Source organism: Triticum urartu, chromosome 3A (assembly GCF_056163025.1).
Source record: "Triticum urartu cultivar PI428250 chromosome 3A, HENAU_Tu73, whole genome shotgun sequence".
Lineage (NCBI taxonomy): Eukaryota > Viridiplantae > Streptophyta > Magnoliopsida > Poales > Poaceae > Triticum > Triticum urartu.
This window is the reverse complement of record NC_141875.1, coordinates 641,355,534-641,427,129: the sequence shown is the minus strand read 5'-3', so window position 1 is coordinate 641,427,129 and position 71,596 is coordinate 641,355,534. Positions and strand designations below refer to the sequence as shown.

The 71,596-nt window shown below is 50.1% G+C and overlaps 3 protein-coding genes and 1 long non-coding RNA gene across 4 annotated transcripts; 1 reads left to right on the top strand and 3 right to left on the bottom strand.

The window, feature by feature from the left end:
* Positions 1–27,984: 27,984 nt before the first annotated feature.
* Positions 27,985–30,195, bottom strand: LOC147981031 (uncharacterized). Its single transcript, XR_015598803.1, has 2 exons — positions 28,514–30,195; positions 27,985–28,262 (listed from the first exon to the last, which is right to left on the bottom strand). It is a non-coding gene; the product is annotated as an uncharacterized LOC147981031 (long non-coding RNA).
* Positions 30,196–56,985: 26,790 nt separating this feature from the next.
* Positions 56,986–59,783, top strand: LOC125545707 (Subtilase family protein). The gene has a single exon (XM_048709738.2). It carries the CDS (start codon positions 57,033–57,035, stop codon positions 59,586–59,588), a length of 2,556 nt encoding a protein of 851 aa, XP_048565695.2. The 5' UTR covers positions 56,986–57,032; the 3' UTR covers positions 59,589–59,783.
* LOC125545708 (signal peptide peptidase-like 3) lies at positions 59,746–63,988 on the bottom strand. Its single transcript, XM_087513766.1, has 14 exons — positions 62,669–63,988; positions 62,441–62,596; positions 62,242–62,353; positions 62,034–62,153; positions 61,794–61,918; positions 61,482–61,682; positions 61,371–61,405; positions 61,110–61,266; positions 60,962–61,015; positions 60,784–60,876; positions 60,524–60,663; positions 60,361–60,431; positions 60,181–60,261; positions 59,746–60,084 (listed from the first exon to the last, which is right to left on the bottom strand). Exons 1-14 carry the CDS (start codon positions 62,966–62,968, stop codon positions 60,020–60,022), a joined length of 1,710 nt encoding a protein of 569 aa, XP_087369892.1. The 5' UTR covers positions 62,969–63,988; the 3' UTR covers positions 59,746–60,019.
* A 137-nt stretch (positions 63,989–64,125) lies between these two features.
* On the bottom strand, positions 64,126–70,845 carry LOC125545704 (uncharacterized). The gene is given in 13 exon segments (XM_087513765.1): positions 64,126–65,138; positions 65,141–65,312; positions 65,820–65,901; positions 65,988–66,037; positions 66,139–66,207; positions 66,268–66,366; positions 66,838–66,916; positions 67,248–67,348; positions 67,722–67,790; positions 67,880–67,920; positions 68,431–69,064; positions 69,192–69,621; positions 70,122–70,845. Coding segments are annotated over 13 exon segments (2,220 nt in total). The 5' UTR covers positions 70,394–70,845; the 3' UTR covers positions 64,126–65,016.
* Positions 70,846–71,596: the final 751 nt, after the last annotated feature.

Sequence of the window (71,596 nt, the reverse complement as noted above, 5' to 3'; positions counted from 1 at the left end):
GTGGTCCTAGCGGAAACTAAGGGATATTAAGGCCTCCTTTTAATAGAGTACCAGAACAAAGCATTAACACATAGTGAATACATGAACTCCTCAAACTACGGTCATCACCGGGAGTGGTCTTGATTATTGCCACTTTGGGGTTGCCGGATCATAACACATAGTAGGTGACTATAGACTTGCAAGATAGGATCAACACTCACATATATTCATGAAAACATAATAGGTTCAGATCTGAAATCATGGCACTCGGGCCCTAGTGACAAGCATTAAGCATAGCAAAGTCATAGCAACATCAATCTCAGAACATAATGGATACTAGGGATCAAACCCTAACAAAACTAACTCGATTACATGATAAATCTCATCCAACCCATCACCGTCCAGCAAGCCTACGATGGAATTACTCACGCACGATGGTGAGCATCATGAAATTGGTGATGGAGGATGGTTGATGATGACAACGGCGACGGATTCCCCTCTCGGAAGCCCTGAACGGACTCCAGACCAGCCCTCCCGAGAGAGTTTAGGGCTTGGCGGCGGCTCCGTATCGTAAAACGCGATGAATCCTTCTCTCTGATTTTTTTCTCACCGAACATGAATATATGGAGTTGGAGTTGAGGTCGGTGGAGCACCAGGGGGCCCATGAGGCAGGGGGCGCGCCCAGGGTGGGCAGGCGCGCCCCCACCCTCGTGGAAAGGGTGTGGCCCCCTGGCCTTAATTCCTTCGCCAGTATTTTTCATTATTTCCAAAAATAACCTCCGTGGAGTTTCAGGTCATTCCGAGAACTTTTGTTTCTGCACAAAAATAGCACCATGGCAATTCTGGTGAAAACAACGTCAGTCCAGGTTAGTTCCATTCAAATCATGCAAGTTAGAGTCCAAAACAAGGGCAAAAGTGTTTGGAAAAGTAGATACGACGGAGACGTATCAGTCACACCGGGGGCCACGCGCCTTGGCGCCAGAGCGCCGTCTTGGTGTAGAGGTGGTTGAGGTGCTCCATGAGCTACGTCGCCCGCAGCTGGTGGAGGGCGAGGCAGCGAGAGGGACGGTGCAGGAGAGCCCCCTGCAGCACTGACAAGCTCGGCGATGCGGTCCAACCATTCCTCATAGAGGTCGTCGACCGGGCGGTTGCGCAGGAGCTCGCGTGCCATGAGCAGCCCGGCCTGCGTGTCCGCAGGAGCGCGACGAGCGTGAGACGATGAGTCGGCTGGGGTCAGCGACGGAGTGGCAGTGCAGCCATCCCGCCGCACAGAGGGGTGCAGCGAGGACGCTTGCTGCTCGTTTCCCACCGGACCGGTGTCGGCGTTGGCGGCGGGTGACGGAGAACGACGGGGAGGCCCGCCGACAGGGGCTGTCTGAGTGACACGAGCGGCGAGGGCGAGCGTCGACCATGAACTTGGTGGAGTGGCGAAGCGCAGATCGACAAGAGGAAAGCTTCAGCGCACCCCTACCTGGCGTGCCAAATGTCAGATTGCGGGTTCCGGCAAAACCCTTAAGGTTCGAACACTGGGGTGCGCACGAAGATCTCTCCTCCCTCTAGCTCGCTCGCACCAGATCTCACGGCCTAGCTCGACGAACCCAAAGAACAAAGGGACACAAGATTTATACTAGTTCGGGCCACCGTTGTGGTGTAATACCCTACTCCAGTGTGGTGTGGTGGATTGCCTCTTGGGCTGAGGATGAATAGTTACAAGGGAAGTACAGCCTCCTAAGGAGAGGTGTTCTTGTGCTTGGTGAGCTGGTGGTCAAGGGTGATCTGAATGATCCGTGTCGTGCCAGGGCGGTGGCTAGTCCTATTTATAGAGGCCCTGGTCCTCTTCCCAAATATTGAGCGGGAAGGGATCCCACAACGGCCAAGTTTGAAGGGGGACAGCTAGTACAAGCTATCATGACAAAAGTAGTCTTCGCCTGCCAAAGGCTCTGGTGGTGACGCCGTCTTGGGCTCCACGGTGACCTCCGTCCTGCTGTCCTGCTGGTCTTGGTCTCATTGCACCAATATGGAAACCTTTGCCTGATGCCTCGGGACTCCTCGCCTGTGCTTTCCTCTTTAGCACCAAAGAGGAAACAAGGACACTATGCGCGCTGGCTCCCGCCTGGCCTTGGTCGTTACGGCTTACGTCACAGGAACCTCGTGAGGTGCCCCTTGCCTTGATCTCTCCGCCCCTTGCGAGCCAGCCTGGTGAGGTCCCCCTTGAGGAGGTCTTGCATCGTTCGCCTCGCGAGACTTGGCCCCTCGCGAGGGTCTTAAGTGTTTGCTGGTGAAGATGGGTCGTACGGGACCGTTGGTGGAGACACACCGTGGGCCGCAGACAGGCAAGTCTGGGGACCCCCGTTCCCAGAACACCGACAACCGTGAAGGTGTTCAACATAACTATGTGTCGCATGCACTACCAGGACAACGATGATGCCAGTACGTTCTGCCTCATCTTCCTCTACATTTGGCTTTGTCTCACATTGATTGTTAACGTCATTGTTGCATTTGGTTAGGCAATGGGAGCAGCAGCAGCGACTCTGGCTGCAGCAAAAGCAACAGTGAGGATGATCCAGAATGAGCGGGGAAGAAGAGGAGTAGAGTGGGGATGAGGAGGTGCAGGCTGACGATGGGCAACAGATGGTGGTGGCTGAGGATGACCTAGCGATGGTGGTGGCTGACGATGGGCAAGAGATGGTGGTGGCTGAGGATGACCTAGCGATGGTGCTACCTGAAGATGGCCTCACGATGGTGGTGGTGCGTGACAATGACCTCACGATGGTGGTGGCGCCGGCGATCCCACAGCCGGGCGACATGACCATGCCAATTGTGGTAGAAGACTACATCCCACTGCCTCCACTGCCTCGCCGCTCTTGATGCATCAGGATGAGGAAGGAGAAGGAGAAGAAGGAGGAGTGAACTATGTCAGGTATGTCAGATCTCCAAAATGAACTATATATACTTAGCTTTGTTTCCTCCGAAATGACATAAGTTAGCTCTAATATGCTAAGTTATCTCTAATATGCTTAGTTTCCTAGGTTTTCTCAATAAAGACATACACTTGGCTTACTTGTGTAAAAAATGGCATAATTATGCTTAGTTAACTCAAAAATGGCATAATTAGTTAAGTTAGCTCCAAAATGACCCATTTAACCTACGTTAGCTCCAATATGATCCATTTTACCAAGGTTAGCTCCAAAATGACCAAGTTTACCTAGGTTAGGTCCAATATGATCCATTTTAGCTAGGTTAGCTCCAAAATGACCAAGTTTACCTAGGTTAGCTCCAAAATGACCATGTTTACCTAGGTTAGCTCCACTATGATCCATTTTAGATAGGTTAGCTCCAAAATTACTTATGTTAGCACAAAAATGACCTATACTTACCTTATTTTCCTCCAAAATGACATAATAAGCTTGGTTAGCTAAAAATTGGTATAATTACCTATGTAAGCTCTAAAATGACCCAAATAAGGAATAAGAAGAAGAAAAATAAGGAGATGAGAAAAAGAAAGAATAGAAGAAGAAAGAGAAAAAAAAGAATGAGAATGAAAAGGGTAAAAACCTTCTTCTTCTTCTTATTTTATTCTAACTGGCATAATGAGAATGAGAATGAAAAGAGTAAAAACCTTCTTCTTCTTCTTCTTTTAGTCTAAAATGTAGTACTTAGCTGCTTTATATCAAAAATGGCATAATATGCTTAGTTCACTCAAAGATGGCATAATTAGCTAGGTTAGCTCCATTTTACCGAAGTATGCTTACTTCTTCTTCTATTCTTCTTCTTCTTCATTTTCTTCTTATTCTAACTTTCTTATTTTCCATTTTGTAGATTTCATTTAATTCACGGAAGCTTGCTTGGATGGAGTGCTTCTTTTCCCTTTCTGCTTTTATTTTGTATCGATGAACTTGCATGGATGGAACTTGCTATATGGATGGATGGATAACGGTGTTGGATGGATGGAACTTTTGTAATATGTGTGGATGGATGGAACTTTTGTAATATGTATGGATGGAACTATGTGTTGGTTATGTATGTATATATGATGAAACTTGTGTGTTGGATATGTCTTTTGTGAATTTTTTGTGTTCAAATTTGTGTGTTGAAACTTGTGTGTTCAAATTGAATGAATTTAAGAAAAACAGAAAAAATAGGGGCTATACAGGATCTTTGTCGTCCGCTGGCAGAAGTCAAAGAGATTTGTCATAAGCCAGCAGACGGCAAATATGCCACGTGGCAGCTACCTATACAACCTGGGGGCTGCCTATTTGGTTACTTTGCCGTCCGCTGGCTGACGGCAAAGGTGCAATGGTCTTTGTCGTATGCCAGCGGACAGCAAAGCGCACCGTTAGCCCCCTAACAGCCATAAGCTGCCACGTGTACCGTCTAAGACCTTTGTCGTCAGTCGGCTGACGACAAAGACCATTTCATCTTTGCTGTCAGCCAGCTGATGATAAAGAAGCCTTTACCGTAGCCTATAAAGTGCCTGATTCCTTTAGTGTTACAATAGGTTATTTACAATGCTATTAGGAAGGAAGGTAGATAGGCAGAGATACATCTTGTGTTCTTGTGTTCACTGATTTAGTCTCGGAGTAAAGTAAATGAATGTATGTTCATAGCGAAGGTGCTGAAAGGAAGAGCCACAATGGGCAAAAGCAAAGATGCAACATAGATAAATAACATTGTCTGAACACATCAAGATGGATTTCATACTTAAAAATGACATAATGCAGTTCAAAAAGGAAAAAGATTCCCAAGGCGAAGCTATAAACAGAGAGCTTCTCATCTTATTCAGCCAACATAGGACACAACAACCACAGAACCAAGTTGTAATGGTGAAGCTATACATATACAACTTCACATGGCAATGAGACATCTCAGCAGGCTGAATATGATGCTCATGGGGACCGGACATACTGACCGTAGTCGTCGTCCATGTCTTGATGATAATCCTCAGTTGAATCTTTATCAGAATGCCTACTATAAACTGGATCAGGCACTTCATGATCTGAGTACATGGGTATACACCATAAGAGACACAGGGAAACCCCATATTTCATTAAGCGATACTTTTTGTGATATTATTGGAGAACCAAACTTAATAAAGGCAATTAGTAGAAAGCATTACAAAACAACAGAGTAAGAAGCTAACTAATTTAATTGCACAGACGCCAAGAGCCACGAGTATAGAGGCTAAATTGTAGACGCCATCGAATTTCTATAGGCAAGCATGCATTTGGAATTATAGTCTTCGACGACAAACCCATACATCCCTTGTAAGAACCTTATGGCTTCTAAAGCAGCATGCTCATATGCAGTGAGGGCCCCTTGGCAACCAACATCCCAAAAGAACCTCCTATCTTGCAGTAAGGACACACCATCCCTAGGTAGTTCTAACTCCATCCCAGCAAGCACAACCCCATCGTCAGTGATCTCGCACAGGTACAAAAGAGCTGGTAAACCAAGCTGTGATGCCACAACCTCCACAATAGGTATCACGAATGACATAGTAGAACACATCATATGGAGATAAAAGGCAATGAAAATACAATACCAATCATAAAAAACTAGAACACACAAATAGAACGCAGACAATACCAGGTCAGCAAACAACAAGAAGTAAATAATGTAGACAAACACAAGGAAGTAAACTCAGGAATGCAGCATGGACCTTGATAAAACAACAAGGAAACCACGAGCCAGCAGAGTAGCAGACAAAGATTAAAACATACGATGAGAGTACATAAGCAACCTACGGCTGACAGATCAAATGCCTTAGAAGAAGGCAATACATATGAAAAGAGAGTGTATAATAAGCAAATACAAAGATGACAGGTTAACCATACTTGCAACCAGTATAAATATAGTTAGCAACTACTAACTATCCATCACCTGAATGGGACCATAAGCCACTTTCATTTATCGTAAATACGACGGCTGCCCCTCTCTACCGTTCCCTGCCTCATCTCATGACTAATTCTACTAATCAGTGACCGGGCTCAATTGTTGTCTAAACCAAGACTATTGCATCGAAGGACAAGACAACACATGCTAATGTAAGATTTTACATTAACAGAAGCAAGCACCTGTCAATTAATTATCTAAAAAAATTGAAAAGCCTGCAGTGTATGACACAACTATAATAAAGACTCTGTTTTGACCTAAAACTATCACAAAAGAGACAAACATAAACACAGTTCCTCATAGAAATGCAGGTCAAGGCTATCGGCGTTCTGGGATCGAGGGTCCCCAGACTTGTATGCCTGCGGCCCACGGCATGGCTAAGCAAGCAGGCTATACGGCCCGTCTTCATCAACAAGGCATCCAAGACCCTCGCGAGGGTCCAAGCCTCGCGAGGCGGATGACGCAAGACCTCCTCTGGAGTAGCCTAGCCAGGCAAGCTCACGAGGAGCGTAGATATCAAGGCGGAGCCAACCTCACGGGGCTCTCGTGACGTGAGCCATGACGCACAACACCAGGCGGGCGCCAGGCGGGCGGCAGCGCGCGCAGCATCCTTATTTCCTCTTTGTGCTAAGGAGGCCAGCGCAGGCGAAGAGTACCAAGGCATCAGGCAAAGGTTTCTATATTGGTGCAACGAGACCAAGACCAGGAGGACGGCGAGACGGAGGTCATCGTGGAGCCCAAGACGGCGTCACCACCAGAGCTTTGCGCAGGCGAAGACCACTTTTGTCAGGATAGCTTGGACTAGCTGCCCCCCTTCAAATTTCCCGCCGTTGTTGGCTCCCTTCCCGCTCAATATTTAGGAAGAGGACCAGGGCCTCTATAAATAGGACTAGCCACCACAGTAGGAGGCATCGGATCCAGGGAGACACACAAGTACACAAGCACAAGAACACCTCAACCTCAGGAGGATGTTCTTTCCCTGTAACAGTTCATCATCGGCCCTAGAGGCAATCCGCCACCACCACACTGGAGTAGGGTATTACACCACAATGGTGGCCCGAACCAGTATAAATCTTGTGTCCTTATGTGTTGCGAATTCGTTGAGTTCGTCCGCGAGATCTTAGCGAGCTAGGGCGTAGATCGATAGGAGGGAAAGACTTCGCGCGCACCCCAGAGTTGGAACCTTAAGGGTTTGCTGGAACCCCACATCCGACATTTGGCACGCCAGGTAGGGGTGCGCCGTAGCTTCCCTTCCATCAGTTCGTCGCTCCGTCGTCTCCATGGCGGACGCTCGCCATGCTCGAGCTGAGCATCGGGCTGCCCTCGCCGCCCGCGTCGCTCAGACGGCTCCCATCGGCGGGCCACCTCGTCGTTCTCCGTCTCCCGCCACCAACGCCGCCACCGGCCCGACGGGGAACAAGCAGCAGGCGTCCTCGCTGCATCCTTCGGTGCGGCAGGACGGCCGCACCGCTACTCCATCACTAACCCCTACCGGTTCTTCGTCTCACGCGTGCCGCGCTCCCATGGAGGCACGGGCCGTGCTCCTCGCGGCGAACGAACTCCTACGCTACCGCCCCGTCGACGACCTCTATGAGGAGTGGCTCGACCATGTCGCCGAGCTCGTCCGCGCCGCAGGGGGCTCTCCGGCGCCGTCCCTCTCTCTGCCGCCCCCCTCAACCAGCTATGGGCGACGAGGCTCATGGGGTGCCTGCACCACCTCTGCCCCAAGATGGCGCCTTGGCACCAAGGCGCGCAGCTCGGCGGCGTGATCCGCCGCGCCCGGCGCCCGTGCGCGAAGAGAGAAGCTGCCAAGAAATCCCGCGGCCGCGAGAAGCTGCACCTGCACTCCCCGGGACACCTCGTCAAGACCATGTACCGCCTGCAGCGGTGCAGCGCGGACCTCGTCAAGACCAAGCTCCACCTCCAAAGCGGGCCCCGGCAACCCCAGCCGGCTGCCGCACCTTCACCCCCGAGCTGCGTAGCGTCGCCTGGCCAGGCAAGTTCAAGCCGGATCTGCCTCCTCGCTACGACGGCACCGCCGACCCCGCGGAGTTCCTGCAACTCTATGAGCTGAGCATCGAAGCGGCCAACGGCGATGAAAAAGTCATGGCGAACTGGTTTCCCATGGCTCTCAAGGATGGAGCTCGCTCCTGGCTCCTGAACCTGCAGCCCGACTCAATCTCCTCCTGGGACGAGATGCGCGACCGATTCGTCGCCAACTTCCAGGGCACTCGCGACCGCCCACCGGCCGCGAGTGATCTACGCCGCATCAAGCAGCAACCAGGAGAGACCCTCCAGAAGTACATCCAACGCTTCAACAACACCCGCCTCATGATCCCCAAGGTCACGGACGAGGCCATCATCTCCGCATTTTCCGACAGCGTCCGCGACGTCAAGATGAAGGAAGAGCTCGCTATCCACGAGGAGCTCTGCACATCTCAGGAGCTGTTCAACATGGCGACCAAGTGTGCAAGAGCTGAGGAGGGGCGCATTTCTCTCCTCGAGCTGCTAGCTGCAGGAGCGGAGGAGAAGAAGGCCAAGGCCAAGGACGTGAAGCGCAAGGAGGCGGTGGTGCTCGCAGCGGAGCCCGACACCAAGTGGGGCAGAGATCACCCCGAGTCATCCAAGAATGACCGTCGGTTCTGTGCCTTCCACAACCTGAACACCCACAACACCAGCGACTGTCAAGAGCTCAGAGCCATACAGGAAGGACGCTTCGGTCGACGCCCCGAGCGCAACGACCGGGGCTACGGCCGTGGAGGAGGACGAGGAGGCGAACGCTGGGACGACCGTCCCCCGCGCCAGGAGTGGCGCGACCGGCCTCGTGAGGACCGCTGGTAGGACCAACCTCGCGAGGGTGCTTGGAGGGACCCGCCTCGTGAGGGTCGCCCCCAGGGCAACACCGGTCTTCCCCCGCTGCCGCCACCAAGAAGGAACGACGACCACCACCAGGACGAGGGGGCTGGAAGCTTCCAGGACCCGCGTGCAATTGCTTGCATCTTGGGCGGCGCCCAGGCCCCAGCCTCTCAGCGCATCTTCAAACAGTTCGCTCGCGACGTGAGCATGGTGCTCCCCAAGCTCGAGGCCACGCGCCCGCTCAAGTGGTCCAAATGTGCCATCACTTTCAACTCGGCGGATCAACTCAAGTGCGCAGCCACCGCTGGCACCCTCCCTATGTTGTGTTCCACAGTCATCAGCAATGTGCAGGTCACCAAGACCCTCATCGACGGTGGCGCAGGGCTCAACGTCCTGTCCGTCGACACGTTCGACAACCTCCATCCATATGAACAGCTCCAGCCCACCAAGCCTTTCTCAGGAGTGACCGACGGTTCCACCACACCGATAGGGCAGGTCCGCCTGCCTATCACCTTCGGGGAGCACAAGAATTACCGCACCGAGCTCATCGACTTCGACGTCGCGCACATCTGCCTGCCGTACAATGCCATCCTCGGGTATCCAGCCCTGGCCAAGTTCATGGCAGTCACTCATCACGGCTACAACGTTCTCAAGATGCCAGGAAGCGGAGGAATCATCACAGTCCCGTGTGAGGAGAGGGATGCAGTGTGCTCCCTCGAGCGCGCCTTTCAAGCCGCAGCAGTCGACGACCCCGACAACAGAAGTGAAGGCCCTCCGGAGGCCATCCCCAAGAAGAAGCAGTCGCGTCGCGCAGGACCTCAAGAGGATGGCGTCGCGGCAGGGGCCTCATCAGGATCGGCGCCCGTCCCAGGGGCACCTCCTTCCGTCGCATAGGAAGGCGCGTCCAGCGCCCTCCTCGGGCAGGGCTCGGGGGATCTCTTCTGGAGGGCCTCAGACCTTGTCAACCTCACGAGGGAGGCGCTTGGGCACCACTTGGTGGCGTGCTTCGCGGCGTGCGACCCTCAGGAGAGCACAGGGCAAGGAGTGCCCACTGCTCAGGAGTTCATCACCAGGACCACTCAGGAACTGCAAGAAGCAAGATCCATGCGCGGCGACAGCCGCTCACGAGGCGCAGCTCCACATCCTGGCGAGGATGCTGGGCCGTGTGTCTGCATCGACGTCCCTGGGCTCAACAGGGCCGCATCTCAGGAGCGCTTCTGGCCATCGCGTGTGGGCCGCTGCGAGGGCCCACCACACAGCTACGTTCGCTTGCCCTTCGTTTTGCCGAGCGTGGCGTCAGCTTATCAACGCGACCTGCGGCACGTCCTGGCGGCTCAGGAGGCCAGGTACCACGCCGTCCTGGAAGAGATGAAGACGGTCTTCGGGAAACCTCCCGAGCCCCCAGAGCCTCCCGAGGCTCAGGGTCCCAGTGGCTCATGAGGAGTCATTTCTTCGACGCACGCCTTCCGCTGCATCAACTCTACTTCGTCTACAGAACCAGGTGACATCTTCCAAGCTCGCTTAGCTGGGAGCGCCCCTCGGGCAGCATTATTCCCAGGCCACATGGGTCCGTCCCTGTGGCATGTATACCTTTTGCTTATGTCTTTAGCTTACCTTGTTGGGGGCGCCCCTCGGGCTACATCATCCCCAAGCCGCTCGGGCTGGACTCGGTGGCATGTATCTTCCTGCATTTACCTAAGCTGATCTGCTCTCCATGCTGAACCTGCCAACTACTACCACCTACCCGATCATTGCCTCCCTTGGGGCCACCACACAGGCACGGCGCTGGTGCATGGGTCCGTCCCTGTCACGTCGACAAACCTGAGCGGTCGAGCTCTGGCTCGCGGCACGCCACGCGCACGTCACCTCACCAGGCTCTCAGTGCCTTCATCTCATCCAGGGCAATCAGCAGCAGGCTGACAGCTGTAACGGCAAACCGAGTTTTTCTTGTGCCGGTTCACAGGGATCCCGTGGGAAGGATAGCAGGCGGCACCGCGAGTCTCCTTTCTCTCGTGCAATTCACTTGCGCATTAAAAGGGGGGCTCCTGAGCATCGCGACTCAGGAGCTCTTACTGGCTCTCCAAGCCTCAGCCCCTGGCCCTGACCACGGCTGAGGGAGTCCTGGATTAGGGGGTGTTCGGATAGCCGGACTCCTGGACTATGAAGATACAAGATCGAAGACTCCGTCCCGCGTCCGGAAGGGACTTTCCTTGGCATGGAAGGCAAGCTTGGCGATACGGATATGAAGATCTCCTACCATTGTAACCGACTCTATGTAACCCTAACCCTATCTGGTGTCTATATAAACCGGAGGGTTTTAGTCCGTAGGACAACATACACATCAACAATCATACCATAGGCTAGCTTCTAGGGTTTAGCCTCCTCGATCTCGTGGTAGATCTACTCTTGTACTACCCATATCATCAATATTAATCAAGCAGGATGTAGGGTTTTACCTCCATCGAGAGGGCCCGAACCTGGGTAAAACTTCGTGTCCCTTGTCTCCTGTTACCATCCGGCCTAGACGCACAGTTCGGGACCCCCAACCCGAGATCCGCCGGTTTTGACACCGACATTGGTGCTTTCATTGAGAGTTCCTCTGTGTCGTCGCCATCAGGCAGGATGCCTCGCCCCATCTTTAAAGACGGCATCATTGCTAAGGGAGCTTTGGCTGTCGGCCAAACCCTCCGGTTAGGTGGCTTTCTTATGATCGCCTGTTCGGCTTCTGCGCCGACGATGACCTCTCGAGCCATCGAAAACAATCTTCATGTCAACTCGGAACTCGCCGAGCAGTTAGATCCAATAGAGCTTTCCTCCATAAACGAGCTCTTGGATCGCTTCGCCGCCCTGGGAGTCGCTACGGATTATGACCAGATTGGGCCTAAAACCGATCTGAGAGAGATTAACTCTCCCCAAGTCACCCATCACGTTGCCATGGTAGAGGGACAGTGCAGCGACCCTTCATCTATCTTAAGGACTCGCTACGTCCGGATTCCCGATCCCTCCAAGCCGGATACCCGTGGAGGGGAGGATATCACTCAAGACCTGAACTTAGAGTCAGGCGACGGGCTGGATTCATTAGACAACATCCAGGAATCCAAATTGTCGAGTTCAGGAATTCCTCGGCCTGTGAGCCTTAGATGGGGTGAGGCTTCGGATTTAATTCCACCTATCCACCCCAACATAAGCGATCTATCCAAAATCAGGCAAGAACCCGATGAAACAGTACATCATTACTGGGCCAGATTCCTCCTGGTTAAGAACATGCTAAGGGACTGCCGCGAGGAAGACGCAATCTCAATCTTCTGCAATAATTGCACGGACAAGGGAATACTCAACGCCATAAGTCACCGTGATATTACACGCTTCGCTGACTTGGCGTCCATTGTACGAAAATACTGTGCGATGGAAAGCGCCTGGAAAACCGAAATAAAATTTTGGGACAATCCGGCCCTGAATACAAACCCAATCCGAAATAAAAGGGTGCATCATCACCAGTCACCCGGGTCAAGCACTAAAAAGCAAAAACCCTCTACAGGGCATGGAACCGTACTAGAAGGGTGGCTTAATGGACCCTGTAAAATTCACAGTACAGAGGACGCCACACCAACTCACAGCCTCAGAGCATGTTGGATACTCCGGCATGTGGCCAAAATTGGCAAAAATCTCCTAATTCCGGAGGCCACAGAAAGCCACCCCAGAGACACCAATACGGTATTAACAGTCTTCGAGACTTTCGCATCAAATAATATGCGAAAAAGGACACTCCGCAGCCTTGCCGAAGTCTACCAAGTAGCAACAATAAACCCATGGAGTGACACGGCTATTACCTTTAACGCCAGTGATGAACCTAAATTCCGAACAGCCCGAGCACTAGCCGCATTGGTCCCCGGTCCAATAGTGGACGGCTTTCGTCTTACCAAGGTACTCATGGACGGCGACAGCGGATTGAACCTCATTTACGAGGAGACTCTTCAAAAAATGGAAATAGACTGGAACCGCATTGAGCGAAGCATCACAACCTTTAGAGGAATAATCCCAAGTCGGGAAGCGCGCTGTACAGGAAAAATCACACTAGATGTGGTGTTCGGCATGCCGGATAATTACAGGTCCGAAGAGGTCACGTTCCAGGTGGCTCCGTTCAGCAGCGGTTATCACGCTCTGCTAGGGCGGGAAGCGTTTACAATCTTCCAAGCAATACCCCATTACGGGTACATGAAGCTCAAGATGCCCGGGCCTAACGGGATCATCACTCTCGCTAGTGATCTGGACATAGCACTCCGCGCCGAAAACAAGACAGCCGCACTGGCCCTCGAGGCACTATCCGAAGCCCTAGCGGCTGAGGAGCTGACTGCGCTGTGCTCTACGATGAATAGGGTCGATGTGGTACCCGACAAAAGATCCAAGTCCACCTCCTTTAAACCGGCGGACGAAATAGTCAAATTCCAAGTCCATCCAACGGACCCCAATAAGACAGCTTCCATCGGGGCACAGTTAAACCCTGATGTCGACGCCGCATTGCGAGAGTTCCTACGAGAGAACTGGGACATTTTCACCTGGCACCCTTCAGACATGCCAGGAATCCCACGCAGGCTGGCCGAGCATAGCTTAAATATCCAAACAGGATTCAAACCTGTCAAACAGGCTCTTCGGCGTTTTTCTGAACCTAAGAGACAAGCCATGGGAGAGGAGCTAGCAAAGCTATTGGAGGCTGGATTCATCAGAGATATAAAACATCCGGACTGGATAGCAAACCTGGTGATGGTACCAAAGAAGGACAAATCCTGGCACCTGTGTGTTGATTTAAAAGACCTTAACAAGGCTTGCCCAAAGGATCCCTTCCCCCTCCCCCGCATCGACCAAATTATCGACGCTACCGCAGGACACGATTCGTTGTGTTTCCTCGACGCATATTCTGGCTACCATCAAATCAAGATGGCAGAACCAGACCAAGCCGCAACGGCATTTATCACACCATACGGACCATTCTGCTTCAACACGATGCCCTTCGGGCTCAAAAACGCCGGCGCAACATATCAGCGCATGATTCGGACATGTCTGGCAAGCCAGATCGGCAAAACAGTGGAGGCATATGTAGATGATGTGGTCGTCAAAACAAGACATGTTGAATCTCTAGTAGACGACTTGAGGCTCACATTTGATAACCTCTGAACATACGACATCAAGCTCAACCCGAAAAAATGCGTTTTCGGCGTTCCAACCGAAAAGCTCTTGGGCTTCATTGTATCCGGTAGAGGAATTGAAGCAAATCCAGCCAAGATCCGAGCTCTGTCGCAATTGGATATCCCAAAGGACCTCAAACAAATACAAAAGTTAACCGGATGCGTGGCGGCTCTAAGTCGCTTTATCTCCCGCTTGGGAGAAAAGGCCCTACCCCTTTACCGCCTCCTTCGGCGCACCGAACACTTCAAATGGACGGACGCAGCCACGGCCGGACTCGACGAAATAAAAGCCATACTGGCAACAAACCTAGCTTGGCCGCGCCAAACATTGGCGAACCAATGCTATTTTACATTGCAGCAACACATCAGGTTGTAAGCGCAGTGCTCATCGTCGAACGAGAAGCGGACGGACACAAATTCCCCCTTCAAAAGCCGGTCTATTATGTGTCCACTGTCCTCACTCCCTGCAAATCACGGTACCCGCATTATCAAAAGATTGCGTATGCGGTATTCATGGCATCCCGGAAGCTACGACACTACTTTCAAGAGTGTTCAATAACAGTAGCCTCGGAAGTACCACTTAACGATATTATAAACAACCGTGACACAACGGGCCGGATTGCGAAATGGGCCACCGAGCTCCTCCTATTCGACATAACTTATAAGCCACGACGAGCCATCAAGTCACAAGTCTTGGCCGACTTCGTCGCGGAATGGACGGAGGCCGAACTCCCTAAAGAGTATGGCACATATTCAAATTAGATCATGCATTTCGACGGCTCCAAGATGTTGGCCGGACTGGGGGCTGGCATCGTTTTGACGTCCCCCACAGGAGACACAGTTCAATACGTACTACAGATTATGTACACGGACTCCAACAATGCAGCCGAATATGAGGCCCTTTTACATGGTCTCCGGATGGCAGTATCCATGGGCATCCAACGCCTAGAGGTGCGCGGGGACTCGAACCTCGCAATATCCCAAATAAATGGAGACTTTGATGCCAAGGATCCAAAAATGGCAGCTTACCGCAACGCCGTCCAATGGAGACTTCGAGGGGCTTAAATTTCACCATATAGCCCGGGAAAATAATCAGGCGGCAGATGTCCTGGCACGCATCGGCGCAAAACGCGATGTAGTCCCCCCCCCCCCAACATCTTCTTGGAAAGGCTGTTCAAGCCATCCGTAGCATGGGAAGGGGAGCCGAACAATAACAGCCCGGACCCAACCGCACTGCCCGACACCGACCATTCTGACACAATCGGAGGCTCTGCCAATGAAATAACACCTTCAGCCCACGTAATAATGGCCGTCATCGCCCCGTGGACAGAACCATTCCTCGCCTACCTTACTAGGCAGGAACTCCCCAAGGACCAAAATGAGGCACGCTGCATAGTGCGGCGATCCAAAGCCTACAGAGTCCACGAGGGAGAGCTTTATAAGAAAAGCACTACCGGAGTCCTTCAAAGGTGCATCTCCGAAGAGGAGGGGCGGAATCTCCTAGCTGAAATTCATGCCAGACTAGGCGGTCATCACGCTGCAGCCCTGTCCCTCATAAGCAAGGCCTTCCGTACAGGCTTTTATTGGCCGACGGCCCGGGCAGACGCTCAGGACTTAGTCCAACGATGCACCGGTTGCCATCTCTTCACAAACCAAAGCCATATGCCACCCACCGCCCTCCAAACCATCCCCATTACTTGGCCCTTCGTGGTCTGGGGGCTTGACATGGTTGGACCCCTTAAAGGCGGAACCCACAAGCAAAAATACTTACTAGTCATGGTGGATAAGTTCACAAAATGGATAGAAGCCAAGCCTGTTAAGACGGCCGAATCCGGACCGGTGATAGACTTTATATCCGAGGTTGTACACTGTTACGGCGTCCCCCACAGCATCATCACTGATAATGGCACGAACTTCACAGCCGACGAGGTAAAACTCTGGTGCAAAAACATGGGCATCAAGCTCGATTATGCTTCCGTCTATCACCCACAAACTAACGGCCAGGTCGAACATGCAAATGGTCTTATCATGAGCGGCATCAAACCCAGATTAGTGCGGTCCCTCGGGGAATCTAACACGCACTGGGTAGAGGAGCTCGACTCCGTACTCTGGGGGCTGCGGACCATGCCGAATAGCACCACCGGATACACACCATTCTTTATGGTGTACGGCGCAGAGGCAGTTTTGCCTTGCGACATAATTCATGACTCACCTCGAGTGCGCATGTACGAAGAAAGAGAAGCCGAGCTCGATCGGCAGGACAGCTTGGACGCATTGGAGGAGGAGCGTGACGTGGCAAAAGCCCGTTTCGCATTTTATCAACAGCAGGCTCGAAGATACCAAAGCAAAGAAGTACGGGCCAAAAATTACAACGTTGGCGAATTAGTTCTACGACTACCGGACAAGAAAAAGGACAAACTCAAGCCCAAGTGGGAAGGTCCCTTCATAATTGACCAAGTCCTGACTGGTGGAGTGTACCGCCTGTGGGATGCATCGGATAACCGACTCAAGCCAAACCCATGGAACGCAGCCCGTCTCCGAAGATTCTATGCCTAGCGCCGGACTCTGTGTTCGTCTCCTTCCTCTGTCCATTTTTTATATTTTCTGTCTTACATTTCTCTTCTCTCTCTCTCTCTCTCTCTCTCTCTTATAGCCTCTAAAGGCTCATAAAGTGACGCGCTATCCGCGCTCATTAAACCTGGGGGCTTCTTTAAACAGAAGCTTATTCAACGGGCTTCATGCCCAACACATGTGTCACACTTCCGCATGTACCTTTTATTCACCATTATATGCATCGATATGACTTATGTTTTGGCCAAGCTGGGTTGCCTGGCTCCTGTGCTTACCCCTACGTTCCCGATTGTTCGGCTAGGTGGTAAAGGGAGCACCTCTGCGATTGTTACTGCCGGGTCAGCCGGACGTGTACCTCAGACTGGGTGAAGCCGAAAGCTAGCGTTCTTAAGGGAATATTCGGTCGGTGAACTAAAGATGATCTTCTTTTATTTTTATCTATACGCCCCCAGATGTTTTTCCTGCGTTTCTTTTCGCAGCATGGACATGCACCTTAGGGCATGCCTCCCAGAGAAAGGAACCCCTAACGGAACTATTCTCCCTGGAAGATGTTTCTTACTAACCATGTAATATAACATACCTAGTCGGGCACTTGTCTGTTCACGCCCTAATGACCCCTACGCCTGGTCTCCATGCATTCCCCGGTTCCTATATAACCGCATGGGAATTCGGACACACTCCGGACCGTCAGGTCCCAAGGCTGAATGTAACGCCCTCGATGCGGCTATATCTCCCACGTGTCGAAGCACGACTTAGAGGCATAACCGCATTGAAAGAAATGTCGCAAGTGAGGTAATCTTCAAACAACCCATGTAATACATAAGGGAAAGAGATACATAGTTGGCTTACAATTGCCACTTCACATTATTACATGAATAAAGCATTACATCAACCGGATACAATCAAGGTCAGACTACGGAACCAAAATAAAAGAAGACTACCCCAAATGCTACACAGATCCCAGATCGTCCCGACTGGGCTCCACTACTGAACAACTGGAAAACGGAACAACATAAAGAACAAGATCTTCAACGAGCTCCTCCTGAGCTTGATTGCGTCATCTGCACGGTTCAACGGCACCTGCAAGCTGGTTTTGGAAGTATCTGTGAGTCACGGGGACTCAGCAATCTCGCACCCTCGCGATCAAGACTATTTAAGCTTATGGGAAATGTAGAAGTATGAGGTGGAGCTGCAGCAAGCGACTAGCATATATGGTGGCTAACATACGCAAATGAGAGCGAGAAGAGAAGGCAAAGCACGGTCGAAAATCTATGATCAAGAAGTGATCCTAGAGCAACCTACGTCAAACATAACTCCAACACCGTGTTCACTTCCCGGACTCCGCCGGAAAGAGACCATCACGGTAACACACGCGGTTGATGCATTTTAATTAAGGTCAACTTCAGGTTTTCTACAACCGGACGTTAACAAATTCCCATCTGCCTATAACCGCGGGCACGGCTTTCAAAAGTTCAAATCCCTGTAGGGGTGTCCCAACTTAGCCCATGACAAGCTCTCATGGTCAACGAAGGAATAGACCTCCTCCCGAGACATTCCGATCAGACTCGGTATCCCGGTTCTACAAGACATCCTCGACAATGGTAAAACAAGTCCAGCAAAGCCGCCCAATGCGCCGACATCCTGATGGGAGCTGCACATATCTCGTTCTCAGGGCAACACCGGATGAGACATCCTACGAGTAAAACTAGCCCTCAAGTTTCCCCGAGGTGGCCCCGCAGTCTACTCAGTTCGGACCAACACTTAGACAAGCACTGGCCCGGGGGGGTTAAAATAAGATGACCCTCGGGATGCGCGACTCCCAAGGGAAAAAGGCTAGGTGGCGAATGATAAACAAGGTTGGGCCTTGCTAGAGGAGTTTTATTCAAAGCGAATTGTCAAGGGGTTCCCATTATAACGCAACCGCGTGAGGAACGCAAAATCCGGGAACATAACACCGATATGACGGAAACTAGGGCGGCAAGAGTGGAACAAAACACCAGGCATAAGGTCGAGCCTTCCACCCTTAACCAAGTATATAGATGCATTAATTAGATAAGATATATTGTGATATCCCAACAAGTAAACATGTTCCAACAAGGAACAACATCTCCATGTTCCAACGAGGAACAAACTTCAATCTTCACCTGCAACTAACAACGCTATAAGAGGGGCTGAGCAAAGCGGTAACATAGCCAATCAACGGTTTGCTAGGACAAGGTGGGTTAGAGGCTTGGTTTAACAATATGGGAGGCATGATAAGCAAGTGGTAGGTATCGCAGCATAGGCATAGCAAAAGAGCGAGCAACTAAGCAAGCAAAGATAGTAGTGATTTCGAGGGTATGATCATCTTGCCTGAGATCCCGCAAGGAAGAAGAACGAGTCCATGAAGAAGACAAACGGACGTAGACGAACGGGTCCTCAAAAAACAATGTTACCGGAATCAACCCGAAGAAGCAACACCGGAAATAAGCACACAACATAGTGAACAACCAACACATGAACATGGTATGATATGCGGGATGCGGTATGCGATGCTTATGCATGATTTGCAAGGGAATGAAAGAACCTGGCCTCAACTTGGAAATCCAAGTGTGCCACTGGAAAGATGAGATGAAATCGCTTGAAAACGATATAAAGAACACCGGAATCGGAGTTACGGTTTGGAAATGGCAAGCGATTCAAATATGGCACCGGTCTGCGATTTATAGCAAGTAGCCATCTAAATGCAACAAGATGAACATGCTATAGCACCCAAACATGACAATAGAATACATTGCAGGGATCCATTCATGATGCTTAACAAAATACTAGCACTGATCTACGGCCAATTCATCAATTAACAGGTTCAAACAAGCATGGCAAAAATGCATATGGTAAACAGATTTCAGACTTAGTGAAATTAACACTTGTCTGGAATTTCAGATCAGATAGCACTCTTCGGAGCCACAAAACTATATGCTACAGGACCTGAACATGGCAAAGTAAAACATGGCATGGAGCTACTCAAAAAGCTTAACAAAAGTCCCTTAGTGACCTTGAGCCAAAAGGGATCAGAAAACACATTTGCAAGCATGTGAACATGGCAAAAAGTAATTAGTTTCCAGACTTAGTGAAAACTGGAGCATGCTGAAAACAGATATCAAGTAGGCATGTTTACGAGCTCGATGCACTCACTACGGAGCAAGTCATGATAATCTAAGCATACACCCATCAAGAATACACAAAATGCAAGCTAGACATGGCAAGAACAATAACATAGCATGCACGGATCAACTACAACATCCTCGGCAAAATCGCTAACAAGTAGACAATCTGCCCAGATTCACGAAATGACAAAAGTACAGCTCGATTGACTCAAGCTAGGGTGCTCCATAATTGCAAACAAAGACATGGATGGATAGAGCACTACAAGATTAACAAAACATACTTACTGATCATCCTCAAAAGAGGCACGGATCACTAGGAAACAACATGAACATATGACCATATGAGATAAACAGGTCAAAGACTTAGTGGAATTGCTAAGTCCCTGAAATCAGCATTACCAAGTGCCTCACTTTGCAAGCTTGTGCTAGTCACCACACACATCACAAAAATACAGGGGTTTCACCTCCGGATAGATGGCAAAACATATAACAAAACACATGTAGAACTCATGGGCATATCATGCACACAATAATCATGGCAAAAATGACAAATATCTAAATGGAGCAGCAGATCTGATAATTATCTCAAGTAGCACTCTTCTAACAGCATTTCGGGCATCAAGATGAGCTCAAATGAAAATGATGCAATGGAATGGAATGATGTGCTCTCTGAGACGAACATTTTGATATGCTATATGCTCAAATCGGAGTTACAATGCGGAGTTACGACATGATGAATATGGGCATATGAAACGTGGGAAACTCGGAGACTTGATGAAATTATACCTCCGCGAAAAGTCAACGCGGGATGAGGAGAGGCGGGACGGCATGGTGCGGGATGGATCCGGCCGTTTGATTGGGAGGATGGGTGGATCTCGTCCATCCTGACGAGATCTCGCCGGAGTTCGCCGGAGAAGACGGCGGAGAGGTGGCCGGTGACGAAGAAGGAGACGCGGGCTCGCCGGAGGACGACGCCGGCGAGGCAGCGGCAGAGGACGCCAGCGAACGAGGTGGCGGTGCACGTTGAACGAGGCGGCCGGTGGCAAGGAGTCGTGGCGGCGCATGGCGGCGGCGTTGGCCGGAACGGCGCGGGCGGGGCGCGGCCGGCGATGAGAAGACGGGGAGGCGCGCCGGCGCGGCGGTCGGCGGTGGCAGGGTGCCACGGCGGGCGGCGCGGAGCCAGCGGAGGCTGATGGCGCGGGGCTCGGGCGCTCGGGCCCGGTCGGCGCGGAGGAGGGCCAGGCGCGGGCCGCGGCAGGCCTCGGCGGCGCGCGCGAGAGGAGAGAGAGGCGGCGCCACATGGCGCGCCATGAGTGGATGCGGGCGGAGCAGCGGCTGAGTGGCGGCTCGTGATAGGTCCGGGTGAGGTGGCGGCGGCGGCGGACATTGTCCGGCCAGCTGATTTTTGTCCGGCGGCGCAGAGAGGAGAGATCTAGGGTTCATCCGTGAATTTCGGGAGGGGAGCACATATTTATAGGTAGAGGGAGCTAGGAGAGTCCAAATGAGGTGCGGTTTTAGGCCACGCGATCGTGATCGAACGACCAAGATGATGGAGGAGGTTTAGGTGGATTTTGGGCCAAATTGGAAGGGTGTTGGGCTGCAACACACACGAGGCCTTTTCGGTCCCTCGGTTAACCGTTGGAGTGTCAAACGAAGTCCAAATGGTACAAAACTTGACAGGCGGTCTACCGGTAGTAAACCAAGGCCGCTTGGCAAGTCTCGGTCCAATCCGAAAATGTTTAATCCACACACACGAAAGAAAGGTAGAAATGACCACCGGAGGAGAACGGGGCGCCGGAATGCAAAAGGACAATGGGGAAAATGCTCGGATGCATGAGACGAACATGTATGCAAATGAAATGCACATGATGACATGATATGCAATGCATGACACACAAGAAATGAGAAGGCAACAACAGCGAATCACCGGACGACACCTGGCACATCGGTCTCGGGGCGTTACACTGAAGCGAAAAGGTCGGCCATGACAAATGATCTACAATCCGGCTAGAAGGCATTATAAATGTCAATTAAATTACATAGTCATTTTGACTGGTTGTATTCCTCTTCAATACCATCTAACATGCTGTCTAATTTACAGTCCTGCTGGGAATACTTTGCGGCCAACTCTACTTGGCCGTATACTAAGCTTACAGGGATCTCCTTCCCATCGGGCCCTACAGGACCGACCTCGGCCATGTGGTTGGGGTCAGCCTTTGCGTACCGCATCTTCACCATGGCCCAGGCCTCCCTAGCGCCTTGACGGCAGGCTGATATCTTCCACAATCGGAAGCGCCGCCGTGCTCCCTTTAGCTTCTCCGCAAGCTCTCCAAAACCTTCGGGCATGGAGACGGATGGCCACAGGGTCTGGGCGACGCCTCGCATCGCCTGCCGAACTCGATCGAGCAGTTGCGAGAGCTCAGGAAGAAGGTCACCCGTAGAACCGGGCATCTCCTCTGCAGGACGACCTGTTAGCACACCTACAGACATTGCTCTATTAGTCGACTTCCCCGTCGAACTTTCTTTCAAAAGGTTCGTTCAAGCACTTACTAAATATGCCGCGCCGAAGCCGCTGATTCTCCTTCACGGAGTCTGACAGCTAGGCACGAACGTCTTTCAGCTTGACTCCCAGCTTGGTGTTGGCATCTTGGAGATTGTTCTTCTCCCCCATCACCTTTAGCAGCACCCTCTCACCAGCCTTTAGCTGGCGTAGGAGGTGTTGCCTTTCCGGATTCAATCCGCGCCATCTGCAATTTCATTTGTCAGATTCGCATCAAAGCCGTGCTTCACAAAATACTTATCTTTCAAAGTGTATATTACCAGAGGGGGTCTCCTTAGGCTCCCCTGCCGCGGCTAGTGCGGCCTCCAGTTGGGCTTTGCACTCTTCCAGCTCCTTGGACAGTAGGGAATTCTTTTCTGTAAGAACCTGCATATCAAATGATCCTTAAATCAGTTATTCTAACTGTTTCAAGTCTCGGGGGCTACTGCTATATATATAATTACCAAAAATTTCTTACCCGTATGTCTTTCACATATTGCTCCGTGGCTCTGGCTAGACCATTTTGCGCGGCACGGAGGTGCGCATCTCCCGAGTTGAAGGCATCTAATGCCCCTTGGGAGAAACAAGCGTCGCGAAGAATTGTCCAGCGACGCCTGTGGTTCATGGCACTCTCCACCTCAGAGTTGGTGGCAGACAACCCGTCCACATCCTCCGTCGGAGGAGCGTCTGGCGCGCGCCTCACGTTCGCCTCCGCCTCCGGACCAGGCTTTGGAGCCTGGCTGGTGGAGGCGCGATTGGCAGCCTCTCCGGGTATAGTCCGGCGAGGTCTCTTTGTCTTGAAGAGAGCACGAGTGCCAATGTGCCTCGAAGGTATAACACCTGGGATAAGGGGGCGCGCCATACCTTTGCGCTGACGCCTCGGTCCGGACTGCACTTCTTTTCGGCCCACGGGGCCCTACGGCCCCTCGTTGGCTTGTCGCCGCAGGTTCGGCCTTCCGCCTTAAAAACCTCCCCTGCAAAGTTCGGTTGCAATCAGGAAACTAAACAGGAGTGGGAGGACACCTATTCAGGGTACTGGGACTTCGATCTCAGGTACCTGGGGCGTCAGGATTAGCCATGGGTAATCGGCCGTAATGGCCACCAAGGCATTGTCCTCGCTCAATTGATGGAACACTCCATCAATCAGCTCCACAGATATGTCCGGATCCTCTTGAGAGGCCGGGTCGAGGGACCGTCCTGGGTCCTCGGGTTGTGGAGGAGGGCTGCTTATTTTCTTAATAGCCCGGCACAGTTCCTGCATTAAAGTCGTCAGACTGAATATTTAACAATGGGAATACAAAATGGATGGACAAGTAAATAAGGCCGCTTACCCAGCTCGGGGGATTGTGCATGGAGAATCCACCCTGAGGGTTGATGCGGAGAAATTCCTCCTCTTCTCCCTTATACAAAGTGGACAAGATCTTTAGTAGAGCGGCAGCTGAGTCCGGCCCCTTACGACCGTAGCGGGTGGCGTCGTCCTCCCCGTTGAAGTCCCACATGGGGTGGCTTCTATACTGAAGCGGCTGAACCCCCCGCATAATGCATTCGGCCATAACCCCGATCATGGTTAGTCCGGAATGGGCTAACAATCTTATTCGGCCCATCAGGTAAATGATGTCCCTGTCACTTTCCCTATGAGGGCTCCATGGGCACCAGCTTAGGTGCTTCTTTAAGGGAGCACTGTTGAATTCAGGGAGGCCGATCCGGACAGGATCCGGCAGCGGGACGTCTTCTATATAGAACCATTCCGAGGGCCAGTCTTCGGATGCCTTCTTTGGGGTTCCGGATAGATATCCGGTCCCGGCGATGCGCCACACTTCGGCTCCGCCCACTTGATACATTGACCCCTTCATGGAACGGGGCACGAGGCAAAATAGCTCCTTCCACAGTCTGAAATGAGCTTCAACACCCAAGAACAGCTCGCAGAGGGCCACAAAACCCGCGATATGCAATATTGAGGCAGGCGTGAGATGATGTAGCTGGAGGCCGTAGAACTCTAGCAGCCCCCGGAGAAATGGGTGGATTGGAAATCCGAGACCCCTTATTAAGTAAGGGACAAGGCACACCCGCTCTCCTTTGGAGGGATTAGGGGCATTCTCTGCTTGCTCTCCGCCGTTGTAGACGGCAAGACCGGCTCGAACCGGGACCATATAGGTCGGGGGGAGAAATCCCTTGGTCTGGAGCGTCACTAGCTTGCTATGCGGGGTGGAACATCTCTCCCAATATCCAGGCTTAGGGCTGGAAGGGAGAGGGGAGGAGTTGCGACAGCTGGCCATGGTGGAATGGACCTTTGTCGGATGCGCTCTGATGAACACTCGCGGAGGGGAGAAGGTGTGGATTGGATCTAAATCCTCGTCCCCTTAAATAGGGCAGCTCATTTACGCGGCTAGGGGTGTGAATGTAAAAACACTCAGACTTTTCATATCCGTTTGACACGTGGGAAGCGGCCATTATTGGGCGTAGAAGCCAAGGAGCGCAACATCTACAAGAAACCAGACTTTATTCAAACAGGTACACGGAATTTGGAGGAGAACCCGCCTTGCAATGCCGAAGACAATCTGCGCGCCGGACTCATCGTCATTGAAGCCTGGTTCGGGGGCTACTGAGGGAGTCCTGGATTAGGGGGTGTTCGGATAGCCGGACTATACCTTCAGCCGGACTCCTGTACTATGAAGATACAAGATCAAAGACTCTGTCCCGCGTCCAGAAGGGACTTTCCTTGGCGTGGAAGGCAAGCTTGGCGATACGGATATGAAGATCTCCTACCATTGCAACCGACTCTATGTAACCCTAACCCTATCCGGTGTCTATATAAACCGGAGGGTTTTAGTCCGTAGGACAACATACACATCAACAATCATACCATAGGCTAGCTTCTAGGGTTTAGCCTCCTCGATCTCGTGGTAGATCTACTCTTGTACTACCCATATCATCAATATTAATCAAGCAGGACATAGGTTTTACCTCCATCGAGAGGGCCCAAACCTGGGTAAAACTTCGTGTCCCTTGTCTCCTGTTACCATCCGGCCTAGACACACAGTTCGGGACCCCCTATCCGAGATCCGCCGGTTTTGACACCGACAACGGCATCGCGACCTGGCATACCAGCGGCGGCTGAGCTCGCTCGAGGGCCGGGACCTGAGGACGTAGAGCACTAAGGAGAGCTCGGGAGAAGGGAAACTCGTACGGACCGGCCTGGCTATGTCGCACAAGTTGGCGCGCAGCCCTAGCGCAACATCAGGAATCGCCGCGAAGTCAGCAAGATAAGTATCGCCCTCGAATCGGCTAAATATTTGGGCCTAATGGTCACTCACACCATGCCGCAACCCCGTTGCGGCCAAGTCATCTTCCTTTCTTTCCTTACCATGGCCGCTTGGGCGCTAAGGGGGACCTCCTGAGCATTGCGCCTCAGGGGCTCTTACTAGACCTCGGGCCGCGCACCTCCTGGCCTTGACCCTGGCATCGCGACCTGGCATACTAGTGACGGCTGTAGCCGCCTTGGGACCGGGACCCGTCAGCGTAGAACAACAAGCCATCGTGAGGAAAGAAAGGGGGGACCGAGCCTTAACGGGACACGCATTCGCTAGGTTTTCATAACAAGGAAGATAAGTACAAAAGGCATTGCAGATCCTTACATACCCCCACAGGGTGATTCTTGATTCTTCGCAGGAAACAAAAGCTGATACTAAGGGGAATCCTATCTACATCCTTCTATGGCGGACGTCATCATCAACAGTGGGCCACGGGGAGCCGGCGCCAACCCCATCCAGATCAGCGGCGGCGACGGCCGGGCGCCGCAGCTCTGCTCCTTGCGCAGCGAGAGCTCGGGGGCACGTAGCTGTCATCGCTCGTCTCTGGAGTCTCGTAAGGCTCAGGGGAGCTGCTGGACACCCAAGGGCTGCTGCCGCTGGAGTAGCCGCGAGCGGAGCGCGCGTCAGTTTGGCGCTCCTCTCCGGAGCAGCACTCCAGGCGGCGGCCCTCGGTGTCGAAGTCCTTGAAGAAGAGCGTGGAAGCGCCGTCATACTCGAAGTGGATCGCGAGGGCGCCCCTCGCACGGCAGACCCGTGCGATCTCCCCCCAGCCGCGGGTCATGAAGATCTTGCCGGTGGGAACCGCTTCGATCTCCGCTCCGGTCGCCGGAGCGCTGCAGTCGGCGTGCTGCAAACAGAGCTCGAGAGGCCCCCTCGGTGGCATCACGTCGGAGAAGAACCGCGGGAAGCGGACCCAGGAGTTTGGAGGCATCGGCGCCCACAGCACCAACTCGCGCGAGGAGTCCGCGGCGTGGATCCCGGGGGCAACAGCACACGTCGCCGTAGAGCGGCGACCCCGGACACGGCGTGGGCGGCGCTGCTCATCGCTCCCACCCCCCGAGCCCTCGGCTCGGGCGTACAAGGCTAACGGGTACCCCGGAGGAGGCCGCTCGCACCAAGTCCTCGACACCACTTGCATCGCCGCTTCATCACGGCGATGGATCGACCTCTTCTTCGGCGGAAGTGGCCCCGGATCATCACGGGGAGCCTTTCCTTTCTCTTTGGTAGAAAACCTTATGATGGGCGCCATTGTTGTCAGCAGTGGAGCAAGGAAGAAGAAGCAAGCAAGCGGGGAAGAGATGGCCGACGGGGGCTCCGCCCCCCTCCCCATTTATAGCAAGAGATGGCCAACCGACGTCTCCCATGATCGCAGGTAATGATGGTTTTCCTTGCATGCCGTAGGGACTTTTCAAGTCATGCAGTTGCCGAGGCAATGTGGGGAAGCGGAGACGCCCATGTCGGATCAACCGCCACGCATCAACCGTGGCCGCGGGCTTTTGAGGCCCGCTGTGCTCCGCACTTGACCCTTGGCTTCGCCGCGAAGCCAAGCGCACCTTGGGCCCGAGGGCTACTGTCGGCGTTCTAGGAACGGGGGTCCCCAGACTTGCCTGCCTGCGGCCCACGGCGTGGCTAAGCAAGCAGGCCGTACGACCCGTCTTCATCAACAAGGCATCCAAGACCATCGCGAGGGTCCAAGCCTCGCGAGGCGGACGACGCAAGACCTCCTCTGGAGTAGCCTAGCCAGACAAGCTCACGAGGAGCGGAGATATCAAGGCGGGGCGAACCTCACGATGCTCTCGTGACGTGAGCCATGACATACAACACCAGGCGGGCGCCAGCGCGCGCAGCGTCCTTATTTCCTCTTTGATGCTAAGGAGGCCAGCGCAGGCGAAAAGTACCAAGGCATCAGGCAAAGGTTGCTATATTGGTGCAACGAGACCAAGACCAGGAGGACGGCAAGACGGAGGTCATCGTGGAGCCCAAGACGGCGTCACTACCAGAGCTTTGCGCAGGCGAAGACCACTTTTGTCAGGATAGCTTGGACTAGCTGCCCCCCTTCAAATTGCCCGCCGTTGTTGGCTCCCTTCCTGCTCAATATTTGGGAAGAGGATCAGGACCTCTATAAATAGGACTAGCCACCACAATAGGAGGCATCGGATCCAGGGAGACACACAAGTCCACAAGCACAAGAACACCTCAACCTCAGGAGGCTGTTCTTCCCCTGTAACTGTTCATCATCAGCCCTAGAGGTAATCCACCACCACCACACTAGAGTAGGATATTACACCACAACGGTGGCCCAAACCAGTATAAATCTTGTGTCTTTCTGTGTTGCGAGTTCGTCGAGTTCGTCCGCGAGATCTTAGCGAGCTAGGGCGTAGATCGGTAGAAAGGAAAGACTTCACGCGCACCCCAGAGTTCGAACCTTGAGGGTTTGCCGGAACCCCACATCCGACAAAGGCACAACACAGTAGGTGAATATTTCCAATGACAAGCAAACAAATTAGTTAGCCGTACACATCATATTCAGCATGTTTATACAACAACTTCCACAAACAGTTACATCAGGCTTTCATAAAGTGCATTGGAAATCAGGTAAACAAACATGGAATATTTCTCTATAGCCACACTGATTTGAAATCTTTTTCTTCTTGAAGCTAACCAAGCCTGCTGTCTTTTTTTGGTTGAAGCTAGATCCTTGAATTTGCAGAGTAGAAAAGCAATGGCTCAACCTAAAGATCCAAGCAATGGGTCGTCAACTTTTTGCAGTAAATTACTCTCCTATCTGCGTTAATGAAACACGACTCAACCTAAAGATCCAAGCAAAGGACCATCAACCTTTTATAACCAATAAATTCACCCAAACTAAGTTACTCTCTTATCTGCCTTAATGAAACATAGTTAACATTTGCCATTGCTCTTTATATGCTAGAAATAGGCTCTGTACGTGTGCACGTTTTACACAGTAGTCTTCTCACAACTTGATGGAGTATGCATCAAGAAGGAACTAAATACAACAATCATAACATGTCTTACCTTGCCAGAGAACAATAGGGAAGTGAGGAAACCTGGACAGAAAGGGAAAGAAGCAACAAAGAACGTTTCAGCTCACAGACATTTTGTCAAACAGAAGACGGGCAAGAAAACCTTACCTACATAAGGTAGAAGTAGAATAGAACATGAGCAAGAAATCATAATTTGTAGCAAAAGCATTGAAGGGAGAAACAAAGAACTGCAAAGCATGCAAGCATCAGGGAGAAGGAACACAAAGGAAAAAAGAATCCATCAGGGCAAGAATTAGCAAGAAGCTAAGAAAACTGGGCACACCCTAGAGACAGACCAATATGCATATATCTGTCCCAAAGTAGTAGGCAGGAAGCAAACCACGAGGACAAGCATAAGGGAACCAGGACATTCTTCATTAGGAAGCGACAAGTGGGTAGTTGCTCCTTCTTTTGCTTGGGAGCTCTTAGAGTGTTAAATTAGAGGCACTGGCACAGAAACAAGAACATCCCCAAACATAAATAATAGGACAGGAGATCAAACTACAAAATGAATCTCTAGCTATTACAACTCTTATATTTCTTTACGGAGTAATAGAATAGCCAAAAAAATTGAGAACTCTGCTAGAAACATGATTTATTAATACAATGCAAAGAATATCAAAGAGAACAACTTGGCTGGTTATATCACAAAACCAACTGATTATCTTAGTTTGCTAGAATAATTTTGTATGACAGCAGAATTTCCTGCTTAAACAGTAATGAGAGTGAGTCTAGTCTAGCCAAAAAAGCAAAATTACCGGCAAGTTGCCCCGGCATCTCTAAGTTGCGAGTTGCTGGTGAAGCTGAAGATGTGCAGCCAAATGAACCAGGTAAATCAAGGGGCAAAAAAATAGAGGAGAAAGATGGTGAAGCTGAAGATGTGCAGCCAAGATTGGGGATGGGGCACGACGACTGGAAAGCAGCGGTAGGCAGTGATGGCCGCCTCCATTCCAGCATCACCCGAGCCCTCCTTCCTCGCATCTGTCCTCCCCACCCTCGCCCTGTTCCTCCACACCCACCATGAATCCTGCGCCAGATTTGGCAGCAAAAGGTAAGAGGCACGAGTAAGAAAGAAAGAGGAAGAAAGACAGTTCCTTCTTGCTACTGTCCAGGGCTGCCACACGAGCCGGTGGTGAGGCAATGGACGGCCGGCGTCACCTCTCCCGCTCTGCCTAAGACCCGCATCGAACTCCGCCCCACCCTCGTCTCCCCTCTCCCGTGCAATTGTCGCTCCCTCCTCGATCTCTCACCCTAGCCGTCGTCGATCCGCTACTCCCCTACCGCTGAACTCTGGCGCGGGGCAGGGATGGGGAGTCCTCAAGGGGACGGGAAGGGCACCAGGCGGAGCGTCTCTGGCGCGATGGAGAGAGGAGAGGGGGAGGCGGCGGCTCTGTGGGGAAGCATGGGGAGCAGGGAAGGAAGAACACGGGGCTCCAGGAGAGTGGAGTGGTCGACAGGATTCACCAGGCTCGACCCACCCCACGTCGCCCACTACCACCGCGGTCAAACCTTTTTTCACCGAAGATAGATGCCACACACATACGAGACGCACATTGCAAGCTGGGTCTGCGGGCAAAGCAGCCCCACCTCTCGTCGACTAGAGCTTGAGATCATAACGCCGAGAGAAATGAATGGCTGGATGTTTGACAACACCATAAAAAAGTGCCAGCGAGCTAAATCGCTCGATCCAGAACGAGCACGCGAAGGAGTTGCTCTAGAATGGCGGGTAGGGTAGGAAGGTTTATATGTTCAATCTGGAAGATCACCTATTGGTCATTTGGTCAAATAAATCTAAAATTGCATCAAGCAACATTTTTTTAGCTCTCATAGTTTGGGTTATTGCAGTTATGATTCGGATGATATTCTAAAGAACATAACTATAAGAATATATACAGAAAATACTAACAGATAACGCTAAGAACACATAGCATCCCCTCGTAAACACTGCGCTGGACCATTGTTCCAACATAAAGGAAACAATACTCAATGAACCCTATGAAAAATCAGAATCAGAGATGAAAAGAATATAAATGTAAGAACAGAGATCCAAAAAAAGGTACATGACCACTGGAAACAAAACTATGAAAGGTACAATGCAACAAATAAAGAATGAAATTTACCAAAGAAATACATGCCTGGTAGTAATGGAATGTTTGTATTGCCTGGCTACAAACAATGAGATCTTTCAGGTGGCACCCGTCCAGCCGACACCATATAGACCAATAGTAGTAATTATATAAGCAACAAACTTTACAATAAATCTTGAGAATGTTGTAGCAACGGAAGCAGCTAGAATATGGATCAGAGAATGTCGGGTACCTGTAGAAAATAATACATGAGTGGTACATAATCTCTTGTAATGAACCAGCATGAGCTTCACATCACACCCTATAACATAAACTGACCATATCACCTAACCACCTAAAAAGGATGACATCTCTTACAATGGCAGCAACTGTGCAGTAATACAGTTTCTCTAGAAGCACTAAAAAATTGACAAAAAAGAAAAACAGATAATAGCAACTCAACAATCATGTAGTACCAGAATGCATCCAAAAAAGAAGCCAATCTCATCTATAAAACAAAAAAGGGAAACCAAGCTGGCATCTGGACATCCTAAATAGTAAACGTCGCTAATACTTCATGATGACCCACAAGTATAAGGGATCTATCGTAGTCTTTTCGATAAGTAAGAGTGTCGAACCCAATGAAGAGCAGAAAGAAATGACAAGCGGTTTTCAGCAAGGTATTTTCTGCAAGCACTATAATTATCAGTAACAGATAGTTTTGTGATAAGATAATTCATAACATGTAACAAGTGACAAAAGTAAACAAGGTGCAGCAAGGTGGCCCAATCCTTTTTGTAGCAAAGAACAAGCTTGGACAAACTCTTATATAAAGCAAAGCGCTCCCGAGGACACATGGGAATTGTTGTCAAGTTAGTTTCATCATGCTCATATGATCCACGTTCGTTACTTTGATAATTTGATATGTGGGTGGAGCGGTGCTTGGGTTCTTCCCTTCCTTGGACAAACCTCCCACTTATGATTAACCCCTCTCGCAAGCATCTGCATCTACAAAAGAAGAATTAAGGTAAACCTGACCATAGCATGAAACACATGGATCCAAATCAGCCCCTTACGAAGCAACGCATAAACTAAGGTTTAAGCTTCTATCACTCTAGCAACCCATCATCTACTTATTACTTCCCATCCCTAGGCCCAAATCATGGTGAAGGGTCATGTAGTCGACGTTCACATAACATCACTAGAGGAGAGACAACATACATCTCATCAAAATATCAAACGAATACCAAATTCATATGATTACTTATAACAAGACTTCTCCCATGTCCTCAGGAACAAACATAACTACTCACAAAGCATATTCATGTTCATAATCAAAGGAGTATTAATTATCATTAAGGATCTAAACATATGATCTTCCACCGAATAAACCAACTAGCATCAACTACAAGAAGTAATCAACACTACTAGAAACCCATAGGTACCAATCTGAGGTTTTGAGACAAAGATCAGATACAAGAGATGAACTAGGGTTTGAGAGGAGATGGTGCTGGTGAAGATGTTGATCGAGATCGACCCCCTTCTCGATGAGAGGATCGGTGGTGATGACGATGGCAATGATTCCCCCCTCCCGGATGGATGTTTCCCGGCAGAACAGCTCCGCCGGAGCCCTAGATTGGTTCTGCCAGGTTCCGCCAAGAGACGGCGGCGCTTCGTCCCGAAAGCTTCCTTCTGATTTTTTCCATGTCAAAACACACCATATAGCAGAAGATGGGCATAGGGGGCCTGCTAGGGGGGCAACAAGGACGGAGGGCGCGCCCTCCACCCTTTTGGATGGCAGGTGGCCCCCCTCTGGTGCTTTCTTTGCCCAATAGTTTTTATATATTTCAAAAATATTTTCCGTGAAGTTTCAAGACTTTTGGAGTTGTGCAGAATAGGTCTCTAATATTTGCTCCTTTCCCACTCCAGAATTCCAGCTACAGCCATTCTCCCTCTTCATGTAAACCTTATAAAATAAGAGAGAATAGGCATAAGTATTGTGATATAATGTGTAATAACAGCCCATAATGCAATAAATATCAATATAAAAGCATGATGCAAAATGGACGTATCAACTCCCCCAAGCTTAGACCTCGCTTGTCCTCAAGCGAAAGCCGATATCAAAAAATATGTCCACATGTTTAGAGATAGAGGTGTCGATAAAATAAAATATGGACATGAGGGCATCATGATCATCTTTAGAACAACAACATATATTGTCATATAATTTCTTATGCTAAAGTAACAATTCATCCACAAGGTAAAGTATGAATCAGAAACTTCATTGAAAACTAACAAACTATGATCTCGGTCATTGAAGCAATTGCAATTTATCATAACATCAGAAAGAGTCAATATAAGAGCTTTTCAGCAAGTCCACATACTCAACTATCATTTAGTCTTTCACAATTGCTAACACTCACGCGATACTTATGGGTACAAAGTTTCAATCGGACACAGAGAAAGATAGGGGCTTATAGTTTCGCCTCCCAACCTTCTACCTCAAGGGTAATGTCAACAATAATACTTTATGAAAACCTACATCCGAGTGGATATATATATCCGGATCTCTCCAACACATAGCGCTTGCCAAAGGAAAAAGGGTAAAAAGGAAAGGTGAAGATCACCATGACTCTTGTACGAGGGTAGAAGGTAAGAATAAAAATAAAAGATAGGCCCTTCGCAGAGGGAAGCAAAGGTTGTCATGCGCTTTTATGGTGGATGCACAAAATCTTAATGCAAAAGAACATCACTTTATATTGCTGCTTGTGATAGAGAACTTTATTATGCAGTCCGTCACTTTTATTTCTTCCATATCACAAGTTCGTATAAAGCTTATTTTCTTCACACTAATAGATCATACATAGTTAGAGAGCAATTTTTATTGCTTGCACCGATGACAACTTACTTGAAGGATCTTACTCAATCCATAGGTAGGTATCGTGGACTCTCATGGCAAAACTGGGTTTAGGGATGTTTGGAAGCACAAGTAGTATCTCTACTTGGTGTAAAGAATTTGGCTAGAATGAGAGGGAAAGGCAAGCTCAACGTGTTGGAGGATCCATGACAATATACCTTCTATTCAGATATAAGAAAATATAATCCATTATGTTGTCTTCCTTTTCCAACATCAACATTTTAGAATGTCATATTTTAATGAGTGCTCACAATCAGAAAATATGTCCAAGATAGTATATTTATATGTAAAACCTCTCTTTCTTTATTACTTCCTATTAATTGCAACAATGACCAAAACTATGTTTGTCAACTCTCAACAACTTTTATTCATCATAATCTTTATATGTGAAGTCATTACACTCCATAAGATCAATATATGGTCCTTTTATTTGTTTTTGTTCTTTCTCTTATTTTATTCCCTCAAGATCATAGCAATAAAGCAAAGCCCTCAACTCAAAACTACTCTTTATTATATATAACTCACGGACTCGATTACATAGATAGACATCAAAACAAAACTCAAAGCTTGATCATACTAAAACTTTATTCTACTCGATCAAGATATAACCAAAAGGATTGAACTAAGAAAAACAATAACGACAAAGGTGTGATGGTGATACGATACCGGGGCACCTCCCCCAAGCTTGGCAGTTGCCAAGGGGAGTGCCCATACCCATGTATTTATGTCTCTTTCTTCGAAGGTGGTGATGATGGAGTTGTTGATGATGTAGGCTTATCATCCATCTTCGAGGGCATAGTCTCACCATCATAGAAGGATGAGCGAGTCTCCGGGATCCTCAAATATGTAGCCAAACTCATCCTCTTGAATCTACATTCATACTCACAGTTTTGGTTTTGCAAGTCATAGATCTGGTCCTGGAGGTGCTCGATTTTCTCGTGAAGCTTAAAGATGGCCTCCCCAATGTTCTTGGCATCCAGCTTGTGATTGTTGGTGAACTCCGCGATCATCATGTGATTGGCGTTGAGTCCATGTTCCACCATCCCTTGGCACTTAAAAACTTGTGGCTCCATTGCTTCGAGTCTCATCTCCACGCTTCCGGTCTTCTTTGGTCCCTCAACATCGCGGATGTCCAACACCCCCTCACACATCTCAATGGTTTGAGGGTGTTGCAGTACCTCCGTGAGGTAAGGGTTGATGACCTTCTCGAAATATTTGTCCTTGGGGGTGCTTGGAGACATCATGGTGATCTAGATCTGTTAGAAAAACAGCTCGAAACAAAAACTGAGGATTTTGTTGTGGTACGGTGGTCAAAACCTTCGGGAGATTATATAATGAATTTTTACCGACCAAAAGAAGTCTTGTGCAAGAAAACGGAGTCCGGAGGGCACACGAGGTGGCCACAAGGCAGGGGGTGCGCCCAGGGGGTAGGGCGCGCCCTCCACCCTTGTGGTCTCCTCGTGTCTCTTTCGGACTACTTTTAATTTTCCTATTTTTTAAATATTCCAAAACGGAGAAAAAAAATGCTATTAGAACAGTTTTGGAGTTGGTGTACTTACCGTACCACATACCTATTCCTTTTCGGAGTCTGAAACGTTCTCGAAAGTGTCCCTTATATACTCCTCTGGTGTTATGATGTCAATTATATTGGTCTCAGCATTTATGGGATTACCTGAGATATAATGTTTGATTCTTTGACCGTTCACTACCTTCGTATTTGTGCCTTCGGCGTTGTTGATTTTTATGGCACCGGAACGATAGACCTCCTCGATAATGCAAGGACCTTCCCATTTAGAGATAAATTTTCCTGCAAAAAATCGTAAACGAGAGTTGTATAGCAAAACATGACCACCTACATTGAACTCACGCTTTTGTATCCTTTTATCATGCCATCTTTTAACTTTTTCTTTAAACAACTTGGCTTTCTCATAGGCTTGGGTTCTCCATTCATCAAGTGAGCTAATGTCAAATAACCTCTTCTCACAGGCAAGTTTGAAATCATACTTGAGCTCTTTAATAGCCCAATATGCCTTATGTTCTAGTTTGCGAGGTAAGTGACAAGCCATTCCATAAACCATTTTATACGGACATATACCCATAGGGTTTTTATAAGTAGTTCTATAAGCCCATAATGCATCGTCAAGTTTCTTAGACCAATTCTTTCTAGATCTATGAATAGTCTTTTGCAAAATCAATTTAATCTCTCTATTGCTCAACTCTACTTGACCACTAGACTGATGTCGGAGTAAATGACCACGGGTAGCCTCATCAGCTCCTCATGGTATTTCAAGACATCAGGGCCGGATGCGCCCCTCAAGCATCAAAGACAAAGGACCGCCTTCTCGAGGCCGGCTGGTCCAAGCGGCCAGCTGCCGGAAGGTGGCGGAATCCAGAATACGGCCATGAAGTGGTCCGACTCCTAGCAGGTGGCCTCCAGGGAGGCTGACTCCTAGTAGGCGGCCCCTCGTTCCCTCAAAGTTAGCACCCACATAATTATGACGAGACGGGGCGTGGCTACAGTGCAACTTGCCACCCCCAAATCCAGGGCGGGGCGTGGCCACAGTGCAGCACACTGGGTGGATATCCCTCTCCCGGCGCAGCACTGTTGCCACGCGGCCCATGACATCAACCATGGCAGAGAAGGCCATGCTCCCACGGCGGACTGTCAGTACGGCCCGCAGGCGGCGGGCCCTACCTATCCGTGAGAAGCCAGAAGGTGGCGAGCCCTGACCAGTCGGCTCGGGGGGATGCCGGCTCCTGACCAGGCAACCCTTACTTAGAGTTTGTGCGCCATTAACCAGAAGCGATGGGGAGTGGCTACAGTGAACGCCCACCACGCGGTGGGACTGTAGCCACGCTCTCCCCGACAAAGCACACATCATCAGAGGCACTACCACAGTACTAAGCAGCCGGCAAGACCCGCAAGCGGCGGGTGCGGCCTGTCGGCCAAGTACGAGACAACCGGCGGGACCCACCAGGCGGCGGGCCCCAGCGGCCGGTGGAGAAGCCGGCCATCAGAGACACTGACAGCCGGGTCCTACCACCCGGCCAAATTACCATTGTACCCTTGGGGGGTAGGCCTATATAAACCCCCTAGGGCACCCATGCAAAGGGTTCAACCTCTTAGATAACACACACACAGAGAGAGGAGTAGAGCTAGCCTTGCCCTTCTTCCTCCTCTAGCAAACAGCTCAAGGAGCAACTTGTAGCCACTTGTTGAGATAGTGATCATGTGGAGACCCCGCAGAGCAGGACTAGGGGTGTTATCTCCTAGGAGAGCCCCGAACCTGGGTAAAGTGCGTCTGTCGGAGTAAATGACCACGGGTAGCCTAGCCGGCTTCCCCTAGCACTTCAGAAAAATTATAGGCCGATTGAGCCTCCAAGCATCCAAGACGTGGGGCCGCCTTCCCCCAGTCAGCTACCTCTCAAGCCGGCTGCGCAAAGGCGGCCCAACCCTGAAATCCTTGAGAAACAAGACCATGAGAAGGCCGACTTCAAGAAGCCGGCCATGAGAAGGCCGACTCCCAGGAGCCGGCCCCTCAGCAGGCAGCTAAGATCTTGCCCTCAGAGTCTGCACCCACATAACGGCGACAAGACGGGGCGTGGCTATAGTGAAGCCTGCCACCCCCGAATCCCGGGGCACGCATGGCCACAGTGCGTCGTACGGGGCGGCCATCACCCGTCCGGCGCGACACTGTTGCCACGTTGATCGTGACGTCACCCACGGCAAGTGGTCAGTACGACTCGTGGGTGGCGGGGCCCCTCAGTCAGGGAGACCCCAAAGGCGGCCAGGCTTCCCGCAGTCGGCCAGGGGTGCGGCCGGCTCCCAATAGCCGGCCAGCTCTCTCCCTCGAAGGAGGTGCCTCATTAAGGAGATACAAGGTAAGGCTACAGTGATGAGCCGCCTCGCGGCGGCACTGTAGCCATGCTTACCACGACAAAGCCCTCGTCACCAGAGGCAAGGCAACAGTAACCAGCCTCCGACAAGACTCCCAAGCGGTGGGGCCGGCCTGTCGACCAGAGGGCCGACAGCCGGCGGGGCCTACCAGGCGGCGGGCCAATCGATCGGTGGAGAAGCCGGCCAGCATAGACACAGACGGCTGGGGCCCGTGCCCCACCGGATTACCATTGTACTCTAGGGGGTAGGCCTATATAAACCCCCAGGGCACCCATGCAAGGGGAGATCTCTCTCTGGATATTTTTAGACACCGCAGTGAGAGGAGGAGCAGGCAAGCCTTACCCCTCTTCATCCTTTCACCAAACAGCTCAAGGAGCCTCTTGTAGCTACTTGCCAATCTAGTGACCATGCGGAGACCCCGCAGAGTAGCAGTAGGGGTGTTATCTCCACGGAGAGCCCTGAAGCTGGGTAAGATTCGCCGGCGTGCATGTCTTCGCCTTATCCCATTTCCAGACACCGGCGATGTTTTATAGGCTCCCACAATGATAAGCCACCCGTTGGCATATGTCGCACCAACCACCCGGCATTTGGCGCCCACCGTTGGGCCAGGTGCACCGTCGTCCGGAGACCTGCTCTGGACGGGAACCCTCTTCCTCCCCAACGTGCGTAGCCAGCCCGGCTCGCTCGATGGCGCTTGCCCTGGCGCGCTGCAAGGCGTCGCTGACGCATGCGTGGCGAGCTGCCTTGCCGATCTTCTTGGCGAGGCTCGCATCTCTGACGAGCCCGCTTCTGACGCGGGAACAGGCTGCCCCGAAAGCCGCCTCGTCAGTCTCCTCGACCAACTCCACGTCTCCTGCGAGCTGGCTGCGGACTTGGAGTCGGTTGGCTCCACCGACCCGATGCTTGTCGATTCCGACACGGCATCACTTGACGCCTTCCTCTCCAACGTGGTAATCATCAACGACCCTCTCCTCAAGCCGACAGCAGCGGCAGCGCCATCACCGAGGTACTGGTCATCAGCCATGGCGCGGCCTCTGGTGAAAACGCCCACGACGCCCCGCAGACGGCGTTGCACGACTTGTCCGCCCCCATCCCGGTTGACACGGACGCCAAGACATTGGAGGCGCGCCGCCTCACCCTGATTGCGGAGGGCCAGAAGCTAGCCACCATGAGACGCCTCACCGAGGCTCACCAGCGCGAAGTCGATCGCGCCGCCTTCGGCACGCCGCCTCCCGACGGGCCGAGCCGCGTCGGCATCGTCAAGAAGCACGGCGCGGCTATCGCCGACATGCTGGGAGCGGACCGCTCAGTCTATGCCACGCCTCTCAAGAACTTGCGCGCCGCCCAGGCGGCCGCAGACGAGTTGAATGGGCTGGGGCCTGACGAGCTCCCCTACATGACCAGACGCATCCAGCAGCTTATCGACGCGGCCACAGAGCGGCATGAAGCCGGTGTCCGCGCCGAAAGCCCTCCCCCGCGCCGAGAGCACGGCGCGACATCCCGAACACCGACTGCGGGTAACACCCGCGCAAGGAAAGAAAAGGAGCCGGCTGCCAGCCGCAGCCGGACTTGAGTCTCCATCGAGCGTGACGCAGAAGGCCGTCCTCGGGCTGTGCAACGCCCCCAAGCTAGGCGTTACACCATAGGGTGTGGTGCCTGCGTGGCGGGCGCCACAAAAGGGTCAGTGCCGTGAAATAGTTTCACGGGCAGTTCATTCTGTGAATTGATTTCGTCCCGAGGTCAAAATTGTCAAATTTGCTCGATTGGGTGGAGAAGAAAGCTCGGCCTACGCTATGCTATAGCTGGCCAAACGGGCCGGCCCGGCCCGGCCCGGCACGGCACGGCCCATCCTAATCGTGCCTGGCACGGCCCGGCCCGCGAAGGCACGATTATTATACGGGCCGTGCCATGCCGGTCCACGTGCTGCAGCCTGCAGCCCAGGCATGACCCGTATGCTAATCGGGCCAGCCCATCGGCACGCTAGGCCCGCTAATCTGCCTCCTATTTTGCACACTGGGCATTTTTTAGCCTATTTTTACCTGTTGGGCCATATTAGGATACATGAAAAAATAAAAAAAAATCGGGCCGTGCCGTGCCGGCCCGCGTGCTCGGCCTTCAGGCCCAGGCATGGCCCTTGGCGTGCCAAGTGCCGGGCCTGGCCCATTTAGCATGTGCCGTGCCGTCCCGGCCGTGCTACCGGGTTGGCCCAGCTATCCCGGCCCGTTTGACCACCTATACGCTATGCCAACGCATCGCGTATCAGCCCACTACTTGGCCTTCAGAAGGAATCACACGACTCCGTGGCCCATTTCTTTCTTAGATATACTCCATTTCCTTTTTCCCGTTCCACGTTCGGGTCTTGCGGAAATATAACGGTCTGTTTCGGTTTTCCCCATTTTGTGTCAGTATTATTTCGGTTGGTTTCATTTCATATTCCGTTTAGTTTCATTTTTTTCGTTTCAAAAGTCCTTTAAAAAATTCTATCAATTTGTGAGCATTTTAAAATGTGCACATATTTTTAAAAATTCGTGGAAATAGTAAAATTTCTACATAGTTTTAAAATTGTAAATATTTATTAATTAATGAACCTTTTTAAAAATTGAGAAAAATAAAATAAAATTTGTAAACATTTTAAAATTTTGTGAATGTTTTAAAATACTTGAACATCATTTAAATTTGGGACTTACTATTTATATATAATTTTATTTCACAACATATTTGCTAAAACTTTTCCGTGCTACCCGTTATACTAATGATAATATTTTCTTTTAAACAAAAGGGCCAAAAATTAGCTGAAAATCTGCAAACCGGACATGGGTCCGCCCACTTACACCCTGCATGGGCGTTTTCCCAGCTCGGCACTACAAAGCATTGAATAGAGCAGGTTTCAAATCACCAATTAAGAGGTATCCCTTGCACTCCCGCCTTTTATAGCGGTAACAAGTGATGCATTGCATGCTTTTTTTCCGTAGATTCAATTTTCAAAATGTTTTATCTTTTAAACTTCGTTCCAAAAAATGTCGAAAGCCAAAGAACCAAAAACAAAAACCAGAAATTGTTTCATTGTTGAATCTCACTAGATCCCAGGTTGATAGGTTTGGACAAACTTTTTCTCGAAAAAATCTGAAATAAAAAATCAGAAACCAAAACAATGTAAAAAATGTCCAAAGCCAAAGAACCAAAAACAAAAACAAAATCGGAAGCACATTTTTTGCTTTTTTCACTTTTCGGGAAGCACATCTGTGGCTTCACTGTGAAGCGCATCTATGGCTTTCCACATCTATACTTTTTCACAAGATGTACTTTATGAGAGCAAAACAAAAGAAAGATTCTTTTTCAAGAAAACCTAGAAAAACCCAAAGAAACGCAAAAATGTGTGTACAGAAAGAGAAAACTTGTGCTCCTATGCGTGCGCCCAGCGTCTGACATGTGGCAGCGGCTAGGCGCACCATGCAGTGTGGTGTCGTTTATCCGCTAGGAGCCCCTTGCAAGGGTAACTCTGGTTAGTTACTTCTGAGGAGGTCTCGACTCTGCGATGCGGTACTAGCTAATTGATTTGTTGGCCATTAGCCCACCAGAAGCACACACGAACCTATGCATGTGCGTAGAGAGTTGAGCTTATAGTTCCTTCTAGTTAGGGTTTGTGTTCCCTAGTCTGCTTCATACTAGCGTTGAGCTTTCCTCCTCCCGTCTCCAGAGAACTGGGGTCGATCAAAGGGTGGTTTTGCACCACTACCAAGCCTTGGTTTGATAACGACATGTTTTTGGGATTAACGATTTCAGTCCATCCACAAACAGACAAATAGGCCGGTTCTGACTAGGTTTCCAGTTCCAGATGGTATCGTGAGAACATGGCCCGTCTTCCGGTATGACAAGGATGACTTGGAGGGTCTGATGGCATGACTAGGGCTAAGTGAAGAGAATCTAGATGACATCGTCTTTGAATATGAGGTTCAACTGTCGGTGGAAGAAATGGTATGGATGGTGGTGGCTCGAGTCCATATGGATCCAGAGTTTAGCCAATGCTAGCTCTCCAAGAATATGATATCAGTTCTTTAAGAACATGAGAGCGTTTTTTTAGAATATGAGTCGGCTTCGAATCTCACTCATGACGTGTACATCAAGGCAATTGAGGGTAACATGTCTGTCCTCCAATTTGCATGCCTGAGAGATTGGGAGTAGGCAATGGACGGCGGCCCGTGGGTTTTGCAAGAGTGTGCCTCTTGCAGCTTATGACAAATTTACTAAGCCCTTATTTGTTAGTTTGCATACTTCACTCATATGGATTCAAATACATGACTTGCTTAGGGGCACAAGGGACTGAGAATTCCTTGGCGCCGAAGGTGGGGAAATTTATTGTCGTCGAAGCACTGATACATCTCCAACGTATTTACTTTACAAGCACTTTTGCTCCTATTTTGCCCCTTAATTTGCACAATATGAGTGAAACTAACCCGGACTGGCGTTGTTTTCAGCAGAACTACGGAGAATTATTTTGAAATGAATAAAAATTACTGGAGCAAAGAGCTACAGGTGGGGAGTGTAAGGGCATATTTATCCCTACGGTGTTTTGGTGATTGATGACAATGCATTTGCGGACTAATCGGGTGCTTTGAGTTCTTTCAGATATTCATCCTTCGGCACGAAACGATTATTTCCCCTCGGCGCTCTACTCAAGACGGTGTAGCTTCCTTCGTGACTTTGTTGGTGGACTAAGTTTCGTAGTAGTCACCGTACTATCAAGAGGGGATCTGCTTCGGTATGGTTTGGGTGGAATCAACACGTACACGTTCTTCTCACACCCACCGTTTCTTTCCGTCTCTCTGGAGCTTCTCTTTTCTCCCCTATGTGTCTTTTCCTGGACCCAGCGGTAGTACCGCGGGCCACAGCGGTAGTACCGCTGAGGCTCACTAAGCGGCAGTACCGCTCCTCGGAGCGGTAGTACCGCTTTATGGCCTCAGCTGCAGTACCGCTGCGGCTCCGTGCTCCTACCGCCTCGACTCGAGTGCGCATTTTCTCGTGTCGGGTTTTACGACACTAGCTGCAGTATAGCGGTAGTACGGCTGAAGCTCAGTAAGCGGTAGTACCGCTCCTCGGAGCGGTAGTACCGCTGGTTGGCCTCAGCCGCAGTACCATTGTGGCTCCGTGTTCCTACCGCCTCGACTCGAGTGCGCATTTTCTCGTGTCGGGTTTTACGGTACTAGCTGCGGTAGTAGTGGCGGTAGTACTGCTTGTGAGCGGTAGTACCGCCCTGCCTCCGCGGTAGTACCGCTCTGGGTCCCAGCCCCAGCCCCTTCTCTTCTAGCGCGGCAGTACCGCTGAGGGGGAGCGGTAGTGCCGCTTAGGAGCGGTAGTACCGCCCTGCCCCCGCGGTAGTACCGCTCTCTGCGGGGCTGAGTGGGGGGTAACGGGTGGATTGTTCCCCCCACTATAAAAGGGTGGCTTCTTCCCCCCTTTGACCTACCTCTTCCACCATTAAAGCCCCATTATTGCTCCAAGCTCCATTTTTGCCCGATCTCACTCCCTAGCCAACCAAACTTGTTGATTTGTTCGGGAGTGGTTGAGAAGGTCCCGATCTACACTTCCACCGTGAGATTTTTGATTCCCCCACTCATCCTTAGCGGATCTTGTTACTCTTGGGTGTGTGAGCACCCTAGACGGTTGAGGTCACCTCGGAGCCATATTCCATTGTGGTGAAGCTTCGTGGTCTTGTTGGGAGCCTCCGATTAAGTTGTGGAGTTTGCCCCAACCTTGCTTGTAAAGGTTCGGTCGCCGCCTTCAAGGGCACCAATAGTGGAATCACGGCATCTCGCATTGTGTGAGGGCGTGAGGAGAATACGGTGGCCCTAGTGGCTTCTTGGGGAGCATTGTGCCTCCACACCGCTCCAACGGAGACGTACTTCCCCTCAAAAGGAAGGAACTTCGATAACACATCCTCGTCTTCACCGGATCGACTCTTGGTTATCTCTTACCTTTACTTGTGCAAGCTCTTTAGTGTTTGTTCCCTTGCTTGCTTGTGTGCTTGTTGTTGTTGCATCATATAGTTTGTTCACCTAGTTGCACATCTAGACAACCTACTTTGATGCAAAGTTTAATTTGGTAAAGAAAAACTAAAAATTGGTAGTTGCCTATTCACCCCCCCTCTAGTCAACCATATCGATCCTTTCAATTGGTATCAGAGCCTCGTCTCTTTATTAAGGACTTTACCGTCCAAAGAGTATGGTTGATACCGTAGACGGAGCGGAGGAACACTCCGTTGTGAATCCTATCTCGTCTACGGGCGATGGGGGAACTTCGGTCTCTCGTGAGGAGTTCAATGTAGCCTTGGAGACATTGAAAACCTCCATGACGACCGAAGTTGAAAACATGTTTACTAAATTTCTTGAGGGGCTTAAACTATCCACCGCACCGTTGAAAGTGGGGGATCCCACCAACAAGGTGTCGGATGCTATCCCCGACAAGGGGGAAGCTAGTAGTGAAAAGGCTCCTTCTTCTAGTGGCAAGAATGGCACCGGCATCTTTGCCCATGTGGAACCACCACTTGTGTATGGTGGACCAGTTCCTTCTACTCATTTGAATCATGCCGGCCCTCCTCCTAAGATTGTGAAAAATGAGGATTTTGATTCTTGGGTTTACCGCTTTAAACGTCATTTAAATCATGTGAACACTAACCTTTGGAGAATCATTGAAGAAGGTTTCTACCCACATGATCCAAGCAACTTCACTCCTCGAGAAGCCGCGGACAATCAATTCAATGAGAATGCTCTCTTCATCATTCAAGATGCAATTCCACCCGAAGACCTACCTCATCTTCGTCCCTTCGCCTTGGCCAAAGATGCATGGCATTGTGTCGTGTATCTCTACCGGGGAAGCGCAAGCATTCAACGCTCCAACTATGAAGTGGTACAAGATGAGGCCGATGAATTTGCAATGAAGGAAGATGAAGAACCTCGTGAGCTTTATCGGAGAGTCACCAAACTCGCGGTCTCACTACGAGATCACGGGAGCAAGGACACGGATGACAATTGGATCAAGCGCAAATTCCTCAAGGCAATGATGCCCTACCACAAGGCCATGTCCTCCGTCATCTGCCAAAGACCGGACTTCCACACTTTGACCTCAAGCGAGGTGTTGGATGAGTTTGTGGCCATGAACATTTTGGACAAGACCGCCGACAATGCGGTGCTCCGTTCTCAACGGGGAAAGAAGCCTAACCTTGCTTTGAAGGCCAAGCTCATCGTGGAAGAAGAAGAGGAAGAGGAGGAGAGCAACCCCGAAGATACAAAGTATGCATATCATGAACACATGGCACTTGCTTCAAGGCAATTTTGGAGCAAGAAAAACTCGAGGAACAACTTTAGCAAAAACACCTCGAGTGGCACGAGGGGCAAGCAACGTGTAAGGACTTGTTACAATTGTGGCAACGTGAGTCATTTTGTTGCGGAATGCCTGTATGAGAAGAGGGAAGACAATGGTGGCAAACTCATCCGAAAGGACAAGGCCAAGTCGTTCCACAACAAGAACAACTTCACCAAGAAGACTCCTCCCAAGGCCTTGGTTGTGCAAGAAGAGTACAATGAGGATGATGACGATGATGAGTCGGTTTCCATGGCCTCCGTCGCCATTGCCACAACGTCACGAGTGTCTCTCTTCGACTCACCTAACGAGAGCATCAACGCCAAGTGCCTCATGGCGAAAGCCACCAACAAGGTAACCTCCAACATCAAAACTACCATCATTAATCATCCTTCCCCATCGGAGAGCATTAATGAAGTTGAGGGAGCTAATGTGGAGGCTAACGAGTTTGAGGCCTTTATGGGCAAACTCAAGGGAAAATCCAAGAAGCACTTTGTTGCTCTCTTGGAACAACTTGGTGAGGCAAATGACATGATCGAGGCTCACGAAGACACCATCTCAAAGATGGAAGGGCATAGTCGTGACTATGCCGATGAGATTTCGGATCTTTCAAATGCTCTTGAGGAAGAGCGTGGTCTTCGTTTGGCTCTTGAGGAGTCATACAACGTTGATCATGCTAAGTTAGAGAAAGATTATGATCATGGCCTCGTTGTCTCTCATGTGCTAAATTCCGAGAAGGCCAAACTCGGAGTTGATCTTGCTAGACTCAAAGAGGAGTTTGATATACTTGACAAGGCCCACAAGGCCTTGAAGGGTATTCACGCTAGTCTCAAGGAGTCTCATGATCAACTCCAAGTGAAGCTAACTAAGGAGAAAGCAACTTTTCCTCATATGGTTTTAATTGATAATGCAAATGCTACTAACCCGTGTTGTGAGCATATACATCTTATTGAGGAAAATGCTAAGTTGAAGGAGCAACTTGAGAGAGTCCTTGCGACGTGCATACAAGGCAAGAAGAACCTCAATGATCTCTTGATCAACCAAAAGGGAGGTGTGGTGAAGGAAGGGGTTGGGTACGTCCCCGACTCCAAAAACAAGAAGAAGAATGACAAGACCAAACGTCCTCCTCCACTCATGCAAACCTTTGTGAGGGCGGGAGAAAGTGTCCCCGAGGAGAAGAAGAAGAACGAAGTCAAGAAGGGCAATGTCACCTCACCCAACAAAGCCGGCGACTTTAATCCTTCTTATGTGTTGTGCCGTGCTAGTGATGGGCATGTTTATGCCAAATTTGTTGGTTCTATTCATGAGCACATTGAATGGTCTATTTGGGTCCCTAAGACCCTTGTTACTAACATCAAAGGACCCATTACAAAATGGGTACCTAAAACCAAGCATTGATCTCTTGTAGGTGTTTGCTTCCGGTGGTGGATCATGGTTGCTCGATAGCGGAGCTACAAATCATATGACCGGAAGCAAGGACTTGGTGGTCGATGTGCACAAGGTTCCATCTATGCCCACCAATGTCGAGTGGGGTGACGCCTCATCTTCTAAGGTATTGGGACTTGGCAAGGTGGTCATCTCTCATGATCTCACGATCGAGAAGGTCATGCTTGTTGAGTCTCTTGCATACAATTTACTTTCCGTTCGTCAACTTGCAATCATGGGCTTTGCCACTTTCTTTGATATCGATACCGTGGCCCTCTTGTGGAGCAAGACTCTTAAAGTAGCCTTTGTTGGGCATGTCGAGAACGGTCTATATGTGATTAACTTTTCGGAGCAACCCACTAAGACCGCGACATGCCTAATGGCTAAAGTTGATGTGGGATGGCTTTGGCATCGCCGTTTAGCCCATGTCAATATGAGATCTTTGCAAAGTCTCCTTAAGGGGGACCATGTCCGTGGACTAACGAATGTTAGTTTTGCTAAAGATCGTGCTTGCAGTGCCTGTATCGAAGGAAAGCTACACGAGAAGGCTCACCCTCCCACGACTATCATTTATTCAAAGAGGCCTTTGGAGCTCCTTCACATGGATCTCTTTGGGCCTCCATCCTTCGATAGTCTTGGAGGTAGAAAGTATTGCTTGGTGATTGTGGATGACTACTCAAGGTACACGTGGGTGTATTTCTTCAAGAGGAAGAGCGAGACCCAACAAACCGTCATTGACTTTGCCAATGAAGCACAACGTCAACACAATGCAAAGATCTTGACAATTAGAAGTGACAACGGCACCGAGTTCAAGAACTACACCTTGGATGAATTTCTTAGTGATGAGGGAATCAAGCATCAATATTCCGCACCATACACCCCTCAACAAAATGATGTTGCGGAGAGGAAGAACCGGACGTTGATGGATGCGGCAAGGACCATGATGGCGGAGTTCAAGTCTCCGTACAACTTTTGGGCCGAAGCCATCAACACCTCGTGTCATGCATCAAATCGGCTCTACCTCCGCAAGGGCTTGAACAAGACTCCTTATGAGATACTCACCGGTAACAAGCCCAACCTCAAGTACTTTCGGGTATTCGGGTGTAAGTGTTTCATTCTCAAGAAAGGTGTTCGGTTGTCTAAATTTGAGGCTAGAGCTTATGAGGGCATATTTGTTGGTTATGCTACAAACTCTCATGCTTACCGTGTCCTCAATAAATCCACGGGACTCATTGAGGAGACGTGTAATGTGGAGTTTGATGAGAATAACGGCTCCCAAGTGGAGCAAAGTGGCACTTGTGATGTAGGTGATGAAATTCCTCCTCAAGCCATAAGAAGAATGGGTGTTGGTTTCATCCTACCCATTGAGGAACCCCTTGTGGCCGAAGGAGAAGGACAATGCTCCACTCAAGTGGAGCCATCACCAACCCAAGGCCCACACGCTTCCGAAGAACAAAACGAAGGCCCTCAACCTCATGAACAAGACCTAGGGCAAGATCATACTCAAGACGGTGTTGACACACCAAGTGATGCCCAAGGTCAAGTTCTCTCACCCGAGCAAGTTCAAGACCAAGAACAAGTTCATGACGACGCTCAAGATGATCAAGTAACCGCTCCTCAACTCACCAACGAGGAGGAATTAGAGCGTCGTGCCGCCAAAGTTGCTTCCAAGCTCTCCACCAAGGATCATCTCATGACGAACGTGCTTGGAAGCTTAAGAAAGGGGGTAAGCACTCGTAGACAATTAGCAAATTATTGTGAGCATCACGCGTTTGTCTCTTGTGTGGAACCTCACAAGGTCTATGAGGCGCTCGAAGATCCGAATTGGCTCAATGCCATGCATGAAGAACTCAACAACTTCGAGCGCAACAAAATGTGGAGATTGGTGCCAAGGCCAACGGGGAACCACAATGTCATTGGAACCAAGTGAATATTCAAGAACAATCAAGATGCCCATGGAATTATCATTCGCAACAAGGCTCGTTTGGTAGCACAAGGCTACTCCCAAGTCGAGGGTATCGACTACGGTGAAACCTTTGCTCCCGTTGCTCGTCTTGAATCCATTCGCATGTTGATTGCATATGCTTCTCATCATAACTTTAAGCTACATCAAATGGATGTGAAGAGTGCTTTTCTTAATGGTCCCATTAGTGAATTGGTGTACGTCAAGCAACCCCCGGGTTCGAGGATCCCTACTTTCCCGATCATGTGTATCAACTCGATAAGGCACTCTATGGCCTTAAACAAGCCCCACGTGCGTGGTATGACCACCTTACCGAGTTGTTACAAGACCGTGGGTTTGAAGTTGGGATAATCGACCCCACTCTTTTTACTAAGAAGGTCAAAGGGGAGTTGTTTGTGTGCCAATTATATGTTGATGATATTATCTTTGGTTCTCCTAACAAAGCTTTCAATGAGGAATTTGCCGCTCTCATGACCTCAAAATTCGAGATGTCCTCCATGGGGGAGTTGAAGTTCTTTCTAGGGTTTGAAGTAAAGCAAAGAAGAGAAGGAACCTTCATCAATCAATCCAAATACACTCAAGACATGCTCAAGAGATTCAAGCTAAGTGACGTCAAGCCGGCTTCCACCCCAATGCCCACCAAGGGTCAACTTGATCTAGATCCCAATGGTAAAGTGGTGGATCAAAAGGTATACCGTTCCATGATTGGATCCTTGCTTTACCTTTGTGCATCTAGACCGGACATCATGTTGAGTGTGGGAATTTGTGCACGGTTTCAAGCCGCACCTAAGGAAAGTCACTATGTGGCCGTCAAACGAATCTTTCGATATTTGGCTCATACCCCAAACTTTGGCTTATGGTACCCAAGAGGATCAAACTTCAAGCTTGTAGGGTACTCGGATTCCGATTGGGCGGGAGACAAAGTGGATAGGAAGTCCACTTCCGGAGGATGCCAATTCCTTGGTTGCTCGTTGGTAAGTTGGTCTTCCAAAAAGCAAAGTTGTGTGTCTCTCTCGTCCACCGAAGTGGAATATGTTGCGGCCGGTAGTTGTTGTGCACAACTCTTATGGATGAGGCAAACTTTAAAGGATTACGGTGTCACTTGTGACAAAGTGCCTCTTTGGTGTGACAATGAAAGTGCCATCAAGATTTCTCTCAACCCGGTGCAACACTTCAAGACGAAGCATATTGAGATTCGGTATCACTTCATCCGGGATCACATTAGGCGAGGAGAGATCGAGCTCAACTATGTCAACACTCATGACAACCTTGTAGATATTTTCACGAAGCCCTTGGATGAAGCAAGATTTCGCGAGTTAAGGCATGAGCTAAATATCATTGATTCGAGCAATGTTTCTTGAACCCGTGCACACCCTACCACGCTCAATTTGTTGTCTAGTTTAGGTGTAGGCATGGACATAGGGGGAGTGTTGTTCTCTCAATGAACTCTCCCTCCCCCCCATTATGCATAAATTGATCAAGTCTTTCACTTTAGCCATTGTTGATGGCACGTGTGCTCAAAAGACGAGTTTTGATCATGGGCCCAAGGTTAAAATCTTCGCAGCGCCATATCTCTTGACTCAAACATAGGTGGCTTCGGCCACCGCCCTCTCTTGGCCTCTTGCTGGTGTGTTCTTTTGCTTTTCGTCGCGGGTTTTCTATTTTTTTTTGAGCTAAGCCATGTAGTCTAGCTGCCCGGTGTGCTGGGCGGTACTGCCGCTGCTGGCGAGCGGTACTACCACTGATAAGCGATACTACTGCTGGTGATGGAAGGTACTACCGTGCTAAGCGGTACTACCGCCACACCAGTGCGGAACTACCGCTTATGAGCGGTACTACCGCTCCCCAGCGCGGTACTACCGCTGCGGGGCGGGGCCAGGGGTTTTTATCGGGGCAGGGGGAGGTTTCTCTCCCCCATACCCATTCGCTCGCCCCCTCGTGCCTCTCCCTCTCTCCAGCACCGTTCCGCCGCGGAAGGGCTCCGGTGGATCTCCTCCTCCGGGGCGTTCCTCTCCATTTCCTTCGGTGGAGTCAATCCCCACCTCGTCCTCTTGCCATGGATGCCGGTATTGCCCACGTTCCTTCTCTCTTTTGGTCTTGCTTTTAGATCTTGTGCTTAGGGGCAATGGTGGTTGCATCTCTAGATTTTTGGCTAAATCTAGGCTTGAGTTGGTTGGAGAAGGCAACTAGATCACCTAGATTGATGTTTGGTGGGAATATTTTTGAATTTGGTAGGCCGGTAGTGCCGGATCTGTCCACGGTAGTAGGAAACCACTGTTTCACCGCCTCGCGCTTTGAAACTGCCGTGTATTCGCCTCAAGCCGTACTACCGCTCCCTTTGGAGCGGTACTACCGCTTGGCCTAGGGCGGTACTACCGCTCCCTTTGGGGCGGTACTACCGCGGGCTGGTCACGGTACTACCGCTGCATGCCAATTTCCATCATTCTCCTAGCTTCCCTTGATCTTTTGTTGTGTTTGTTGGCTTATGCTCGTTTCTTCTGGTTGTTTTGCCTCCTTTTGTGTTTGGCTCCAGGTGATGACATTTCCGAGCAGCAAGGTCGCCGTATCAACCCCGGGCGTGCCACCTCCAAGCGCTACCGGACCTCAGAGCCTGCCGGTGGTTCCTCGAGCACCCAACCGCCTCCAGCAAGTGCTTCTGCAACTGTTCCTCCACCTCCTCAGCAATCGAAGCGAGCCACCAACAAGCCAAAAGGGAAGGCTGTGACTGAGATGACCAGCAAGGAGTTTTGGGAGAAGCGTCGCCGCAACCCCTATATGGTGGACCAAGAACCCACTTTGGTCAACCGTCCGTTCTGGAACCGTTTTCAGTTTTCCATCTACTTTGATGTGATCAAGGCCAAGAAGAATCTCTATGTTGATGTTCGCTCCATTGACACCGATGCTATGGAGAAGGATCCAGAGTACTTTGGAGAAGCCTTTCAGATGTGCACTCAGCTGAACATTCTCAGGATCATGCAGTTCAACAAGGATTTCGATGCGGATTTGTTGGCTCAATTCTATGCCACCGTCCATCTTGGAACAGATAGCGACAGGACTCTGACTTGGATGACCAATGGCAAGCGGCTTTCTGTCAAGTGGGGGGCGTTCATGGAGTTACTTGATGTGGTGGATAACGGGCTTGAGACTCCTGTCGGTTTCCGTCCTCACCGCCATGTTACTTCCACCCACAAGCAAGCCCTTTGGCCCTACTGCACTGTGAAGGTTCACCCTGTCACTGAGAAGAAGACCTACGAGCTGTGTCCGTATCTGGACATTCTTCATCGCATATTCCGTGAGACTCTCTTCCCTCGCATTGGGAATCTAGATCAGGTTCACTCCTACCTCGTGGACATGCTCCTTTTCTGTCAGCATGAGAAGGAAGCAAACACTGGAGAGAGCCTGGATATCTCTCATGTCATGTGGCCTGAACTTGTATCTGCCGTGTCTGAGCGCAAGTGTCCTATCTATGGTCCCTTCATCATGAGGCTCATTGAGAGGGCCTGGGCACAGACCTATCCCAGAGTGCTGCTAGAAACTGGAGAGTTGGTGTCACATGAGATCAAGCGCCTTAGGAAGAAGGACAACTGGTCAGTGCCTCACACAGGTGGTCCTTCTGCTACTGCTACCACGGGGGGCCCGTCTGCTGCTGCTGCTGCCATGGGAACTGAGGATGAGGCTGCTCCTGATGCCCCCGATGAGGATGTTAGCCACTCCAGTGCAGAACCATCTTGGGCCCAGAAGCTCAAGCGTAAGATGAAGAAGCTCTTCTGCATGGAGTCCCATGGTCAGTACATGACTCATGTGGCGGAGAAGAATGCCAGGACGCACCACAAGGAGATCATGCGTCAGTTGGGAGCCACGGTTGTCAGTGGGTCTGAGGGACAGATCACTGAAGAGGAGGACTGGATTCATCAGAACTGTCACTGGACCGACTCCGATGCCGAGCACTTTTCAACCCACGATGAAGATGCAGAGATGTGATGTTCAGGACCTTCCTCGCCCATCACCTGGAGTCGTAGTGTCCCTCTCTACCCTTTTGGTGTCTCGATGCCAAAGGGGGAGAGAGTTTAGGGATTTGTGTTTGCGAGTGTGTCTTTGTGTCGTTCGTTTGCTTTCTCGTTGTTGGTTTTGTTTGGTTTTGTGCTTGTGAGACCTAAGTTCCAGACATATGGTGTAAGACATATGCTACCTTTGTTATCTTATCTATGTGTTATGCACTCGGTATCTTATAGCTTGCATGCTCTTCCTATCATATATGTTGTTCTCATACATCTTGCTTAGGTTGTTGGTCTCTAAAATATAGGGGGAGCCGTGATCCTAGTATGTGTGCCGTGTAGTCCAAAGCACTTATCTAGTGTGCACAACATCTAGGGGGAGCCTGTCTATTTGTTAGAGGTGTGGGTTCTCTTGCATTCTATGTCATTACTCTTTTCTGTGCAAATCCCGTGTGGTCATCAATCCACCAAAAAGGAGGAGATTGTAAGGGCATATTTATCCCTACGGTGTTTTGGTGATTGATGACAATGCATTTGCGGACTAATCGGGTGCTTTGAGTTCTTTCAGATATTCATCCTTCGGCACGAAACGATTATTTCCCCTCCGCGCTCTACTCAAGACGGTGTAGCTTCCTTCGTGACTTTGTTGGTGGACTAAGTTTCGTAGTAGTCACCGTACTATCAAGAGGGGATCTGCTTCGGTATGGTTTGGGTGGAATCAACACGTACACGTTCTTCTCACACCCACCGTTTCTTTCCATCTCTCTGGAGCTTCTCTTTTCTCCCCTTTGTGTCTTTTCCTGGACCCAGCGGTAGTACTGCTGAGGCTCACTAAGCGGCAGTACCGCTCCTCGGAGCGGTAGTACCGCTTTATGGCCTCAGCTGCAGTACCGTTGCGGCTCCGTGCTCCTACCGCCTCGACTCGAGTGCGCATTTTCTCGTGTCGGGTTTTACGGCACTAGCTGCAGTATAGCGGTAGTACGGCTAAAGCTCAGTAAGCGGTAGTACCGCTCCTCGGAACGGTAGTGCCGCTGGTTGGCCTCAGCCGCAGTACCGTTGTGGCTCCGTGTTCCTACCGCCTCGACTCGAGTGCGCATTTTCTCGTGTCGGGTTTTACGGTACTAGCTGCGGTAGTAGTGGCGGTAGTACTGCTTGTGAGCGGTAGTACCGCCCTGCCTCCGCGGTAGTACCGCTCTGGGTCCCAGCCCCAGCCCCTTCTCTTCTAGCGCGGCAGTACCGCTGAGGGGGAGCGGTAGTGCCGCTTAGGAGCGGTAGTACCGCCCTGCCCCCGCGGTAGTACCGCTCTCTGCGGGGCTGAGTGGGGGGTAACGGGTGGATTGTTCCCCCCACTATAAAAGGGTGGCTTCTTCCCCCCTTTGACCTACCTCTTCCACCATTAAAGCCCCATTATTGCTCCAAGCTCCATTTTTGCCCGATCTCACTCCCTAGCCAACCAAACTTGTTGATTTGTTCGGGAGTGGTTGAGAAGGTCCCGATCTACACTTCCACCGTGAGATTTTTGATTCCCCCACTCATCCTTAGCGGATCTTGTTACTCTTGGGTGTGTGAGCACCCTAGACGGTTGAGGTCACCTCGGAGCCATATTCCATTGTGGTGAAGCTTCGTGGTCTTGTTGGGAGCCTCCGATTAAGTTGTGGAGTTTGCCCCAACCTTGCTTGTAAAGGTTCGGTCGCCGCCTTCAAGGGCACCAATAGTGGAATCACGGCATCTCGCATTGTGTGAGGGCGTGAGGAGAATACGGTGGCCCTAGTGGCTTCTTGGGGAGCATTGTGCCTCCACACCGCTCCAACGGAGACGTACTTCCCCTCAAAAGGAAGGAATTTCGGTAACACATCCTCGTCTTCACCGGATCGACTCTTGGTTATCTCTTACCTTTACTTGTGCAAGCTCTTTAGTGTTTGTTCCCTTGCTTGCTTGTGTGCTTGTTGTTGTTGCATCATATAGTTTGTTCACCTAGTTGCACATCTAGACAACCTACTTTGATGCAAAGTTTAATTTGGTAAAGAAAAGCTAAAAATTGGTAGTTGCCTATTCACCCCCCCCTCTAGTCAACCATATCGATCCTTTCAGGGAGCCGCCACCTGGGCTTGTGGGGCCCGTGGACATCGTTTCAACATAATTCTGGCGCTATAAATTCACATCTTCGGAGAGAAAATTTCATTGTGTTTTATGATATGGAACCATCGCCACCTTTTGTTCTTCGTCGGGAGTCCTAATCTGGAGTCCGTTCGTGGCTCTGGGGAGAGGGACATGTCGTCATCATCGTCAACCCTTCTTCATCAACAATTTCATGATGCTCACAATCATATGTGAGTAATCCCCTTGTAAGCATACATGAGTTAGATGGGATTGGATGAAATTTCATATGTAATCATGTCAATTTATAAGAGCTTGATCCCTAGTATTCAGTATGTTCTAAAAATGATGTTGTTGTGACTTTGTTATGTGTAATGCTTGTCAGTAGCGCCCGAGTGCCATGATTTCAGATCTAAGAGTTTTATGTTTTCATGAATATATTTTGTGTTCTTGATCTTACCTGCAAATTGTATGCACATGTTATTGTTCTGAAGCATAGACCCCAAAGGTGACAACGATTGTGATATCAATTGGGGGGGTGACTTTAACTTGAGGAGTTCATGTATTCACTATGTGTTAATGCTTTGTTCCGGTTCTCTATTGAAATGAGCGTCTTAATTATACTTAGTTTCCATTAGGCCCCAGCTGCTACGGGAGGGTAGGACAAAAGCTGCTATGCAAGTTCTTATCGCAAGCACGTATAACTATATACAGAATACATGTCTACATATGATTGACGAATTGGCGTTATTGTGTATCGCGCTAGGTTGTGACAGTTACGTATTGAATTTCATCTGAATATCCATCACTACTCCATGCCTATGCTTTTCTTCGATTGCCTTTACTAAAGTTACTATTGCTACTGTTATGCAAACTTGTTACTATTGTTGCCATTACTGTTACTTTTATCACTACTGTTATCACTATTATCATATTAGCGTGCTATTAATAAATTGCTATCAAAAAAGTTATCTCTCAGGTGTGGTTGCATTGACAACTCAGCTACTATGGCTTATAAATATTCTTTGTCCCCCTTTGTGTCAAATCAATAAATCTGGATGAAATACTACCCTCTGAAGACTATTGCGACCCCCTATACTTGTGAGTCATCAAGCACCATCGCAAGATTTCTCAAGAAATTATTATCATGTGCGCCAATCTTAACGTCTGCAAACCTTTAAAGAACACGGTCTCAATCATCCTTGGAGGAGAGAGAGTTGTTTTCTGTCAAGTATGAGCAAATAAGTATGTTTATCTCAGGGTGTCAATGGTAGTATTTAACGCTAGCATGATGAGAAGCACTCACTTTGGCCGATGTTTTGAACTTACAACAGCGCTATGTGGCATCGGACTGCAAAATGACCATTGAAGATATTCATCAAAAAACACTTTGGAAGCAATGGGCTCTTTTTTCTTGTGTGTGTGTTCCTAGTCTGATGTACAAAAAACTGTTGTCCTTTTGCCTTTCTTTCACGAACTTAATTCATAAATACAAACATTCGTGTGTGATAAATAAAAACAATACATAGTTTATTTAGAAATGTTTTTTGAATTATAAAATAATTGAAACATTGTCAGAAGAAATTGTAACCTTGCATGGTTTCAATATCTAGTTCAAGTGGCCACACGTTCATGGTTTCAATAATTTATTCATGGTTTCAATACATAGTGTAATTATGTTTGACACTCTGAAAATTTAACCACACGTTCAAGTGGTTAGATATTGAAACCATGCAAGGCTACAATTTTGACACTCTGAAAAATTAACCACACGTTCAAGTGGTTAGATATTGAAACCATGCAAGGGAATGATATGGTACTGCTGTTATTTTTTGTCACATGAAAAAGTCATATGCATGTAATGTACACCATTCATAGTGACATATCCATTTTTTTGGATGTATACAAGGTTGCTAAGCCATTTTGGAGGAATTTGTACTTTTTTTTATGTTAGTAGCGTGTCACGATGGCCAAACATTGCTACTTGTGTCACTAGTAGTGCTCGTACCCCCCCCCCCCCCCCCCCCCCCCGGCACACCACTACTAAGATTTTAGGGTTTTAGTGTTTAGTGTGGCATGCACGGTTAGTTTTGTGTATGTGTGTGTTCCCAATCTGATGCTACCAAATTTTGTTGTTGTCCATTTGATTTTGTTACATGAACTTAATTCATAAATCCAAACATTCATGCGCGATAATTGAAACAATGCATAGTTTATTAGAAATGATCTTTGAATTATAAAAAAATTGAAACACCATGGGAAGAAAATTGAAACCCTGCATGGTGCCAACAACCGACCGCTTGAACTTGTGGTTAAAATTTTAAATTGTCACACATAAGTTTTTTACATGTTGCTTATGACCGAAGGAGATAAAGTGGCGATGCCGTTATTTTTGTATGGGGGAAGTGTTGGGTTTGAGGTTGACATGGTGATGCCGTTATTTTTGTGACATAAAAAAAATTATATGCATGTCTTTGGCGATTTCAACTGCAACACTTTTCATGCTTAGGTTTGTAAAAAAGGAGATAATTACTCTGTCAAGGTACTACTACCAATGCAGCAGTTACCAAAGCGTGCCTACTCTTGGAGTACAAACTTGCATGTTTCAACCCGTGACAGGCAAAAACAACACACGTCTGGACGTACAAACAAGCTTTTTCTTCGAGTGGGGGCACGTACATACAAACAACGGGGCTAACCAACAGCCGATCAAGAGTCCAAACGAGTGCTGACCCACCCACACGGCGGGGTCGGCCCGCCAAATCCATCCAAACCCACCGCACCCCTCTGCAAGATGACTGACTTCAGTCCGGTCCGGTCCGGTCCGGCCCGGCGAGCCAGAGCCACACCGCCTCTCTGCTCTGCTCCATCGTACGCCACGGCACCACCACCACCACCACGCTGTCTCCTTGACCTTTACCCGAGCAAAGGCAGGCGCTGCGCGGCTTTCCCCTCCGCCGCTCCACTCCACTCCACTCCCTGCTCCCCAATCTCGCCCCCGATCCGCCATTGCGCAATGCCGCGCCATCTGCTGCTCCCGCTCCTCCTCGTCGCCGCGGTGGGCGCCTCCGGCGGGGACGCGGGAGGCGAGAGGACGTACATCGTGCAGGTGGACGCCGACGCGAAGCCGTCGGCTTTCCCGACCCACGCGCACTGGTACGAGTCGGCGGTGCTGGCGGCGTCCGGGGGCGGCGGGGGGTGGCCCGAGGGCGGCCCGCTGATCCACACCTACTCGTCGGCGCTCCACGGGTTCTCCGCGCGGATGTCGCCGTCGGCCGCGGCGGCGCTGGCCGGCGCCCGCGGGGTGGCGGCCGTGCTGCCGGAGCGCGTCCGCCGCCTGGACACCACGCGCTCGCCGCGGTTCCTCGGGATGCTCTCCTCCCCGCCCTCGGCCATCCTCGCCGACTCCGACTTCGGCTCCGACCTCGTCATCGCCGTCATCGACACCGGCATCTCGCCCGCGCACCGCAGCTTCCGCGACCGCGGCCTCGGCCCGGTCCCGCCCAGGTGGCGCGGGGCGTGCGCGTCCGGGCCCGGCTTCCCGCCCGGCTCCTGCAACCGCAAGCTCGTCGGGGCGCGCTTCTTCTCCGCGGGCTACGAGGCCACCTCCGGCCGGATGAACGAGACCGCCGAGGTCAGGTCGCCGCTCGACAACGACGGCCACGGCACCCACACGGCCTCCATCGCCGCGGGCCGCTACGTGTTCCCGGCGTCCACCCTCGGCTACGCCCGCGGCGTCGCCTCCGGGATGGCGCCCAAGGCGCGCCTCGCCGCGTACAAGGTGTGCTGGGCGGGCGGCTGCTTCGACTCCGACATCCTCGCGGCCTTCGACGCCGCCGTCGCTGACGGCGTCGACGTTGTTTCTCTCAGCGTCGGCGGTGCCGTGGTGCCGTACTATCTCGACGCCATCGCGATTGGGGCGTTCGGCGCGACAGAGGCTGGCATCGTTGTGTCTGCTTCGGCCGGCAATGGCGGCCCAGGTGGGCTCTCGGTGACCAATGTGGCGCCCTGGATGACCACCGTAGGCGCCGGGTCCATGGACCGCGCCTTCCCGGCCAACGTGCGCCTCGGCAACGGCCAAGTGCTCGACGGGGTGAGCGTGTACGGCGGGCCGGTGCTCCAGTCCGGCAAAATGTACGAGCTGGTGTACGCGGGGGCAACCAGTTACTCGGCGTCGACGTGCCTCGACGGGTCGCTGGACCAGGCGGCCGTGCGCGGGAAGATCGTGGTGTGCGACCGCGGCGTGAACTCGCGCGCCGCCAAGGGCGACGTGGTTCACCGCGCGGGCGCCGCCGGGATGGTGCTCGCCAACGGGGCGTTCGACGGGGAGGGCCTGGTGGCCGACTGCCACGTCCTGCCAGCCACCGCCGTCGGTGCAGCCGCCGGTGAGAAGCTCCGTAAGTACATCGCGTCGTCCACCCCGCAGAAGCCGGCCACGGGCACCATCCTGTTCGAAGGCACCCACCTCGGCGTGCACCCAGCGCCGGTGGTGGCGGCGTTCTCGGCGCGCGGCCCGAACCCCCAATCTCCAGAGACACTCAAGCCGGACCTGATAGCCCCCGGCCTGAACATCCTCGCCGCGTGGCCCAGCGGCGTCGGCCCGGCAGGCATCCCCTCGGACGGCCGGCGCACGGAGTTCAACATCCTCTCCGGCACGTCCATGGCCTGCCCGCACGTCTCCGGCCTGGCGGCGCTGCTGAAGGCGGCGCACCCGACGTGGAGCCCCGCGGCCATCAAGTCGGCGCTCATGACCACGGCCTACACCAGGGACAACAGTAACGGCACGATGCTCGACGAGTCCACCGGCAAGGTGGCGGACGTGTTCGACTTCGGCGCGGGGCACGTGGACCCGATGCGCGCCATGGACCCGGGCCTCGTCTACGACATCGCGCCGGCGGACTACGTCAGCTTCCTCTGCAACCTCAACTACACGGGGCAGAACATCCGGGCGATCACGCGGCGGCAGGCCGACTGCCGGGGCGCGCGCCGCGCCGGGCACGCCGGCAACCTCAACTACCCGTCCCTCTCCGTCACGTTCGTGGCGGACGGCGCGAGGGCGAAGATGAGGACCCACTTCATCCGGACGGTGACCAACGTGGGCGGCGGCAGGTCGGCCTACCGCGCGACCGTGAGGTCGCCGGAGGGGTGCAATGTCACGGTGCGGCCCGACCGGCTGGCGTTCCGGCGCGACGGGCAGAAGCTGAGCTTCACGGTGCACGTGGAGGCCGCGGCGCGGGCGAGGATGGAGCCCGGCAGCTCCCTGGTGAGGAGCGGGGCGCTGACGTGGGGCGACGGCAGGCACGCCGTGGTGAGCCCGATCGTGGTGACACTGCAAGCGCCAGTGCAGTAGGCATGCAATGCAAGCTCGCCATGAGAAGCTTGATGGATGGATGGAGCCAAGTTGACACGATCTCCGGCATGTAGAGACTACGTAATCTACTTACTACTACTAGTGGCTATGATTTGGATCAAGAGCTTGTTCTTAGGGAAGATTGGACAGAGTTGCGTGCCATCTCGTCTTATACAACAGTATTACTAACAGCTACTAGTATAGTATAGTATACTATAACATCGTATAAATACATGGGTAATTAACCTGCACCCTACAATTAACATATGGACACACTAACAATCGCTACGAAATTACAGTACAGATGTTTCATCTTTCTTTTGCCGGATTAACTTGAGAGGATCTGTAGCTCTCGAGGCCACCGTACGCCCGGAGCCAAGGCTGGGTGTCAACCACGTACTACGGAGTGTTCCATCCACGGTGACGCTCTCCTATGCCTTGGCGTTCCAGAGCTGGCTGAGCTCCCCTCGCTGCGCGCCCAGCCCAACGATGGTTCCTGCAAGACCAATTTCAGACCACAAGATCAACCCATATGAGCTCGAGATTCTGCATGTTGGCGCCATGGCCGGACTGGGCTGGTTGGCAATGGTACCTAGCGTACAGGGGACGAGGTAGAGCAGGGCCGGCTGGCCGCTCTTCATCAGGTACAGGCCAACATACGTGAATGACAGGCCTACATCGTCAATTTTGGGGTAGTTATATCAGTTAGCAACAGCTTCCTAATGTTGATGGCACTAGGTTGTTGTCACGAGGTTCAGGAAATTGGGCATACCAAACGCGTAGCCGATCATGACGTAGGGGAAATAACCGTTGGCCACACCCTTGCCGTGTGCTCTGTCATATCTGCATCATGCAGCCCAGCAGCAGCCGGTAATTATGTTGTGTTGTGTCCAACAGAGGAAGGAAGGTGGGGATTCAGGCCCCGTGCTTCTTACCTGAAGCTGAAGGCGACGAGGAGCCCAGGGAAGAGGATGTCCCCGAAGCCGATCATGTCGTAGCCGTTCCACACGTCGAACTCCTTGGGCATCTTCAGGACCATCGGCAGGCTCGGCCCGTCGTCCGTGCCCTTGGCAACCTACATCACATGTCGCACACGCGTCGTAAGCACTTACTGATCGCGTTGTGATCGGAATCGGATCACTGCAGGGGTTATACAGGGGTTTTGTCCAGTTTGCTACTGTGAGAGAAAACCTACCGTGATCATGACGCTCTTCTTGAATATCAAGGGCGAGATGAACACCCAGAATATGTCGTAGAGAAACGCGCTGATCAGAAGCGCCGACGCAACCTAAAAATGTGCAAGATCACTCCAATTGCTTAGCCAGAGTAGCTACAATGAATGTCCATGGCGATGGCGATGGTGGTCTTCTTACTTTTATGTTCGGCATTTGCACTATCTGCAATACGAGGATCATCATGCCGATGCCCTAGGAAAAAAAAAGAATCAAGCATCAAGTAAAACACATGGAAATCAAATGAAAGCAAACGCTGGAATTTGACAAATTTTCTTTGACGACGTACCATGAGGTTCTGACCAACCCAGGCGAACGGCGAGCTCTGGTGCGTCGCCCACATGATGACGATGAACAGCGCTATCGGCAGCACGACGAGCGTCACCGCCGTCACGTTCCCGACCGCCGGGAGCTTTATTTTCGTGTCGCCGCACTTCTTGCATGCTCTGCCCACCCACATCAAATTAAGACGCCAGACGATGTCCCTCAGAAAAAATATAGAAGATGGAAGATAATGATCCAAGAATTCAGATGAATTTGAGATCTATACCTGACAATGAGTGTCGACGCAAGGAAGTGCAAGCCCTGAATGTGAAATGCACAGGGGCAGGCCGTCAGAAAAGAGATGAAACAAGCCACAATGGATCGACCATGTGATTACCTGGAGACCGCCGAGGCAGAAGAGGCCGACCATCAACCACGCGGACCAGATGGAGTTGAAGAAGAAGAGGAAGAGCAGGACGCAGGAGGACACGATGACGAACACGAACGCCGTCTCGGCCTGCAGCTCCACGATCTCAGGCTCCTCGGTTTTGGGAGCCTCCTGGTCTCCTTCGCCGTCCCCCGAAGGAGCCTTCTTCTCCTGCACACACGCGGTCGGTCGGTCCAGCCGTTTCATCCATATGAATGATGATACTGCCGCCATGCATGAAATCTGTTGAAACGAAACGATCTTTTTGTTTTAATTTCTTGCCTCCTCGCCGACGACGACGGCGGTCCAGACGGCGGCGCAGGCGGTGGTGCTGACGGCCATTAGCCAGAGGAAAGGGATGGCGCCGTCGAAGGCCGCCTTGTTGGGCGAGTAGAGCTGCATCTCCACTGCAAATCAACCAAGCTGAGCCCGCACATAATCGGTCGCCGCAAATCACATGTACTAGTATACGAGTAGTAGTATATATGGCGACAAACTGATTTACGATTCAGGTGTGCTCACCCTTCTTCGCGCCGTCCATGGCCTCGAAGATCTTGAGCCCATTGGACCGCGACACGATCACGACCGGGATCTTGAAGTCGAGCGCCGTGTCGTTCTTGCTGCACACCATCTTCCCCACATCTGCCAGCCAGCCCAAAGAGCTCTGCTCGTCAGCTCCGCTCGCACGCACTGATAATGTAATGGATAATGATCGAAGCAGATGGCTGACCGTCGATGTCGTTGGCCATGATCAGCGCCTTGGCGCCGCTGGACGCGGCCGCGTTCGCCTTCTCGAGGTACGTGCACTCGCCGCGCTCCGTCACGGCGATGTTGCCAGCCAGCTGCAGCGAAGGAAATGCAGCTCAGAACAGATGTGCGTGCGTGTGTGCTGTGCGCGCGCGCGCTGGCGGGGAGAGTGGTTTAATTGCCTGCGGGGACTTCTGGCAGCCGGTCTTGGAGCTGGGAATCACGGCGGGGAGCCTCTCGGCGGCGGACGCCGTGTCCGGCACCATCCCGCCGAACCTCGCCGTCATCCCGATCAGGGCGCTCATCTGCTCGCCGTCCACCCAGTACACCACTTTCACCTGCGCGTAAATGTGATTAGTGAACTCGCCGGGATGGATGATTGATAGTACAACCGATCGATCGGCGGGCACCTTCTGGAAGGGGTTGTTGCAGCGGGGGAGCTTGGGCGATTTGTCCTCCTCGAACTCGGTGTTGAAGCCTGCCGCGCCCGGCGCCAGGAGGAGGACGGGGAGGAGGAGGAGGAGGAGGAGGAGGAGAGCGACGGCGCCGCCGCGGCCGCGGCCGCGGCGAGGGGAGGCGACAGCCATGGCTGGGTTGACCGGCGCGCGTAGGACCGGAGACGCCGTCGCACGCACGTACGTCGTTCGTCCCTGGCGATAGCGGGCCTGCGCGGGCGCGTCGTGTGTGTGCGCGGGCGGGCGGGCGGGCATGCATGCGCCGTGCCTTGCGCTCGCCGTGTGCTATTTCCAGGGGGCACGCATGCATGCCAATTGCCAAGCTACTTGCTCTGGTACCGGCCGGGGGTGGCTGCCGTTGGTCCGAGCCCGATGTTCCCGCGTTAATTTTGTATATATTGGCGTGTTGCTTACTTTGCTCTAGTGTCAACATTTTCGGATTTCCTAAACATCTTTTTTGCATCGGTCGATTCCTCACACGTGTGCCGCCCGAGTTGGGGGTGACGCAGCCGGCCACGGTGTTCCACCGGTGAGGCCGGTCCATGACCGTGTCAGGCACAACGTCGCCGATGGAGGAGCGACGCTATGTTTAACTGGTTCGGGTGGAGGGTGCGGGCCTGCAGCCACCGGAATATTTGGTGTAGGGAGGTTTAGGGGAATGGCCAGGGATCCAACGACACGATGGAGGTGGCGGCTCAGGCAGAGCTGAGCTGATGGGCGGTTGGGTTGATCCATACATTCAAAATTATTGAATATCATGTTCGGGAAATATGATATTAAACATCATACTACATCTAGTAGTACAAGTATAGGCCAATGATATTTTGGGATAATTAGGAGATTACGTGAGATTTTTTTTTTTGCAAATGTATCCTCAATGCAAATGAGTTCATAATCCTTTTACTACACTAGATTCTTGTTCTCTTCTGATGAAGATTCTGAGAGCAATCCCTTATCAAAAATATTTGTGTGGTTGTATTTTGTAATTTTTCAAATTTATCCCATTGAACTTATTAGCCATTTTCAATAAACTGTGATGTGGTTCGACTATATGTTTGTAGGTTTGGTCATCATAGGCACAATGTTTGTATGTCCACCCATTTGACAAACTTGAGAGTTCCTTTGTGATCATTTTTGTGAAAATGATCTATTCCCTATTAATAGGTAATCCTGTCTTTGGTTGTCATTTCACATCCACTTTACTTTAAATTTTTCATGGTTCTATTTTGTGACCACCGACTTGCTTAATATTCTCAATACTAGCAGGAATTTCAAATAATGGTATAGTACTTGTTGGGTGAATCTAATGATTTTGAGCAATTCTATGTTTTTGTTCCATGGAAATGGTAGTCCGTCATAAGAGGATGTAAAGTACTAAGGGATTTTCAACCGGATCTACAAAAAAAATGATCACAAAATCTCAACTTGAAGTTGATTTTACAAGTAACAGAATTATAAGCTGCGATAGACTTGATATCTTAAAAAATTAATGGGTGATCATTCCTGATGTGCTCACGGCAGCATGTTTCTCTTAAGGGAAATACTGGAGGATAAATAAGTATTCATCCATTATATTGTCTTGGAGAGGAGGCCGAGGCCGTGACCGTTGTGTGTCCCGTTGGAGGCCAGGGTCGGGACGAGCACAGAGGCGGCCAGACCACGACGGGCTAGGGCGCTCTCACCGCCAAAGACACTCTCTTCTCCGGTTCTTCCTCTGCTTCTATTCTTTGTGTTCTTCTTTGTTGGCATGAGGCCGATTCCACTCCTCTCGTGGCCTAACCGCTCTCGGCAGAGAAAAGTGCCGATAACGTGTTGAAGTACAAGTGATTGACAAGTGAATCGTTATCTTTATTGATGACGAAAGGCTATATATACAATCTGAGGGGGCGAGTCTGACGGACGCGACCCTTACAAAGGATGGCAACCAATGACGGTTGTTAGACTTAAGTCGGTTGCTATTAAGCAGGAACTATCCCTTAACTATTCTAATTAATTTATTCCTAACAAATACAATGCCAATACCATGGCTAGCACACACTCCACATGTACAATGATTGAGCTTTGGACCAATCATATCTTAACACCTATCCCAGGTTCTGCAAATCCAGACTAGCCTTGAAGCGACTGCCAGTCTCATGTCACGTCGCCAGCGTCCTCCCTGAACTGCACTCCAAAGCTTCAAGCCTCAAGGTGGCAATTTGAGCCAAACCCTTCCAGACTCGTGTTGTATAAGCCACCCCCCAAGATGGGGGCTGCATAATCCATCTCCATCAGAACACAAAGCTAGCTCTCATCTTTGGCGCTCATCTTTCCAGCACTTCTCCGCTCCCTTTTCCGCTCCGTCTGCGCTTGAACGGTGCACTGCTTTTGCAGATCCTGGAGCCTCTCAAGGAGTTCTTGGAACGAAGGGCGGCGTTGCGGGTCACTGCTCACAGAAAGGATAATCATGCAATGGGATCGGGGAATGGTTGTTCGGTACCAGCGTGCAGAATGGTAGTATGTACCTGTCCCAACAACTCTGGATCATCGATGCCCACTGAGGATCCGTGTCCGTTGGAATTTCAAGTCTGTCATCCATGAAACCCACGGCTCCGACAACCTGCAACATACAGGCCGCAAAGCTTGTGCTGTTACGTTGAAAATAAGAAGCAGAAAATAAACTAAGTTTTCCTGCAACGACCGCGATTTCGCTTCTTGGCAAACATTTAGGGCCTCTTTGATTCAGAGGATTGTTAAAATGAAGGAATAGGAAAAATGCAGGAATAAGGTGACATGTCCCATAGTATCCTACAGGATTTGAAATAATGTTTGATAGCACGGAAAAAACAAAGGAATTCTACAAAGAGGTTTGAGTGGATGGAAATTTTCCTCCAAAATGTAGTACAAATGGATCCTATGGAAAAATTCCTAAGGATGCCAATCCTACGAATCAAACGAGCATCACAGGAAAAATTCCTAAGGGTTTAAATCCTCCAAAAATCCTATGCAATTCCTTTGAATCAAAGGAGCCCTTACCATTCACCAGTAAGCAAGCATCTTCCAAGATTTTTGTTGGCTCTAAGACACCACAAAAAGTGAAAAACCAATATGCATAGTAAAAACGTACTTGCATTGTATTGCGAGTATCCCAGGGAATCTTCTGAGTAACAAGCTCCCATAGGACCACTCCGTAGCTGAATACATCAGACCTATACTCCATAAAAAGGAAGAAATGAGTAATCATCCTTAAGTAACAAGGATATATATTGTTCAAGAATCTCCATGCTGAGCTTACTTTTCATTTGAAGGTTCACTCCGCAGCACCTCCGGAGCCATCCACTGCGGCTGGATGTGGAAACCAGGTTATCAGGTACTAGGTTAAAGTTTACGATAAACTTGTCAGTCTGGAGAATCCATGTCAAAAGGTTAAGTTTGCTTGTACTTACTGTTCCCTTTCCAGTTTTTGTTGTCAGAAATGTTTCGAGTTTCAGACGTGAAAGACCAAAGTCCGCAACCTAATAGAACCAAGTGAGATGAGACAATATAAAGCATGGAGGACAAAGCTTCATACTTACCTTTACATTCCAATTCTTATCAACCAGCAGGTTTGGCGATTTCAAATCACGGTGCACAATAGTGGGGATGGAAGTGTGAAGATAGTTCATGCCCCTTGCCTGCAACAATATTAATTCTTCTTCTAAGAATCCACATGGAAAAATGTGTAATCGACAAAGAAAATATCAAGTAGCTTCTATCTCGATGGGTTAAGAGGATTAAGGTTACAATATTGCACATCATAATCACATGAATCACTATTGACTTTTGGTGATAAAATCTTCAGTTATGATCATAGTAACATAATGTGTGATATAGAACAAGATACCATGTTTGGTAGCAGGTAAAATATATCACCAATTTTCTGTTTCATTCTTCAGTTATGGCTTAGCTTAAATGCAGTTCAACTTTGCTTTTAGGCAGTTGTAAAAAATATTTCCGTATCTATTCAACACATCTCTTGAGATCTTCAAGTGAAGAATGTTTATCTAGTTCTTGTGCTACAACATGTTCATTTCTCAAAAGTTCCATGTACATTTGGCTGGATATTTCTTGATTCCTTAACCAGCTGTTAAGAGAAATGCACTCACAATGTCTATAGCCATGTTAACTCTCCGTCTTGGATCCAGCTTGCCAATATTATTTTGGAGCAACTGAAACAAACTCCCGCTGCGTATGGGGCTCAGAAGAGTTATACAGAGCAAGTAAAACAAAATGACCTCTTGTGAGATTCTAGAGTCTACACAATTACAGAAGAATGCCAAATATTATATTTTCAATATCATGAATGGTTTAAACCCCATGGAAAATAAAACCAACTCCGCCTAGTACAAAATCAATGCATGGGAGTATGTCAGAAGTGGCTTTAGTATAAAACGAATAGAACCGGGGTATTAGCACTACCAACTTTTTCAACAAGTGGGGAGTATAAAACACGGGTGGTTGCTTACAGAACTATGTGTACCAATAAGAAACGCATGCAGAAAGATATACAGCATACCGTGGGAGAAATTCAGTAACAATACAAAGTGGTTGCTGCGACACGACTGCACCCATGAAAAGTATTATATTGGGATGTCGTAGTTTCTTCATCAATGATACCTACACATTTGAAGGATACAAATATAGTCATGGCCACAAACTATGGAAAAGGGATCACATGATTTTGAAAAGTTATCAATGTGGTGCTAATTGACCCACAAAAAGACCAACAGAAGTGAAGGTTTGTCAACACCATATTTTTTCTTCATATTTATCCACATAGATACATTAACATAGAATAGCGAAAATTGTAACAGTAGGTTCTGTGAACATCACGGAGTGTCGGAGACCAGTCGTAATCTTGCACTTAGTTTCTGTGATGGAGTATATGTCTCAATAATACAGTAGATATAATGTAGTTTCATTGCTATTGTACCCTAATTCATGAGCAATTTAAGGTCAACAGAAATTGTATGTACATATAGATGTCCACCTCTTGTCTGAAGGTAGTTAACAATTCTTCTGAATATTCCTGCTTGGAGAATACTTTAGCTGCCACGTCCTACAGGAATATGGATAGATACTGAGAATCTGTTGTTAAGATGTGAACTCCATTAATATTCATGGAATAGAAATGATATATCGGCTTACCGAGCCATGCCACAAAGCATGATACACTGTTCCGCAACAACCTATATGCATCGAACATGAAAATAGCACAGATGAGTACCAGATTGCATACATCAGTCTAAGAATAGGGATATCACTGATAATTCTGTGAGATTATCTATATGGACTTTCAGGAGTAAAAAAGTACATGCATATCACTTGCAACTTAGAATCTCGGAATAGACACTCGCGCCACTAGGACTACTGTAAAATCATGAAATTAACTGAACTGTATGACTATTGAAGATTAAAAGAAACATATTTGAACTATGCCAACGGTAAGAGGAGAATACATAAGTTTTTATTAAGAAGCATGAAGAGCGAGGAATTTAACTGACAAAGAACCAATTTGGAGTATGCCTATGAGCTATTAAGATGCATGCATAGTGTGAATTACTGACAAAGAACAAACCGCCTAAATAGTTACGATTACAAGCTACGGCTATGCCTACTACTAATGTTTTTGAAGTACATGCTAACCAAGAGATCTGAGTCCCTATAGATGGAGTAATTGCAAAGGGAAAAGTAACTACCTTGACCTACTTGTTCTCCAATTACTAGGTCTTCCCAGAAAATCTCATCATCGAAGTAGTCTGCTTCATAATCTACTCTGTCAATACCGCTGCTATTAGTACTGCCAGTGCTGCACATGCTACTCGCTCTGTCCTTGTTGAAATCCCACCAGGAACCTGAGACCTCATATTTGCTAGCCCAAGTGTATTCGCTGTCTTGGCAGCCTGGAATTATGATAGGCTCTAGAACTGGAACTCTCTGATGAGTCTGGTCATTCTCTGGCTTATCATGCAACTGTGTTGAGTTCACGTTATTATTCCCAGAACCCCCATCAATTTCATGGCCTTTCCAAGGCCATGATATGCCCATCTTGGCCAACAATGCCTCAGCCTTTGAATTTAAAATCTTGTGAAACCCTACTTTTCCTTCTCCTGAATCATCACTAATTGTTTTGCAAGACTTGCCAGGGGATTTCTCTTCGGCCACAAAGGCACGATGCATTACATCCCCACTAGGGTTATTTTGTTTACTTGATACCAGCTCGTCCTGGAGATCAAGTTCAGAATACTGGCCCTCAGAGCCACTACCATACTGTTTATCGCTATTCTGGTCTGTCCGTATCCGAGAACGAACTCTACTTGTAACACTGGTAACCTGTGTTGTTATTCCAACATCAAGAAAAGAATACACTAAGAAATAAATGAAGAATAAGTACCAGAAAAAGTTCCATTGAAATTGAACAGCGTGGTCGTTTCTTCTGTTGTTCAGCAACTGAACTTACCAAATTTACTATCTTGGAGGTAGTAGAAGATTGAAGAGGTTGCTGGGAGTGAAGAGAACCTTTGTTTAGTGAACCACTTTTAGGCTGGTTGTTAGCATGGAACTGGGGCTTTGCTGTACTTGGATAGGATTCCGCTGAGCCTGAGGGACTACATATCTCCTCTAATGTCCGTAAATCATGCGAGATACCAATAAGGCCCACCAAGCTACCATCGTCACCGTATAAAAGGGTGTTCTGGCCAAGGATAAAAAACCTGTCTCCTGACTTGTTCTTAACAGGAAACTTGCCTCTCCAGCACTTCCCTGTAAATATAGTCTGGATGACGATTTTTGCTGCATCGTAGTCAGTAGGATGAACAATTAATTCAACGGCACTCCGACCAACTGCTTCTGATGCAGAATAGCCAAACAAATGCTCAGCATACCGGTTCCTAGATTACAGAACAAGAAGGAAGAATTTGGTAAAACATGCATTCATAGAATCGAGCAGAGTCAACTGCGAGTAGGAATGCGGATCTATACCAATTACATGCATCAAGATGTGCTATGTATTTTAATAAAGAAAAGTGAAATGCTCTTCGCAGTAGGTAAAACTTTTTTTTGCGAAAGAGTAGGTAAACTGTGAGTTCTATCACTTTGAGCAGCAGTTTTTGCAGAAGTTTTCACTTTGCCCCAGGTCGACTACAATAAGATGCAATTATCCCATTAGTTTACTGTATGTATGTACTTCCAAAGTCACGTGTCAATGCAACAAAACACCGTAGCCAGGATTGCATCCAAGTAAGCAAAAGCCGAACTTCCATCTATGCATAGCGCTCGGGCCAAATAGAAAGAAAAAAAAAACTATGAATAGCACTAGTTCAGCATTTCGTCAAGCACCTAGTGAACAATGAGTGTGCACGACCGAAACAACACAGGCAAGGGACCTCACCAGTACAGGAACTTGCCGTCGGGGCCAATGATGTGCACGGCCTGCGCCAGCGACTGCAGTACCCACTTCCAGTGGCAGTGCCTGCTGGCCAACCCGCCGCCGCTGCGGGCGACGACGCGTCGCGGCTGCGGCTGCGGCGGCAGCGCGCGGAAAGCGTGGCGCCCGGCGTCGGCGTCGCGGCGGCCCGTCGTGAGCTTGCCTATCTCCCGCTTGAGCTCGGCCTGCCCCTCCTCCAGCACCCGTATCTTCTCCAGCAGCGCGTCCGCGTCCATCGCGTCGCCGGCGACGATCAATGCCACCGTTGGGTAGAATGGCAATGGCAATGGCCCGCCCTTTTCACCGGCGATGCCGCGATTAAATAACGGAGAAGATGTGGCTCCTGAGGCTGTATCACGTGGGAGGATGGGGTCGTGACTCTACTCAACCTACGTGAGCAGCAGTCTGAAGGCACCGCACGCAGCTCGTCGTCGCCACTTCTCTCATAAAGAAGAAACTTTCTCTCTCGTAAATCCCACCCAAAAAGCACAGTTTTGGCAGATTTGCGTGAGCGACCTGGGCGTGCAAGAGGCTGCGTGATTGAATAAGTCGACCGAAAGATCTAAACACAAGCCAGCGGTTTTGCCCATGCCGGACCCGGACACAATCAGTGGGCGAGATGGAAGAGGTGCACTGCAGCTCTGCTGCACTCCTCGCTGTTCCAGTTCCGCTTGGCTGCCTCCACTTCGTCTTGGGGAAGCCCAAACCGAAACTCTTCTCCTCTCCTCTTCTGGTCGAAGTTTTCCTCCCATTCCCGGCCACGCTTTGTCCTCCTCCTCCTCCTCTCTCTCTAGCCCTCCTTAAAATTAGCTGCCATCTCTTTTTAAAACGCTGGTTGCGACGTAGACGTTCGCACGTAGACGCTCGAACCACCACACGCACAACGGACAACACCTACTACTGAAGACTACGAACGTAGACACTCGTGCCAACACACGCACGTTACTGAATGCCTCTCTATCAACGGAAGTATGGTCTTCCACTGAAACAATCAATCCTACACGAAAACACACTCAAATCAACATAATACATTTTGCTGGCCGCTGCATTATAAAACTTTTACATATGGAAAATAGATCGATTTATCCAGTGAGGCTATTTGGCTCCCGAGCTCATCTGCTCGCGTCATAAACAGTAAATTCAAACAAAATACTAGAAAAATAAAAATAAAAACCTGATTTTTTTTGCATGGAAGATGCTTCGGCACGCGAGGTCCGCTCCATATTTCAGCTCACTTGGACATCTGAATAGCTCACAGCAAAAAAGATAAATTTAGAGTCTGTGAAAAAGTTTACTGTTTAAATTTGTTTTTTTATAAGAGCTACTCAGATGTCCAAATGAGCTGTAATTTAAAGCGGACCTCATGCACCAAAGCATCTTCCATGCAAAAAAAAAAGAATCCGGATTTTTTTGAATTTACTGTTCACCAGGTGCAGATG

What these genes read in the sequence shown, in the direction of transcription:
- LOC125545707 (XM_048709738.2), top strand. Translation starts at nt 57,033, where the DNA reads ATGACTGACTTCAGTCCGGTCCGGTCCGGTCCGGCCCGGCGAGCCAGA.
- LOC125545708 (XM_087513766.1), bottom strand. Translation starts at nt 62,968, where the DNA reads ATGCCCGCCCGCCCGCCCGCGCACACACACGACGCGCCCGCGCAGGCC. An exon ending in TGCAAATGCCGAACATAAAA is followed by an intron (nt 60,877 to 60,961) that starts GTAAGAAGACCA and finishes GCACATTTTTAG; the next exon opens with GTTGCGTCGGCGCTTCTGAT. An exon ending in CATGATCGGCTACGCGTTTG is followed by an intron (nt 60,262 to 60,360) that starts GTATGCCCAATT and finishes TTGACGATGTAG; the next exon opens with GCCTGTCATTCACGTATGTT.